Source organism: Dendrobates tinctorius, unplaced genomic scaffold, assembly GCF_039654945.1.
Source record: "Dendrobates tinctorius isolate UK_male_01 unplaced genomic scaffold, ASM3965494v1 ptg000456l, whole genome shotgun sequence".
Taxonomy (NCBI): Eukaryota; Metazoa; Chordata; class Amphibia; order Anura; family Dendrobatidae; genus Dendrobates; species Dendrobates tinctorius.
The window spans coordinates 1085388-1157476 of NW_027362118.1; the positions used below are offsets into that span (position 1 = coordinate 1085388).

A 72089-nucleotide genomic window follows, 5' to 3' on the forward strand; every position below is an offset into this window, starting at 1 on the left:
AAACAATGCACCCCTTAAGGTGCTTAAAACCACATTCAAGAAGTTTATTAACCCTTTAGGTGCGTCACAGGAATTTTTTGAATATTAAAAAAAAAATGAACATTTAACTTTTTTCACAAAAAAAATACTTCAGGTTCAATTTTCTTTATTTTACCAAGGGTAACAGGAGAAATTGGACTGCAAAAGTTATTGTGCAATTTGTCCTGAGTACGCTGATACCTGATATGTGGGGGGGAACCACTGTTTCGGCGCATGGCAGACCTCAGTAGGGAAGGAGCGCCGTTTGACTTTTTCAATGCAAAATTGGCTGGAATTCAGATCGGACGCCATGCCGGGTTTGGAGAGCCCCTGATGTACCTAAACAGTGGAAACCCCCCAAGTGACCCCATTTTGGAAACTAGACCCCCCCAAGGAACTTATCCAGATATGTGGTGAGAACTTTGAACCCACAAGGGCTTCACAGAAGTGTATAACGTACAGCGGTACAATTAAAAAATAATATTTTTTCCACAAAAATGATCTTTTCACCCCCAATTTTTATTTTTCCAAGGGTAACAGGACCCTAAAAGTTATTGTGCAATTTGTCCTGAGTACACTAATACCCCATATGTGGGTGTAAATGACTATTTGGGCGCATAGCAGAGCTCGGAAGGGAAGCAGCGCCATTTGACGTTTTTGGCTAGAATTGAGATCGGACACCATGTCGCGATTGGAAAATCCCTGATGTACCAAAACACTAGAAACCCCCCACAAATGACACCATTTTGGAAACTAGACCCCCCAAGGAACTTATCTAGATGTGTGGTGAGCACTTTGAACCCCCCAGTGCTTCACTGAAGTTTATAACGTACAGCAGTACAATTAAAAAATCATATTTTTTCCACAAAAATGATCTTTTCACCCTCAATTCTTATTTTTCCAAAAGTAACAGGACCCTAAAAGATATTGTGCAATTTATCCTGAGTACGCTGATACCCCACATGTGGGTGTAAACCACTATTTGGGCGCATGGCAGAGTTCGGAAGGGAAGCAGCGCCATTTGACGTTTTTGGCTGGAATTGAGATCGGACACCATGTCGCGTTAGGAAAGCCCCTGATGTACCAAAACAGTAGAAACCCCCCACAAATGACACCATTTTGGAAACTAGACCCCCCAAGGAACTTATCTAGATGTGTGGTGAGCACTTTGAACCCCCCAGTGCTTCACTGAAGTTTATAACGTCCGGGCATGAAAATAAAAAAATCGTATTTTTTCCACAAACATCATCTTTTAGTCCTCATTTTTTTATTTTCCCAAGGGTAACAGGAAAAATTGGACCCCAAAAGTTGTTGTCCAATTTGTCCTGAGTACGCTGACACCCCATATGTGGGAGAAAACTACTGTATGGACACACGTCAGGGCTCGGAAGGGAAGTAGTGACGTTTTGGAATGCAGACTTTGATGGAATGGTCTGTGGGTGTCATGTTGCCTTTGGAGAGCCCCTAATGTACCTAAACAGTAAAAACCCCCCACAAATGATCCCATTTTGGAAACTAGACCCCCTGAGGAACTTATCTAGATGTGTGGTGAGCACTTTGAACCCCCAAGGGCTTCACAGAAGTTTATAATGCCCAGGCATGAAAATAAAAAAATCGTATTTTTTCCACAAACATGATCAATTAGTCCCCAATTTTTTTATTTTCCCAAGGGTAACAGGAGAAATTGGACCCCAAAAGTTGTTGTCCAATTTGTCCTGAGTACGCTGATACCTCATATGTGGGAGAAAACTACTGTATGGGCACACATCAGGGCTCGGAAGGGAAGTAGTGACGTTTTGGAATGCAGACTTTGATGGCATGGTCTGCGGGTGTCATGTTGCTTTTGGAGAGCCCCTGATGTACCTAAACAGTGGAAACTCCCCACAAGTGACCCCATTTTGGAAACTAGACCCCCTGAGGAACTTATCTAGATGTGTGGTGAGCACTTTGAACCCCCCAGTGCTTCACAGAAGTTTATAACGACCGGGCGTGAAAATAAAAATATCGTATTTTTTCAACAAACATCATCTTTTAGTCCCCAATTTTTTTATTTTCCCAAGGGTAACAGGAGAAATTGGACCCCAAAAGTTGTTGTCCAATTTGGCCTGAGTACGCTGATACCTCATATGTGGGAGAAAACTACTGTATGGGCACACGTCAGGGCTCGGAAGGGAAGTAGTGATGTTTTGGAATGCAGACTTTGATGGATTGGTCTGCGGGTGTCATGTGCGTTTGGAGAGCCCCTGATGTACCTAAACTATTGAAACTCCCCACAAGTGACCCCATTTTGGAAACTAGACCCCCCACGGAGCTTATCTAGATGTGTGGAGAGCACTTTGAACCCCCAAGTGCTTCACAGAAGTTTATAACGCCTGGGCGTGAAAATAAAAAAAACATTTTTTTCCGCAAAATTATATTTTTGCCCCCAATTTTTTATTTTCCTAAGGGTAACAGGAGAAATTGGACCCCAAAAGTTGTTTTGTAATTTGTCCTGAGTAGGCTGATACCCTACATGTGGGGGTAAAACACTGTTTGGGTGCATGGCAGAGCTTGGAAGGGAAGGAGCACCATTTGACTTTTTCAACGCAGAATTGGCTGGAATTGAGATCAGACGCCATGTTGCCTTTGGAGAGCACCTGATGTGCCCAAACAGTGGAAACCCCCCAATTATAACTCCAACCCTAACCTCAACACACCCCTAACCCTAATCTGAGCCCTAGCCCTAACCCTAGCCCTAACCCTAACCCTAGCCCTAACCCTAACCCTACCCTAACCCTAACCCTAGCGGGAAAATGGAAATAAATACATTTTCTTTTAGTTTTATTATTTTTCCCTAACTAAGGGGGTGATAACGGGGGGTTTGATTTACTATTTATGGCGGTTTTTATGTTTGGCAGCTGTCGCACGCTAAAAGACGCTTTTTATTGTAAAAATAGTTTTTGCATCACCACATATTGAGAGCTATAATTTTTCCGTATTTTGACCCACCGAGTCATGTGAGGTCTTATTTTTTGCGGGAAGATTTGACGTTTTTATTGGTACCATTTTCGGGCACGTGACATTTTTTGATCGCTTTTTATTCCGATTTTTGGGACGCAGAATTAACAAAAACCAGCATTTCATGAATTTCTTTTGGGGGGGTGCGTTTACACCGTTCCGCATGCGGTAAAATTGATAAAGCGGTTTTATTCTTCGGGTCAGTACGCTTACAGCGATACCTCATTTAGGTCGTTTTTTTATGTTTTGTCGGTTTTTTGCAATGAAAACAATTTTATATAAAAAATAATTATTTTTGTATCGCTTTATTCTGCGAGCTATAACTTTTTTATTTTTTTGCAGATGACGCTGTATGGTGGCTCGTTTTTTGCGGGACAAGATGTCGTTTTCAGCGGTACCATGGATATTTATATGTGTCTTTTTGATCGCGCGTTATTGCACTTTTTGTTCGGTGGTATGATAATAAATCATTATTTTTTGCTTCATTTTTTATTTTTATTTTTTAAGGGGTTCGCTAAAGGGGTTAAATAATGGGACAGTTTTATAGGGCGGGTCGTTACGGACGCGGCGATACCAAATATGTGTACTTTTATTGTTTTTGGTTTTTTTTATTTTGAAAAAATGGATTTATTGGGGAATATTTTTTTTTTTTTTTACTAATTTATTTAGCGATTTTTTTTAAATTATTTTTAACACTTTTTTTTTTTTTTTTTTTACTTTATTACCTTGTCCCAGGTGGGACATCACTGTCCTGTGACAAATCGCTGATCTGTCACATCACAGATCACTGTGACAGATCAGCGATCTGTCACAGGCATTGCTGCAGACTTCCTCATGCCTGCGCTTTGCAGGCACTGAGGAAGCCAGCTTCCTCAGGCCCCCAAAGGCCCCCGTCGCCATCTTGGATTCGGGGGCCTGGAGGAAAGGAGCCCCCCGCAGCAGCGCTGCACATTGCGCTGCTGTGGGGGGCTCAGGGAAGCACGGAGGGAGCCCCCTCCCTGCCGATGCTTCCCTTTAACCCCCGGTACACCGCGATCGCGTTTGATCGCGGTGTGCAAGGGGTTAACGTGTCGGGGGTGGTCCGTGACCACCCCTGACACATTGTGCCGGGTGTCAGCTATGATAATTAGCTGACACCCGGCCGCGATCAGCGGCGCTCACCACGTGGGCGCCGCTGATCATGGTGACGTAATATTCCGTCCATGGTAATTAGGTCCATGGTCACATGGACGGAATATTACGTCAATTGTAGGTAAGGGGTTAAACGCCGTCTTCCATTCATCCCCGTGCTTGATGCGAATAAGATTATACGCCCCCTGAGGTCAAGCTTAGTAAACCAGCAGGCACTCTTAACTCTGGAGAATAAATCAGACATCAGAGGTAACGGGTACTGATATTTAACCGTCATCTTGTTAAGGGAACGATAATCAATACACGGTCTTAATGAACCATCTTTCTTGGCCACAAAAAAACCCAGCGCCTAAAGGTGACGAAGATGGTCTAATATGACCCTTCTCCAGTGACTCCTTAATATAGGATCGCATAGCATCATGTTCGGGTACAGATAAGTTGAAAAGCCGACCCTTGGGAAATTTTCACCCAGGCATCAACTCAATTGCACAGTCATAGCTCCTATGAGGGGGCAAAGACGCAGACTTACTCTCACTAAATACATCAGAGAAATCAGCCAGATAAATCAGGAATATCATGAGACTGAGGAGAGGTGGAGAACACAGGAGCGTCCCTAAGAACACACTGACAACACCAACTCACCACAGACACAGATCTCCAATCCAAAACTGGGTTATGAGTTTGCAACCAGGGGAAACCCAGAACAATAGTATCATGCAAATTATGCAGCACTAAAAATTTACAATTTTCTTGGTGGTCTGGGGCAACTCGCATTATCACCTGGGTCCAAAACTGAGGTTTATTCTCCGCCAAAGGAGTGCCATCAATACCCCTCAAAGGAATAGGCATCTGCAGAGGTGTCATGGACAAACCACAACGTTTAGCAAAGTCCAAATCCATCAGATTCAGAGCTGCTCCTAAATCCACAAAAGCCTTAGTGGAAAACGTGGACAAGGAGCAGATCAGAGTAATTGCCAAAAGGAACTTAGGTTGTACACTGCCCACAGCAAATGTGTGTGCAAAACGTTTCTCTCATTTAGGGCAGACAGAAATATTATGAGAAGCGTCTCCACAGAAAAAACACAGCTTATTACGCCTTCTAACCTCCTGACGTTGCGCTCTAGACCAAACCCCATCATATTGCATAGGTTCTGACATTTGTTCAAAAGGTGGCAGCGCCTCTCGTGTAGTTTTACGTTCACGTAAACGCCGATCAACTTGAATGGCTAATGACATAGAGCCATACAGACCAGAGGGAACAGGAAATCCCACCATAATATCTTTTACGGTCTCTGATAAACCTTTCCGAAAGAGGGCTGCCAATGCACTATCATTCCATGTAGTAAGGACCGCCCACTTTCAGAATTTTTGACAGTATAACTCTGCAGGATCCTGACCCTGGTTTAATGCCAACAAGGTTCTCTCAGCTTGATCAACGGAATTAGGTTCATCATACAACAACCCCAAGGCCTGAAAAAATGCATCCACATTAGTCAGAATAGGATTTTCAGGTGTCAGAGAAAATGCCCAATCCTGGGGATCGCCACGCAGCAAGGAGATGACAATTTTAACCTGCTGCACAGAGCTCCCCGATGAGTTAGGCTTCAAGGCAAGAAATATTTTACAATTATTCTTAAAATTCAGAAATTTAGACCGATCCCCAGAAAACACATCAGGAGTAGGGATCTTGGGCTCAGCAGCACGTGACTGAATGAGGTAGGTGGAAATTCCCTGTACTTCAGCAGCAAGTTGCTCCACACAATCAGACAGTTGCTTAATCTCCATTAGGAGAAAAAAAAATCCTCCTACGGCCCCAGAGAAAAAGAGGAAAAAAAAAATTCCGACACTCTTTTCTCTTTTTTTTCCCCTTTTTAAAACAATTTCTTCCTGCTTTTGAGTACCCTAGAATCTGCGGTATGGCTGGTGATTCTGTTATGAAAGGGTCGCCGAGGAAAAAAAACAACACAAGCTAAGTCTCAGAAAACCAGAGAGGTTGGTAACTATGCAGACTGCAGATCCCTGATTCTAACCACGCAACTAGCAGCAGTCGTGGAGCGTTCCTACGTTGGTTCTAGATGCCTCATCACAACCGAAGAGCTAAATAAGCCTAAAGCAGGAAAAGAGGAAAACTAACTGCCCCAGAGCAGACCCCAAAGGAAAGACAGCCCCCCACATGTATTGACGGTGAAACAAGATGAAAACACATACAAAGGCAGGAAAATAGGCTGAGCAAACGATGGGGCCAAACTAACTAGAAAGGACAGGAAAGGAAAGACACTGTCTGCAATCTGCCAAAAACCCTACCAAAAATAATGTCCAACACATCTGATAGCAAAATTAACCCTGAAGTCACTAGACTTCTCCCACTATATCAGCACTCTGAAATATTCTGTGACAGAGCAAAAAGAGGCCAATCTAATAAGGGACAAAAAAGAGAAAATTGGCAAATACAGATAAATAAGAGTGGAAATTCAGCACAGCCCAGCCGGGCTGGCTGACCACACAAAAAACTGAATTGACCAACAAGAGCAAGTGTGAACATTAGCAAAAACAAACTTAACTTGAGAAGACTGGAACAGAGCTGAGTCCAAAACCTGAGAAGCAGACTGAATCACCAGCACCAGGATAGGGCGTCGGCTGTCTTATATCCAGTCTGATACTCCAGAGATCCAATCGTTATCCTCCTCCTCAGGTGGCAGATCACTACCAATTAAACCAACCTCACTACCTCCTGTCACCACCAGAGGGAGAACGGAAGGAGAACTCTCAACTGGTGGAGCAGAAAATGAGCTTATAACAGGTCAGGTTCGCTGACACTGAACATAGATACGTCTCTGTTCAGACTAGTAAGTTCTGGTACCTCTACAGAATGGTTACTGACACTGATTAGGGCAAGGTTAAGACACTCTGGTCGATGATACTGGAACAGGGTTTGGCCGAACACAGAGCAGATGACAATGTTCAGGCACTGGCCACTCAAGGACAAGCTTCAAGGACTGGCCACTCCGGGAATTAGGTTAAGGCCCTGGCCTTTCTGAATCCAGGGGATTATGGATACAGGACTTGCCACACCAGGACCACGGGACAGACACTGGCTGCTCTGGGACCAGGGGATGACGGATAATGATTCTACACATTGCATGGCGAATCCCTAAGGGAGAGGGAGTCTTTTATATAGGATGACTCCCAGCAATTAGCTGGAAGCCATCTTCCAGGTGTAGTAATTATACTAAATATCTCTGAGCAACAAGCTAAGGGTATTTAGTATATACTTGCTCTGCCCCTTTAAGAATGGGGGAGTGCGCGCATGTGTGTACTAGGTGCACTGCTGGGAGCTGCGGCGCTCACACAACCAGGAAGCAGGAGAACGCTGGGGATTGTGCCGAGGGTCTGAGGCAGTAAGCTGGCATCCCACCATGCAGGGGTGCCGGTAATAGAGGTACAAGCACACTATGCCATCATGGATTACAATCTTTCCGGGCACGCAAGGTCCTGCTACTCACACCAGCATATGTCAAGGTCCATTAGAAGTTCGCCAATGGCCATCTGGATGATCCAGAAGAGGCAAGGGAGAATGTCACTTAATCAGATAAGACCAAAATAGAACTTTTTGCTATCATCACCACCTGCCATGTTTGGAGGAAGAAGAAGGATGAGTGCAAATCCAAGAACACCGTCCCAACCTTGAAGCACGGTGGGGGGAAACATCATACTTTATGGCTGTCTATCTGCAAAACAGACAAGATGACTTCACCGTATTTAAGGGAGGATGGATGGGTCAAGGATCGCGAGATTTTAGCCAAAAACCTCCTTCCCTCAGTTGGAACATTGAAAATGGGTCGTGGCTGGGTCTTCCAGCATGGCAATCACCCAAAACACACAAGAGGAACTAAGAAGCATTTCAAGGTCCTGGAGTGGCCTAGCCAGTCTCTAATCCTGAACCCAATAGAAAATTTTTGGAGGGAGCTTAAAATCAATGTTGCCCAGCGACAGCCCTGAAACCTGAAGGATTAGGAGAAGATCTGTATGGAAGTATGGGCCAAAATCCCTGCTGCAGTGTGTGCAAACTTGGTCAAGAACTACAGGAAACGTCTGACCTCTGTAATTACAAACAAAGGTTTCTGTACCAAATATTAAAACAGTTATCCACTACCCTAATTCGTTTAATTTTGCATTCATTATTCTTACTATTATGTGCCAGTAATGGATCCATACTCTTATTATAGTAATATATACCTTTATAAGGCAGATAGCATCACTTGGTGTCTGCCAGATGCAGCTCTGATGTTTATCAATCACTTCTTGTCCCCCGGCGTACTGCGCTCTAATACTACAAGCTCCATTATGCATTGCAGTGGCCTGTGAGCCAGCACTTAGCACGCCTGCTTCATTTTCCACACAAACTCCTCCCTGCCTCCTCACCATCACCATATATATACACACTCACTGTATATATGTATATTAGACATATGCATACACATTTCCTATTCTTTGGCATGTTTGTCACACATGTATCAGATCACCAAACAAATGTAAATATTAGCCAAAGATAACACAAAATTCAGTTTTTTAATGAAGATCTTTATTATATAGGGAAAAAGAAATCCAAACCTTCAGGGCCCTGTGTGAAAAAGTGATTGCCCCTAAACCTTATAACTGGTTGGGCCACTCTTAGCAGCAACAACTGCAATCAAGCACTTGCAATAACTGGCAGTGACTTTCTGGAGGAATTTTGGCCACTCATCTTCCGAGCATGGACCGCCTTGTTAAGGTAATGACACAACAGCGTCTCAATTGCATAGCTCCCAACCATCCCAGATTCAGCTGGACTGTCATGTCCCATCTCAGCTGTTCTGCCAACCTCTATATTCCTCTCTCCGACATTTTCATTGCTCCTGTAGCTCCTCCTGCTTGGAGGGATTGGCCGCTTCTCTCTGCTAAGTGCATAAATTAGATTATAGATTCACTTCCTCTCCCTTCAGTGATTGGTCTCCCCAGGAGTATGACTTTCCATCTCAGTCTCCACAGGCTGCTGCTTTACCAGTGAGCCACAGCTCACAACGCTGGAGATGGGAGAATTTGGTCATATTGACCTCTATATTGCCGGCAATGAACTCAGAAGCAGAGTATACATATCCATAGCAATACATTGTGTATAAGAATGCTTTTTATGGTGTCTGTATACCGAGGGGAAGAAAAATATATATTTTTATTCTTATAAAAGTATTTAAAATAATAAGCAATTACAAAAATGTATTTTTCTATGTTATACTCCCAGATCCTGAAACCACAGCCTCAACATTACTGACAGGCACTGTAAGCTGCTGAGCCACAAGCTCCAGTGAAGTGACTGCAGGATTGTGTGCACTTGATCCATATTCCAGGCTCTGACTACAGGAAGATTATTCGGATAGAAATACACTGCTGTGTACAATGGATGTTTCTGTATTCTAGAGGAGAATAAGAGATTTTTTCATCCTATAAAATTACTAATAAATAATAATGAAAAACACTTGATAATGAAAAAAAATGTCATTTTAATGCGTTTTTTAAATAATAAGCATCACAAATCAGTGAATAACCCGGACATAGTTGTGCCAATATAACTGTAATGACCCGCAGAACACAGCGATCAGATTATTTACAGGAATCGGTAAATTACGGGAGAAACAAAATGTGTAATGCGGAGGACGTGTTCACACGTAGCGTAAATGCTGCGTTCTTCCTTCTGTAAATGTCTGACCCAGATGACGCAGTGACAATCTTCCCTGATTATTGCGCGTTTGCTGCGCTTCTTCTTTTTTGCATTTTCCCCCATATTTGATGTTTTTTGGCAGATATGAAGCCGCATTTAACACTTGTTTAATCGTACAGAAAAGCTTTGATTCTGCGCTTATAAATGTGACGGCGGTTTTCTCTTCATACATTTTTTTCTTAATACGTTTTTTTCAGAAGAAGCCTATAAAGGGAAAATGCATCAAAGCCCCAGAGGTCCGCAGGGTCTTCAGACCACAGAGAGCGCAGATTTCATGAGAACTGCAGTGCTATCAGACTCCAACAATCAGTATCTTCCATGATGTAACAGTCAGGATTCCTCTAGATTCTCGCCTCTCCGCCTGGTTACAGCTGTTCTTCCTTTCTCCCCTTTTCTATCCTCGCCTTTCCCATTCCTTCTCTTCCCCTCCCGCCTCTTAAATGTTTTATATATAAGGTATTATATGTGTCCCGTAACCCCTTTCCCGACCTATCCTGTGCAGACCAATCTTTTTCATTTTCTTTCTATCCCTTCCATTTTTCCCTTTTCCCCATTTTCCTTAACCCCTCCATGACCGTCCTAGTACGGCGCAGGTAGCTTCTCTCCCTTTGATGTCGGCTCCGGTGGTGAGCCCGCATCTTTCCCAGTACACGTCAGCTCAAGTGAGGTATTCTGCTACATTCAGGTGATCTGATCATCGCCTGTACGTAGCAGAGCCGACCGAGTTATGGCAGCTTCTAGTCTCCCATGGAAACTATTGAAGCAGGCCAAAAGTGAAAAAAAAGTTTTTAAAAATATAAAAAAATATAAAAGTTTAAATCCCCCCCTTTCACCTCACTCAAAATAAAACAATAGAAAAATCAAACATACACAAATTAGGTATCGCCGCGTTCAGAATCGCCCGATCTATCAATAAAAAAAGGAACAACCGGATCACTAGACGGTGTAGTGAGAAAAAAAGTAAAAATGCCAGAATTAAGGTTTTTTGGTCGCTGCGACATTGAATTAAAATGTAATAACGGATGATCAAAAGATCGTATCTGCACCAACATGGGATCAATAAAAACATCAGCTCAGCGCACAAACAATAAGCCCTCACCCAACCCAAGATCATGAAAAATGGAGACGCTACGGACCTCAGAAAATGGCGCCTTTTTTTCCAACAAATTTTGGATTTTTTTTCACCACTTAAAAAAAGAAGAACTGAGACCTGTTTGGTGTCTATGAACCTGGAATGACCTGGAGAATCATAATGGCAGGGCAGTCTTAGCATTTGGGGAATATGGTAGAAAGTAAATCCCAAAAAATTTTTTGGCGTTACACTTTTTTTGCAATTTCACCGCACTTGGAATTTTTTCCCATTTTTGAGTACACGATATGGTAAAACCAATGATGTCGTTCCAAAGCACAACTTGTCCCGCAAAAAAAGCCCTAACATGGCCATACTGACAGAGACATAAAAAGTTATGGCTGTGGGAAGAAGGGGAGCGAAAAACAGAAACGCAAAAACGAAAGAGGGCAAGGTCTCTAAGGGGTTAAAACCCCTATTTTCCTTCCCCATTCTCCGCCTTAACCCTTTCTCCCCTTTATTCTGCCTCTCTCTTTCATGACTTTACATTTCTCTTTTTTGTTGTTTGGTTCTTGTCTGTATTACTGGGTATTTATAATACGTTGTAAAAAAATGTGTGGGCTCCCACGGTAATTTGTCAATGTGGGAGCCTACACATTTTTTTACAACAAATTAACCCCTTAAATTAAGACCTACCCCTCCCAAATTTTACACATCATCCCTCATCTAATTACTAATGAAAGACATATAAAAAAACATGAAATTAAATGGTTTACTGTATGTAACCATGTGTCATTTCATGTCGGGTTGGGGAATGATATGACAAAAGCCGGCAATTGAATTAGCGGCTATTCTGCTATGAAGAACTCTGTGAAATATAAATATATATATGTGTCTCAATGACATGTATGTATATATATGTATTCTATGTGTCTATATCTATTCTTTGGTTTCTGTTAGAAACCCTGTCACAGGGCTCCATTATATGTCCATTTTGCAAGCCGACGAGAAAATCTCACTATACGGATGGCATACGGATTACATACAGATGCTAACATGCGCAAAATACGCGACCACACTTTGCTTACGGATGACATACGGAGCACTATTTAGGGGTCATTCATCCGTATTACGTCTGTAAACTACGGACCGTATTTTGTGTCGGTTAATGTGACCCCGGCCTGAGGCCAAAAGTTGCTGCTATGCGCACCACATGCTCTGTGCCTCTATCTGTGCTTCAAAAGTTGTGAGGTGTGTACAGTTACTTGGTGTAACACTGGTGGATGTGGACCCACTGCAACATCAGCCAGGCTTACCTACACACACGTCTCCGCTCCGTACACCACGTACACACATGGCTCTGCTCTTTACACCTCGTACACACAGGGCTCTGCTCCGTACACCTCGTACACACAGGGCTCTGCTCCGTACACCTCGTACACACGCGGCTCTGCTCCGTACACCTCGTACACCCACGGCTCCGCTCCGTACACCTCGTACACACACGGCTCCGCTCCGTACACCACGTACACACATGGCTCTGCTCCGTACACCTCGTACACACACGGCTCCGCTCCGTACACCTCGTACACACACGGCTCCGCTCCGTACACCTCGTACACATGCGGCTCTGCTCCGTACACCTCGTACACCCACGGCTCCGCTCTTTACACCTCATACACACACGGCTCCGCTCCGTACACCACGTACACACATGGCTCTGCTCCGTACACCTCGTACACACACGGCTCCGCTCCGTACACCTCGTACACACGCGGCTCTGCTCCGTACACCTCGTACACCCACGGCTCCGCTCTTTACACCTCATACACACACGGCTCCGCTCCGTACACCACGTACACACATGGCTCTGCTCTTTACACCTCGTACACACGGCTCTGGTCCGTACACCTCGTACACACATGGCTCTGCTCTTTACACCTTGTACACACGGCTCTGGTCCGTACACCTCGTACACACAGGGCTCCGGTCCGTACACCTTGTACACACAGGGCTCTGCTCCGTACACCTCGTACACACACGGCTCCGCTCCGTACACCTCGTACACACACGGCTCCGCTCCGTACACCTCGTACACACGCAGCTCTGCTCTGTACACCTCGTACACCCACGGCTCCGCTCTTTACACCTCATACACACACGGCTCCGCTCCGTACACCACGTACACACATGGCTCTGCTCTTTACACATCGTACACACACGGCTCCGCTCCGTACACCACGTACACACATGGCTCTGCTCTTTACACCTCGTACACACGGCTCTGGTCCGTACACCTCGTACACACATGGCTCTGCTCTTTACACCTCGTACACACGGCTCTGGTCCGTACACCTCGTACACACAGGGCTCCGGTCCGTACACCTTGTACACACAGGGCTCTGCTCCGTACACCTCGTACACACACGGCTCCGCTCCGTACACCTCGTACACACACGGCTCCGCTCCGTACACCTCGTACACACGCAGCTCTGCTCTGTACACCTCGTACACCCACGGCTCCGCTCTTTACACCTCATACACACACGGCTCCGCTCCGTACACCACGTACACACATGGCTCTGCTCTTTACACATCGTACACACACGGCTCCGCTCCGTACACCACGTACACACATGGCTCTGCTCTTTACACCTCGTACACACGGCTCCGGTCCGTACACCTCGTACACACAGGGCTCCGGTCCGTACACCTTGTACACACAGGGCTCTGCTCCGTACACCTCGTACACACACGGCTCCGCTCCGTACACCTCGTACACACACGGCTCCGCTCCGTACACCTCGTACACACGCGGCTCTGCTCTGTACACCTCGTACACCCACGGCTCCGCTCTTTACACCTCATACACACACGGCTCCGCTCCGTACACCACGTACACACATGGCTCTGCTCTTTACACATCGTACACACACGGCTCCGCTCCGTACACCACGTACACACACGGCTCTGCTCTTTACACCTCGTACACACGGCTCCGGTCCGTACACCTCGTACACACAGGGCTCCGGTCCGTACACCTTGTACACACAGGGCTCTGCTCCGTACACCTCGTACACACACGGCTCCGCTCCGTACACCTCGTACACACACGGCTCCGCTCCGTACACCTCGTACACACGCAGCTCTGCTCTGTACACCTCGTACACCCACGGCTCCGCTCTTTACACCTCATACACACACGGCTCCGCTCCGTACACCACGTACACACATGGCTCTGCTCTTTACACATCGTACACACACGGCTCCGCTCCGTACACCACGTACACACATGGCTCTGCTCTTTACACCTCGTACACATGGCTCCGGTCCGTACACCTCGTACACACAGGGCTCCGGTCCGTACACCTTGTACACACAGGGCTCTGCTCCGTACACCTCGTACACACACGGCTCCGCTCCGTACACCTCGTACACACACGGCTCCGCTCCGTACACCTCGTACACACGCGGCTCTGCTCTGTACACCTCGTACACCCACGGCTCCGCTCTTTACACCTCATACACACACGGCTCCGCTCCGTACACCACGTACACACATGGCTCTGCTCTTTACACATCGTACACACACGGCTCCGCTCCGTACACCACGTACACACACGGCTCTGCTCTTTACACCTCGTACACACGGCTCCGGTCCGTACACCTCGTACACACAGGGCTCCGGTCCGTACACCTTGTACACACAGGGCTCTGCTCCGTACACCTCGTACACACACGGCTCCGCTCCGTACACCTCGTACACACACGGCTCCGCTCCTTACACCTCGTACACTCGGCTCCGGTCCGTGCACCTCGTACACACAGGGCTCTGCTCTTTACACCTCATACACACGGCTCCGGTCCGTACACCTTGTACACACAGGGCTCTGCTCCGTACACCTCGTACACACACGGCTCCGCTCCGTACACCCCGTACACACACGGCTCCGCTCCGTACACCTCGTACACACACGGCTCTGCTCCGTACACCTCGTACACACACGGCTCCGCTCCGTACACCCCGTACACACACGGCTCCGCTCCGTACACCTCGTACACACACGGCTCTGCTCCGTACACCTCGTACACACACGGCTCCGGTCCGTACACCTTGTACACACAGGGCTCTGCTCCGTACACCTCGTACACACACGGCTCCGCTCCGTACACCTCGTACACACACAGCTCTGCTCCGTACACCTCGTACACACAGAGCTCTGCTCCGTACACCTCGTACACACACGACTCCGGTCCGTACACCTTGTACACACAGGGCTCTGCTCCGTACACCTCGTACACACACGGCTCCGCTCCGTACACCTCGTACACACACAGCTCCGCTCCGTACACCTCGTACACACAGGGCTCTGCTCCGTACACCTCGTACACATGCGGCTCCGCTCCGTACACCTCGTACACACACGGCTCCGCTCCGTACACCTCGTACACACGCGGCTCAGCTCCGTACACCTCGTACACACAGGGCTCCGCTCCGTACACCTCGTACACACACGGCTCCGCTCCGTACACCTCGTACACACACGGCTCCGCTCCGTACACCTCGTACACACACGGCTCCGCTCCGTACACCTCGTACACACGCGGCTCTGCTCCGTACACCTCGTACACCCACGGCTCCGCTCTTTACACCTCATACACACACGGCTCCGCTCCGTACACCACGTACACACATGGCTCTGCTCCGTACACCTCGTACACACACGGCTCCGCTCCGTACACCTCGTACACACGCGGCTCTGCTCCGTACACCTCGTACACCCACGGCTCCGCTCTTTACACCTCATACACACACGGCTCCGCTCCGTACACCACGTACACACATGGCTCTGCTCTTTACACCTCGTACACACGGCTCTGGTCCGTACACCTCGTACACACATGGCTCTGCTCTTTACACCTTGTACACACGGCTCTGGTCCGTACACCTCGTACACACAGGGCTCCGGTCCGTACACCTTGTACACACAGGGCTCTGCTCCGTACACCTCGTACACACACGGCTCCGCTCCGTACACCTCGTACACACACGGCTCCGCTCCGTACACCTCGTACACACGCAGCTCTGCTCTGTACACCTCGTACACCCACGGCTCCGCTCTTTACACCTCATACACACACGGCTCCGCTCCGTACACCACGTACACACATGGCTCTGCTCTTTACACATCGTACACACACGGCTCCGCTCCGTACACCACGTACACACATGGCTCTGCTCTTTACACCTCGTACACACGGCTCTGGTCCGTACACCTCGTACACACATGGCTCTGCTCTTTACACCTCGTACACACGGCTCTGGTCCGTACACCTCGTACACACAGGGCTCCGGTCCGTACACCTTGTACACACAGGGCTCTGCTCCGTACACCTCGTACACACACGGCTCCGCTCCGTACACCTCGTACACACACGGCTCCGCTCCGTACACCTCGTACACACGCAGCTCTGCTCTGTACACCTCGTACACCCACGGCTCCGCCCTTTACACCTCATACACACACGGCTCCGCTCCGTACACCACGTACACACATGGCTCTGCTCTTTACACATCGTACACACACGGCTCCGCTCCGTACACCACGTACACACATGGCTCTGCTCTTTACACCTCGTACACACGGCTCCGGTCCGTACACCTCGTACACACGGGGCTCCGGTCCGTACACCTTGTACACACAGGGCTCTGCTCCGTACACCTCGTACACACACGGCTCCGCTCCGTACACCTCGTACACACACGGCTCCGCTCCGTACACCTCGTACACACGCGGCTCTGCTCTGTACACCTCGTACACCCACGGCTCCGCTCTTTACACCTCATACACACACGGCTCCGCTCCGTACACCACGTACACACATGGCTCTGCTCTTTACACATCGTACACACACGGCTCCGCTCCGTACACCACGTACACACACGGCTCTGCTCTTTACACCTCGTACACACGGCTCCGGTCCGTACACCTCGTACACACAGGGCTCCGGTCCGTACACCTTGTACACACAGGGCTCTGCTCCGTACACCTCGTACACACACGGCTCCGCTCCGTACACCTCGTACACACACGGCTCCGCTCCGTACACCTCGTACACACGCAGCTCTGCTCTGTACACCTCGTACACCCACGGCTCCGCTCTTTACACCTCATACACACACGGCTCCGCTCCGTACACCACATACACACATGGCTCTGCTCTTTACACATCGTACACACACGGCTCCGCTCCGTACACCACGTACACACATGGCTCTGCTCTTTACACCTCGTACACACGGCTCCGGTCCGTACACCTCGTACACACAGGGCTCCGGTCCGTACACCTTGTACACACAGGGCTCTGCTCCGTACACCTCGTACACACACGGCTCCGCTCCGTACACCTCGTACACACACGGCTCCGCTCCGTACACCTCGTACACACGCGGCTCTGCTCTGTACACCTCGTACACCCACGGCTCCGCTCTTTACACCTCATACACACACGGCTCCGCTCCGTACACCACGTACACACACGGCTCTGCTCTTTACACCTCGTACACACGGCTCCGGTCCGTACACCTCGTACACACAGGGCTCCGGTCCGTACACCTTGTACACACAGGGCTCTGCTCCGTACACCTCGTACACACACGGCTCCGCTCCGTACACCTCGTACACACACGGCTCCGCTCCTTACACCTCGTACACTCGGCTCCGGTCCGTGCACCTCGTACACACAGGGCTCTGCTCTTTACACCTCATACACACGGCTCCGGTCCGTACACCTTGTACACACAGGGCTCTGCTCCGTACACCTCGTACACACACGGCTCCGCTCCGTACACCCCGTACACACACGGCTCCGCTCCGTACACCTCGTACACACACGGCTCTGCTCCGTACACCTCGTACACACACGGCTCCGCTCCGTACACCCCGTACACACACGGCTCCGCTCCGTACACCTCGTACACACACGGCTCTGCTCCGTACACCTCGTACACACACGGCTCCGGTCCGTACACCTTGTACACACAGGGCTCTGCTCCGTACACCTCGTACACACACGGCTCCGGTCCGTACACCTCGTACACACACGGCTCCGGTCCGTACACCTTGTACACACACGGCTCTGCTCCGTACACCTCGTACACACACGGCTCCGCTCCGTACACCTCGTACACACACAGCTCTGCTCCGTACACCTCGTACACACAGAGCTCTGCTCCGTACACCTCGTACACACACGACTCCGGTCCGTACACCTTGTACACACAGGGCTCTGCTCCGTACACCTCGTACACACACGGCTCCGCTCCGTACACCTCGTACACACACGGCTCCGCTCCGTACACCTCGTACACACACAGCTCCGCTCCGTACACCTCGTACACACAGGGCTCTGCTCCGTACACCTCGTACACATGCGGCTCCGCTCCGTACACCTCGTACACACGCGGCTCAGCTCCGTACACCTCGTACACACGCGGCTCCGCTCCGTACACCTCGTACACACAGGGCTCTGCTCCGTACACCTCGTACACACACGGCTCCGCTCCGTACACCTCGTACACACGCGGCTCAGCTCCGTACACCTCGTACACACACGGCTCTGCTCCGTACACCTCGTACACACAGGGCTCCGCTCCGTACACCTCGTACACACACGGCTCCGCTCCGTACACCTCGTACACACACGGCTCCGCTCCGTACACCTCGTACACACACAGCTCCGCTCCGTACACCTCGTACACACGGCTCTGCTCCGTACACCTCGTACACACACGGCCCTGCTCCGTACACCTCGTACACACACAGCTCTGCTCCGTACACCTCGTACACTCACGGCTCCGCTCCGTACACCTCGTACACACACGGCTCCGCTCCGTACACCTCGTACACACGCGGCTCCGCACACCTCGTACACACACGGCTCTGCTCCGTACACCTCGTACACACGCGGCTCCGCTCCGTACACCTCGTACACACGGCTCCGCTCCGTACACTCCGTACACACACGGCTCCGCTCCGTACACCTCGTACACACGCGGCTGCGCTCCGTACACCTCGTACACACACGGCTCTGCTACATCCACCCTGTAAACCCCTCCTGACCCCACACAGAAACTTCCCTTCATCCAGCACCATGACAACCAGCACAGCAGAGTCCTGCACACACTGAGGCCCCTGATCATGTGACCCCTGACTCCTCCCCTCCTGTGACCTCATCACAGGTCCTGTGCGCACAGAGCAGCCATATATGTGGAGTGCGGCTCTGCAGGTTAGTGATGGGCAGTCCGGCTTTTCTTGCGCCTTTCCCCACTTTTCTCAGTCCTGTCCCCTCACTATAAAGCCTGGGCCTCATTATACAGCTGTACAGGGGTCTAGTGAAGGCTTTTTAGCCCTTTCCTCAGACTGTAGCTCCTGGGATCAGGCCCTCACTCCTGTCCCTTCACTATAAAGCCTGGGCCTCATTATACAGCTGTACAGGGGTCTAGTGAAGGCTTTTTAGCCCTTTCCTCAGACTGTAGCTCCTGGGAACAGGCCCTCACTCCTGTCCCCTCACTATAAAGCCTGGGCCTCATTATACAGCTGTACAGGGGACTAGTGAAGGCTTTTTAGCCCTTTCCTCAGACTGTAGCTCCTGGGCACAGGCCCTCACTCCTGTCCCTTCACTGTAAAGCCTGGGCCTCATTATACAGCTGTACAGGGGACTAGTGAAGACTTTTTAGCCCTTTCCTCAGACTGTAGCTCCTGGGAACAGTCCCTCTCTCCTGTCCCTTCACTGTAAAGCCTGGGCCTCATTATACAGCTGTACAGGGGTCTAGTGAAGGCTTTTTAGCCCTTTCCTCAGACTGTAGCTCCTGGGCACAGGCCCTCACTCCTGTCCCTTCAATATAAAGCCTGGGCCTCATTATACAGCTGTACAGGGGTCTAGTGAAGGCTTTTTAGCCCTTTCCTCAGACTGTAGCTCCTGGGATCAGGCCCTCACTCCTGTCCCTTCACTATAAAGCCTGGGCCTCATTATACAGCCGTACAGGGGTCTAGTGAAGGCTTTTTAGCCCTTTCCTCAGACTGTAGCTCCTGGGCACAGGCCCTCACTCCTGTCCCTTCACTATAAAGCATGGGCCTCATTATACAGCTGTACAGGGGTCTAGTGAAGGCTTTTTAGCCCTTTCCTCAGTCTGTAGCCCCTGGGCACAGACCCTCACTCCAGTCCCTTCACTATAAAGCTTGGGCCTCATTATACAGCTGTACAGGGGTCTAGTGAAGGCTTTTTAGCCCTTTCCTCAGACTGTAGCTCCTGGGCACAGGCCCTCACTCCTGTCACTTCACTATAAAGCCTGGGTCTCATTATACAGCTGTACAGGGGTGTAGTGAAGGCTTTTTAGCCCTTTCCTCAGACTGTAGCTCCTGGGATCAGGCCTTCACTCCTGTCCCTTCACTATAAAGCCTGGGCCTCATTATACAGCTGTACAGGGGTCTAGTGAAGGCTTTTTAGCCCTTTCCTCAGACTGTAGCTTCTGGAAACAGGCCCTCCCTCCTGTCCCTTCACTATAAAGCTTGGGTCTCATTATACAGCTGTACAGGGGTCTAGTGAAGGCTTTTTAGCCCTTTCCTCAGACTGTAGCTCCTGGGCACAGGCCCTCACTCCTGTCACTTCACTATAAAGCCTGGGTCTCATTATACAGCTGTACAGGGGTGTAGTGAAGGCTTTTTAGCCCTTTCCTCAGACTGTAGCTCCTGGGATCAGGCCTTCACTCCTGTCCCTTCACTATAAAGCCTGGGCCTCATTATACAGCTGTACAGGGGTCTAGTGAAGGCTTTTTAGCCCTTTCCTCAGACTGTAGCTTCTGGAAACAGGCCCTCCCTCCTGTCCCTTCACTATAAAGCTTGGGTCTCATTATACAGCTGTACAGGGGTCTAGTGAAGGCTTTTTAGCCCTTTCCTCAGACTGTAGCTCCTGGGCACAGGCCCTCACTCCTGTCCCTTCACTATAAAGCCTGGGCCTCATTATACAGCTGTACAGGGGTCTAGTGAAGGCTTTTTAGCCCTTTCCTCAGACTGTAGCTCCTGGGAACAGGCCCTCTCTCCTGTCCCTTCACTATAAAGTGTGGGGTGCAGCACGCAAGCATCCCATAAGCAAAGCATCACAGAAGCTAAGCATCCAGCAAAACGGCAGTTATACATGGAAGTTAGTCAGGGCAGGAGTCAGGTAACCCACACTTTGCTCTCCCCTTTAACCATGTGCTTTATTTTTATCCTCCTGTGTTCCCTTGCCATCCACATTCACCACCCTATCCCCCCTCCATCATGACTCGTACACATCAGCCCCTCTATACTTCCCTTTCCCATGTACAGCTCACATGTACTCCTCACCTTCCTGAGAAACCCTAGCCCATCTTGCCCAAACACATCGCAGAAAAAAACTACTTACAATTCCAACAACTATTTGCTCTTTATCTTCCTACTCCTACTGATTTCAGGGGACATCTCCCCCAACCCTGGGCCACCATCCCCCAACCTCAACCCCTACCCTACCTCATATCGAAACCAAAATAATCTTATTACCATTACTTGCACTCCCTCATCTCCATCTTTTAATTGTGCCCTCTGGAATCCACGGTCTGCTTGTAACAAGCTTCCTTTCCTACACAACTACTTTTTGAACAACTCTCTTAATAATAATAATAATAATAATCTTTATTTTTATATAGCGCTAACATATTCCGCAGCGCTTTACAGTTTTTGCACACATTTTCATCACTGTCCCCGATGGGGCTCACAATCTAAATTCCCTATCAGTATGTCTTTAGAATGTGGGAGGAAACCGGAGTGCCCGGAGGAAACCCACGCAAACACGGGGAGAACATACAAACTCCTTGCAGATGTTGTCCTTGGTGGGATTCGAACCCAGGACTCCAGCGCTGCAAGGCTGCAGCGCTAACCACTGAGCCACCGTGCTGCCCTCTCTTAATCTGTTGGCCCTCACTGAAACCTGGATTCAGGATTCTGACACTGTCTCTCCTACTGCCATTTCCTACGGTGGCTTACAATTCTCTCACTCCCCGAGACCCACAAACAGACATGGTGGTGGAGTCGGCATACTCCTGTCCCCACAATGCACTTTCCAGGTCATCCCCCCCAGTTCCATCACTCTTATTCCCTTTTGAGGTCCACACCATCAGGCTCTTCCGTCCCCTCTCCCTCAGGGTTGCGGTCATATACCGGCCCCCAGGCTCAACCACCCACTTCCTTGACCACTTTTCAGCCTGGCTGCCGCACTTCATGTCCTCAGAACTTCCAACCCTCATCCTGGGAGACTTCAACATCCCCATTAACAGCCCTACTTTCACATCTGCATCCCAGCTTCTATCACTAACCACCTCTCTAGGCCTCTCGCAGCTTTCAACCTCTGAGACACCCAAGGACGGCAACACCCTTGATCTGGTATTTGTCCGGCTCTGCTCAATCTCCCACCTAAATAACTCACCGCTTCCACTCTCTGACCACAACATTCTCTCCTTCACACTCACAAATCCTCGCCCACCACAGCTCACTCGTACCTCCCACACAGTCAGAAATCTACAAGCCATTAACCCTCAGACACTTTCAGATTCCCTACACTCATCACTGTCCCCTATCTCCTCTTTTTCCTGTCCTAATCTGGCTGTTCATCACTACAATGACACGCTTAGAAGCACCCTTGACCAAGTAGCTCCCCTCACCCTCAGAACCTCCAAACACAGAGTAAAACAGCCCTGGCTCACATCACAAACTCACCTTCTCCAGCGATGCTCTAGGAGTGCTGAACGCCTATGGAGAAAAACCCTCACACCAGAAGACTTCATCCACTTCAAATTTATGTTAAGAACCTATAACGCTGCCCTTCACCTCGCCAAACAGAACTACTTCACCACCCTGATCTCCTCACTAGCCAACAACCCCAAGAAACTTTTTGACACTTTTCACTCCCTCCTCGGCCAAAAGCACAAGCCCCTATCACAGACATTTGTGCTGATGACCTGGCCTCCCACTTTACAGAAAAAATAGATAATATCCGTCAGGAAATCTGCTCCCAACCACCAAGTGCTGTGACTCCCATCCCTTCCTGCATCTTCCCTGGCTCACTTTCCACATTTGATCCCATCACAGAAGAAGAAGTCTCCAGACTCCTCTCTTCTTCTCGTCCGACTACATGCACTACCGACCCCATGCCCTCACATCTCCTCCAGTCTCTCTCTCCAGTCGTCACAACCCACCTAACTACAATCTTTAATCTCTCCCGCTCCTCGGGCATTTTCCCATCCTCCTTCAAACACGCCATTGTTACTCCATTACTAAAGAAACCTGCTCTCGACCCATCCTGCACAAACAACTACAGACCAGTCTCCAATCTCCCCTTCATCTCTAAACTTTTGGAGCACCTAGTTTACTCCCGCCTTACCCGTTACCTCTCCACTGCCTTCTAGACCCTTCACAGTCCGGCTTCCGCCCCCTACATTCGACTGAAACTGCACTTATCAAAGTGACCAATGACCTTCTGACAGCAAAACGTAACGGTGACCACTCTCTGCTCATTCTTCTCGATCTATCTGCAGCTTTCGACACTGTTGACCACCATCTCCTACTCTCTAGGCTCCAGTCACTAGGCATTAAGGACACTGCACTCTCCTGGTTCTCTTCTTATCTCTCTGACCTCTCCTTCAGTGTTTTGTTCTCTGGCTCCACGTCATCTCCTCTTCCTCTTGCTGTCGGGGTACCTCAGGGCTCAGTCCTTGGCCCCCTTCTTTTCTCTCTCTATACGGCCCCAATTGGACAGACCATCAGCAGATTTGGCTTTCAGTACCATCTTTATGCTGATGACACACAACTATGTACATCTTCCCCCGACCTTACCTCCTCTGTACTACAGAACGCCAGTGACTGTCTGTCTACAGTCTCCAACGTCATGTTCACTATCTGAAACTCAACCTCTCTAAAACTGAACTTCTTCTGCTCCCGCCATCTACTAACCTCCCTTAAATCTGACATTTCCCTCTCCGTGGATGGTACCACAATAACAACCCTGCAGCAGGCGCGCTGTCTGGGTGTTATGTTTGACACCAATCTCTACTTCACATCCCATGTACAATCTCTTGCCCGCTCTTGCTGCTTACACCTAAAGAACATCTCTTGAATTCGCCCTTTTCTCACCATGGAAACAACAAAAACCCTCACTGTAGCATTGATCCACTCCCGCCTGGATTACTGCAATGCTCTATTAATTGTCCTCCCCGTCACTCGACTATCCCCTCTCCAGTCCATACTTAATGCAGCAGCCAGTGTCATCCATCTGGCTAATCGATACTCGGACGTGTCCGCTCTTCGTCAGTCATTACACTGGCTGCCCATTCATTATAGGATCCGATTCAAAGTACTTGTTCTCATCCACAAAGCTCTCCATGGTGCGGCACCCCCCTACATCTCCTCCCTCATTTCTTTCTATCGGCCTAGCCGATCGCTGCGCTCTGCAAACGACTTTCGACTAACCTCTGCACTAATCCGTACCTCCCACTCCCGACTCCAAGACTTCTCCCGTGCTGCTCCTATACTCTGGAATGCTCTACCCCAAGATATTAGGACTAACCACAGTTTGCATAGTTTTAGGCGCTCCTTCAAAACACATTTGTTCAGAGCGGCTTATCACATTCACTAATCAAAGTCATTCTATGTGTAAGTGTGCGTGTGTAGCCCATTCACTATCTCCATCCATCCTTCACTCCCTCAAGATGGCTGGACCTTCATTGTAAATACACCATTGTAAATACACACCTGTACTCTGTATCTCCCCCACCTCATTGTAGATTGTAAGCTCTCTGAGCAGGGTCATCTTATTTCGTCTTATTTTGCTTTAATTATTGTATTGTTAACGTTGTTACTTATGACTTGTGTTTTGAAACTGTTAAACTGTAAAGCGCTGCGGAATATGTTGGCGCTATATAAATAAAGATTATTATTATTATTGAAGATTCCAGTGCGGGGAAGATGGGAAACCTTCATATAGACGGCCGGTGGGGATGGAGGCAGTGACCGACTCTGGCCAAATCTGTCTCTAGAGCCGCAGTAGAAGATGAAGATGTCGTCCTCATCATGAAGGAGTTATTTCTCATGTCGCGTGTAATGAATATCTCCTGCAGTATTGCTAATGCCGATTCCAGTGTCGGTAATGAGACGAGAATTAGCGTTATGGAAGATGAGTCTATGAGGAACGTGTTCAGCTGCCGACTCCGAGGAGGAAACTGCTTGTTGTCTGTGGCCTAAATATATAGGTTTTATTAGTAGATGTCAGGGAAGAAAACTAAACCCTGTAAGATAATAAATCTCCTCATATGTTTCCCTTATTATCTCCAGTAATTGTATTATTACACAGGATTCTTATGGTGTTACATCGGATCATCTTCTTCTCATTCAGGTCTCTACAATATCGGATCCTCTCAGTGAAGATCTTCTACAGAAGAGAATTTTCCTGATTTACCCATCAGGGATGGATATGGACAGAGACAAGATGGCGGAGAGGATATTACACCTCACCCTAGAGATCCTCTTCCGTCTCACTGGAGAGGTGAGAGATTCTGATGACGTCACATTACATCATTCTTATCTATGGGAATAAAAGATGGACAGAACTGGAGAGGTGAGGACTCTGGAAATGTCTGTAGTGAGATTTATTACTGTGTCTCTCCATAACCAGGATTACACAGTGGTGAAGAAGACCTCTAGTGATCGCTGTCAGGACCCTGTGTCTGAGGGATGGGGAAGACCCCTGAGCCCAATCACGGGGCCTCCACCTCACCCCCTGATCCATGAGGACATCAATGACCAGAAGATCCTAGAACTCATCTACAAGATGATTGAGCTGCTGACTGGAGAGGTGACACTGCTGGGAATGCTGGGACATTATACAGTAACACTATGAAGGGATCGGGGGATGACGGTATCATTGTATGTGTCAGGTTCCTATAAGGTGTCAGGATGTCGCTGTCTATTTCTCCATGGAGGAGTGGGAGTATTTAGAAGGACACAGAGATCTGTACAAGGACGTCATAATGGAGGTTCCCCAGCCCCTCACATCTCCAGGTAATAGACAGGACTAAATACACACGGCCTATAATTATCTGTATGTAGAGAATGAATTCAGTCCCTGTATGTGTTTCCTCCAGATCTATCCAGTAAGAGGACAACACCAGAGAGATGTCCCCGTCCTCTTCTTCCACAGGACTGTAACCAAGAAGATCCCAGTGCTCCTCAGGATCATCAGGTAGATGGAGAGAAGGTGTCAGGAGATCTCCCCTATGATGTGTAGACGGCTGTGAAGGTCTTGTGCTCAGTCTTGTTTTATCCACCAGTATTATATGTTTTATACTTGTGTAATGAGAACGGTGGAAATGGCAGGATTAGAGCTGATCATAGATGGGACTTCTCCATCTGTCTGTGACTTTTACAATATTTGTTTCAGGGTGAAGATCTGACCCATATTAATACTACAGAGACATATGTGAGGGGTGATGAGTGGTGTAAAGAGGAGATTCCCACATATGACTACCCAGGTGAGTAGTAACCACTGAATGCAGAGAAGTCACAGATTCCTCTCAGTCACCGGCTGTGGCTGCTTTATCGGTGGTGTAGTCCGGCCGTATTACCATGATCACCATTTTGCCTCTAGACCACAACATTCTCCTCCACCCTAAACTGTTCAAATGACTTTGGGCAGTGAAAGCCCTTTTCTATAGAACTTACAACCAATTACATTGTTTTTGATCCTAAGGAATTTAGATTACTGCACAATCTCTCCTGAAATGGGGAGCAATATTATTTTCTTTGTGCAGTGGATGATTTTGCAAACTCCCCTCTCCCGCTCTCTGACCACAATCTTCTTTCATTCTCTATCAAGAACTGCCAGGCCGCTCAGGTCTCCCCCACTGTCCATACTTATAGAAACATACAGGCCATTAACACCCAGAAACTTATAAAGAACTTGCAGTCTTCATTGGCCCCTATCTCCTCCCTCTCATGTCCTGATTCTGCACTGAAGCATTACAATGAAACACTTCAAACTGCCCTGGATGAATTTGCACCCCCTATAAATAGAACACCACAACACAGACGGCGACAACCCTGGCACACCCTGCAAACACGTTTCCTACAGCGATGCTCCAGGTGCGCCGAACGTCTGTGGAGAAAATCCAATCTACACAAAGATTTCATCCATTATAAGTTTATGCTTAGAACATACAACACTGCCCTTCACCTCTCCAAACAAACCTATTTCAACACCCTCATCACCTCACTGTCCAATAACCCGAAACGTCTCTTTGACACTTATCATTCTCTACTCAACCCAAGAGTACAGGCCCCAACCACAGAGCTCTGAGCTGACGATCTGGCCAATTACTTCAAAGAAAAAATTGACCAGATTCGACAGGAAATTATCTCCCAATCACCACATACCATGAACTGTCCTCCCTCCTCCACTGCATCTAGCTCACTCTCTGATTTTGAACCAGTAACAGAAGAAGAAGTAAGCAGGCTCCTTGAATCTTCTCGCCCAACCTTTTGCATCAGTGACCCATTTCCGTCACATCTCCTCCAGTCCCTTTCCCCTGCTGTCACCCCTCACCTAACTAAAATATTTAACCTCTCTCTCTCTCTTCTGGTATCTTTCCCTCCTCATTTAAGCATGCCATCACACATCCACTACTTAAAAAACCACCCCTCGACCAAAACTGTGCCGCTAACTATAGACCTGTCTCTAATCTTCCCTTCATCTCTAAACTCCTGGAACGCCTGGTCCACTCCCATCTTATCCGCTATCTCTCTGATAACTCTCTTCTCGACCCTCTCCAATCCGGTTTACGCTCCTTACACTCTACTGAAACTACCCTCACTAAAGTCTCTAATGATCTACTAACAGCTAAACCAAATGGTCATTACTCCATGCTAATTCTCTTGGATCTCTCTGCAGCATTCGACACTGTGGATCTGTAAAATAATGCGTATTCTTTGTAAAATACTTAGGACTAGTTACCAGATAAAAATATAGTGGTTTATTTGGATTCTTCCATCAAAGAAAAGATTATTACAGAAAAACATAAAAATAGGTGAAAGAGAGATTGTCCATTAGTTCATAGCAAAAGCTTGTCACCTTCTTTCTCTGGGATTCCACATGGCAAATGGCCTCTGTCTCTCTTAGGCTTCTTCGTAGTAAAGTTACATACCAGCTGTTCAGTTATGTCCGTGCAGAGATGACATCTTGCGTCTGTGTCTCATGATGGTGAGGGAAGGAGCGAGCGACCTCTAGAGTGAGCCATGAATTATATACGTCTCTTAAAGCACGTGATCTCTGTATATATGGAGTTTGACATTTACCTCAAGCTAAACTTAAATATGTAGTGGAGCTGACATTTACCACTTGCTAAAATAGCACATGCAGTGTCAGTGGAAGGCAATGTCCAGTACAGAACTGAGTGTGATAAGAATACAACTCCATAACTAATATATATATAAATCCATAACTAATATAAATCCACAACTAATAATATTTAACAATTCCCCCTTTTCAGGGAGACAGACATTAATTGGAACCCTCAAAATATAACAAGATCTTCTTTCTTCTTTTCTTCTTCTTTGACAAAATAATTTAATATCAATAATAATAATATCAGATTACTGTTATACGTACTCAATGACATAATTGATGTGAATTCATGTTATGGTAAGCCGTGAACAATATTCATATAAAATATGTGTAATTATACTTCCCTAAGTCTAAATTGAAGCATCTCAGGTCCAGTCATCATCATCTGATGTCATCTGGTCTTCATTTTGATATCTTCTGTCTTCTTCTTGGTTCTTTTAAAAACACAGTTTTTCTCTAGCATATAGATGTTGTAGGAATCGTGTTGTGTATAAAATCAAAGTTCATAAATTCAAATTTTGATAAGAAACAAAGTCTATAGATGAAATGCAGCTTTAATATCTGTGCAGTGTCACCTTTAAAAACCTGGGCTTACATTGGCTCGCCTTGGATATTCTGGAATCCTCCATCGGCACTGGTCTTTGAACAGGTGTGACGTCTTTGGTCAGCAAAGCAAGGGTTAAAATGACTCTTCCTTGCTAAACATAGCACCATAACCAGTCCTTGTCCTAATGCACAGGACACAGGTCAGGGTTGTAGCTTCCTGACAATTACCTTATTGTTCACCAGCCTTCATCGAAGCTTTTCAGGTGATTGAAAACCTCTGGAACTTGGTAAGAGCGTGATAACACAGTTCATCTCAGCATCATAGGATCATCGTCCTCTGGTTGTCAGGTTAGACACTTTAATTGTGACTGTCAGTGGTGGATACTGCACTTGTGGCTGTCAGTGGTGGATACTGCACTTGTGGCTGTCAGTGGTGGATACTGCACTTGTGGCTGTCAGTGGTGGATACTGCACTTGTGACTGTCACTGGTGGATACTGCACTTGTGACTGTCAGTGGTGGATACTGCACTTGTGACTGTCAGTGGTGGATACTGCACTTGTGACTGTCAGTGGTGGATACTGCACTTGTGACTGTCAGTGGTGGGTGGATACTGCACTTGTGACTGTCAGTGGTGGATACTGCACTTGTGACTGTCAGTGGTGGATACTGCACTTGTGACTGTCAGTGGTGGATTCTGCACTTGAGACTGTCAGTGGTGGATACTGCACTTGTGACTGTCAGTGGTGGATACTGCACTTGTGACTGTCAGTGGTGGATTCTGCACTTGTGGCTGTCAGTGGTGGATGCTGCACTTGTGACTGTCAGTGGTGGATGCTGCACTTGTGACTGTCAGTGGTGGTTACTGCACTTGTGACTGTCAGTGGTGGATTGTGCACTTGTAACTGTCAGTGGTGGATTGTGCACTTGTGACTGTCAGTGGTGGATACTGCACTTGTGACTGTCAGTGGTGGATACTGCACTTGTGACTGTCAGTGGTGGATACTGCACTTGTGACTGTCAGTGGTGGATACTGCACTTGTGGCTGTCAGTGGTGGATACTGCACTTGTGGCTGTCAGTGGATACTGCACTTGTGACTGTCAGTGGTGGATACTGCACTTGTGACTGTCAGTGGTGGATACTGCACTTGTGACTGTCAGTGGTGGATACTGCACTTGTGACTGTCAGTGGTGGATACTGCACTTGTGGCTGTCAGTGGTGGATACTGCACTTGTGACTGTCAGTGGTGGATACTGCACTTGTGACTGTCAGTGGTGGATTCTGCACTTGTGGCTGTCAGTGGTGGATACTGCACTTGTGACTGTCAGTGGTGGATACTGCACTTGTGACTGTCAGTGGTGGATACTGCACTTGTGACTGTCAGTGGTGGATACTGCACTTGTGACTGTCAGTGGTGGATACTGCACGTGTGACTGTCAGTGGTGGATACTGCACGTGTGACTGTCAGTGGTGGATACTGCACTTGTGACTGTCAGTGGTGGATACTGCACTTGCGACTGTCAGTGGTGGATACTGCACTTGCGGCTGTCAGTGGTGGATACTGCACTTGCGACTGTCAGTGGTGGATACTGCACTTGTGACTGTCAGTGTTGGATACTGCACTTGTGACTGTCAGTGTTGGATACTGCACTTGTGACTGTCAGTGTTGGATACTGCACTTGTGACTGTCAGTGGTGGATACTGCACTTGTGACTGTCAGTGGTGGATACTGCACTTGTGACTGTCAGTGGTGGATACTGCACTTGTGACTGTCAGTGGTGGATACTGCACTTGTGACTGACAGTGGTGGATACTGCACTTGTGACTGACAGTGGTGGATACTGCACTTGTGACTGTCAGTGGTGGATACTGCAATCATGGCTGTCAGTGGTGGATACTACACTTGTGACTGTCAGTGGTGGATACTGCACTTGTGACTGTCAGTGGTGGATACTGCACTTGTGACTGTCAGTGGTGGATACTGCACTTGTGACTGTCAGTGGTGGATACTGCACTTGTGGCTGTCAGTGGTGGATACTGCACTTGTGGCTGTCAGTGGTGGATACTGCACTTGTGGCTGTCAGTGGTGGATACTGCACTTGTGACTGTCAGTGGTGGATACTGCACTTGTGACTGTCAGTGGTGGATACGGCACTTGTGACTGTCAGTGGTGGATACTGCACTTGTGACTGTCAGTGGTGGATACTGCACTTGTGACTGTCAGTGGTGGATACTGCACTTGTGACTGTCAGTGGTGGATACTGCACTTGTGACTGTCAGTGGTGGATACTGGACTTGTGGCTGTCAGTGGTGGATACTGCACTTGTGACTGTCAGTGGTGGATACTGCACTTGTGTTAGCACCGCTCCTCGCTCCCCGGCTGTACTCACCGCTCCCGCTCCTGGTCCGGCTTCCTCCTCAGTCTCTGCGTTGACGCGCGCCCCCGCTCTGCGCGCTTTCCGGCAGCTGGTCTCCCGACGTCCTCCTCCACTTCCCTCGGCCGCGCGCATGGTACCCCTGCGCACGCGCCGGAGGGTTAGATCGTGCGCCTATGGCAGTCTGTCGGCGTGACCTGCTCAGATCCCGCCCGACCTATCAGCGCCCTCCACTAGGTATTTCAGGCCGCCCTCCCCTAGGGGAGGCGCCTAACTATTGAGTTATTGTCTCTTGTGTCTGGGCCGTGCTCGCTGCTGTAGCAGCTGCTATCCTGTTTACCCTCTGTGCTGCCTGCCTTTGTGCTCCCTGTCCCTGTGCTCCCTGTCTCTGTGCTTCCTGCTGTGCCATCGTGTTATCGCTGTGTCTCCTGCTCCTGCCCGCTGTTTAACCCTCTGTGTCCTCTCTCCTTTTAGTGTTGCTCCCTTTCCTGCCTCCTGCTGGTCCCGCCGTCCCACCTTCCACTCCTTCCGCCTACGGATCCCGGTGTACCCGTCTCCTCCTCGGATCTTCCACTACTCCTCTTCATCGCTCACCCTCTTGAGCCGACCCCTGGTCCTGGCTGCCGTGGCGCTTGAACTCCCCGAGTCTGTTCCCTAACGATCCCTGTATAGGGGTCGGTCCACTTGGTGCGCTCACTCGGGGAGGGTTCGGTGTCACGGCCCAGTGGGTCCACTCTCGCTTCCGGCACCCGAAGTGTAACAACTTGTGACTGTCAGTGGTGGATACTGCACTTGTGACTGTCAGTGGTGAATTCTGCACTTGTGGCTGTCAGTGGTGGATACTGCACTTGTGACTGTCAGTGGTGGATTCTGCACTTGTGGCTGTCAGTGGTGGATACTGCACTTGTGACTGTCAGTGGTGGATACTGCACTTGTGACTGTCAGTGGTGGATACTGCACTTGTGACTGTCAGTGGTGGATACTGCACTTGTGACTGTCAGTGGTGGATACTGCACTTGTGACTGTCAGTGGTGGATACTGCACTTGTGACTGTCAGTGGTGGATACTGCACTTGTGACTGTCAGTGGTGGATTCTGCACTTGTGTCTGTCAGTGGTGGATTCTGCACTTGTGTCTGTCAGTGGTGGATTCTGCACTTGTGGCTGTCAGTGGTGGATTCTGCACTTGTGGCTGTCAGTGGTGGATTCTGCACTTGTGGCTGTCAGTGGTGGATACTGCACTTGTGGCTGTCAGTGGTGGATACTGCACTTGTGGCTGTCAGTGGTGGATTCTGCACTTGTGGCTGTCAGTGGTGGATACTGCACTTGTGGCTGTCAGTGGTGGATACTGCACTTGTGACTGTCAGTGGTGGATACTGCACTTGTGACTGTCAGTGGTGGATACTGCACTTGTGACTGTCAGTGGTGGATACTGCACTTGTGGCTGTCAGTGGTGGATACTGCACTTGTGACTGTCAGTGGTGGATACTGCACTTGTAAGTAACACAGTCTATTACTCAGTAATCATAGCTTTGTTACCTTCTGGGACTTCTGGATAGCGGCATTCTTCTTCTTGCAACTGATAAGAATCAATTTTAATATGAAAAGTCTTTATTAACGTAATTTCAGTATCTTGCTTGAAGTCTTCATTCCCTATTCTATACCAAATCTGGTAATTTTCCTATCCTATAATATCACAGCGTACCATAGCAATCAGTAATATCCATATAATTATTATCAGAATTTGTACCGTATATGGATTTCAATGTTTGAAATAATAAACCAATAATAAGTGATAATACATTATTATCCATATTCTTCATGTGATAGAACATTTTTTTATGTCATAGGTGTAATTACCTTTTTCAACCCATAGGTGTCACTGTGTTTTATGTAACCAATGTTTTCATCTTTATTAATAAGGAATATATTTATTATACTAATAATATGTAGGAATGTATAGCCATGAACCAAAATAAGAATATATGAGTGAGCGAATGAATGAATAAAAGAATTGTTGCATATAACTCAGAAGTGAAACATTTTCCTTTGTAATAACCATATCATCGCTATATTTAATGAAGCAATATTCTCAGTAGATATTACTTTATTAAACATTGATGAAAGGAAAAATAAAAATTTAAGAATTAAAATAAAAATAGATTAGAAAATTAACTAGATGTGTATTTCCTGAAGGAAGTACAGATAGTGGTTTGAAATGGTGCCCGGGCTGCCCCTTTAAGAGAGACTTGCCTGCTGCCCCTGCAAGACTTTCAACTCTGCATCCATTTTAACTGTGGGGGCCACTCGGGGGCCGATTTGGTGGGCGGGGCCAGAGAGAGAGAGAGAGAACAGAGACAGAAAGATTTTATAAAGATACTATAGCACCCCAGCTCCCATTGTAGTTCCTACCTGAGCCTCTTGGTGCAGGACATATCATGATCCGCTCACATGGCCGACATCCCCGATTCCAAGGCGATCTCGCTGTCCGCTGTCAGAGGAGGACACGGTGATGGATCTGAAGCATTCCCTGAAGTGCCTCCATGGTTCCGTCACAATCTCCTACTGAAATTACCTAATTTCTGGTCAGCTTCCAGCACGTCAATTCCGGCAGAACGTTACGTGCAAGTTTTAAATTGCTCCTTGGGGCTCTGCTGTGTACTCCTGTGTCCCGTGGGGAAAGTAAGCTCCCGGCTGGGGCAGTCTCTCTCTCAAAATCGGGACTGTCTCGCTGGATCCGGGACGGTTGGGACTCGGGAGGTATAAATGCTCCCCACCATACACCTCGTACACACACAGCTCCGCTTCATGCACCTTGTACACACGCAGCTTCACTCCGTACACCCCCGGCTCTGCTCCGCTCCATAAACACACAGCTCTGCTCCATAAACACACGGCTCCGCTCTGTACACCTCGTACATACACGGCTCTGCTCCGTACACCTTGTAAACCCCTCCTGACCCCACACAAGAACACACGGCTCTGCTACATCCACCTTGTAAAACCCCTCCTGACCCCACCCAAGTACACACATGGCTCTGCTACATCCACCTTGTAAACCCCTCCTGACCCCACCCAAGAACACACACGGCTCTGCTACATCCACCTTGTAAAACACCTCCAGACCCCACGCAAGTACACACACGGCTCTGCTACATCCACCTTGTTAAACCCCTCCTGACCCAACACAAGTACACACACACGGCACTGCTACATCCACCTTGTAAAACACCTCCTGAACCACACAAGTACACACACGGCTCTGCTACATCCACCTTGTAAAACCCCTCCTGACCCCACACAAGTACACACACGGCTCTGCTTCATCCACCTTGTAAACCCCTCCTGACCCCACACAAGTACACACACGGCTCTGCTACATCCACCTTGTAAACCCCTCCTGACCCCACACAAGTACACACACGGCTCTGCTACATCCACCTTGTAAACCCCTCCTGACCCCACACAAGTACACACACGGCTCTGCTACTACCACCTTGTAAAACCCCTCCTGACCCCACACAAGTACACACACGGCACTGCTACATCCACCTTGTAAAACCCTCCCGACCCCACACAAGTACACACACGGCTCTGCTACATCCACCTTGTAAACCCCTCCTGACCCCACACAAGTACACACACGGCTCTGCTACATCCACCTTGTAAACCCCTCCTGACCCCACACAAGTACACACACGGCTCTGCTACTACCACCTTGTAAAACCCCTCCTGACCCCACACAAGTACACACACGGCACTGCTACATCCACCTTGTAAAACCCTCCCGACCCCACACAAGTACACACGCGGCTCTGCTACATCCACCTTGTAAAACCCCTCCTGACCCCACACAAGTACACACACGGCTCTGCTTCATCCACCTTGTAAACCCCTCCTGACCCCACACAAGTACACGGCTCTGCTACATCCACCTTGTAAACCCCTCCTGACCCCACACAAGTACACACACGGCTCTGCTACATCCACCTTGTAAACCCCTCCTGACCCCACACAAGTACACACACGGCTCTGCTACTACCACCTTGTAAAACCCCTCCCTGACCCCACACAAGTACACACACGGCTCTGCTACATCCACCTTGTAAACCCCTCCTGACCCCACACAAGTACACACACAGCTCTGCTACATCCACCTTGTAAACACCTCCCTGACCCCACTGTCCCACACATAAACGTTACCTCATCCATCCAGACCAGCACCATAATGACAAGAGACCAGCACAGCAGAGTCCTGCAGCCGCCCTGATCATGTGACCCCTGACTCCTCCCCTCCTGTGACCTCATCACAGGTCCTGTGCCGGCACCGCACACCAGATTACAGCCGAAGGAAGCGATGATCATTGCTGGCCCTAAGGCTGTGTGCACACGATGCAGATTTGCAGCGGATCCGCAGCGGATTTTACCGCGCAGAAGCGTTGCATATCCGCATTGTGATGTACAGTAGCCTTAAAATCAGTGGAAAAAAAAACCGCTGTGCAGACGCTGCGGATTTTTCGGCGCGGTTTTCCTGCGGTACAAAATCCGCAGCATGTTACTTCTTTTGTGCGGTTTTCCATCTCCCCTGTCTCCAAATCTGCAGGGGGAAAACCGCACTAAAACCGCAATAAAACCGCAGGAAAAATGGAAGAAATCCGCAGGGCTAAAAAGTCATATGCACTCAGCCTAAGGGGCTGAATCACTGCGTGGGTCCCTCGCAGAGGGCGCAGGATGGGGTCAGTACATGGGGGGGCGTGGCGGCGGCCGGCGGGTATCCCAGACAGCGTGAGTGGACCCTCCCATCTCGCCAGGGCCCCGCAATTGCCCCATGTTTTCCCTATGGCAACATTTTCCCGTTAAAATGCATTGAGACTGTGCATTCCAATGACAGGAAAATGTTTTTCAAATGCAAATTGCGCAAAAACTACAAATCCGATCAACACGAAAAATACTTAGCACACCTCTCGTGGACGCTGGCTTCGAAACGACACCTCAACGGAGTCTGTGTGTGTAGCGGTTCGGGCCGCATTAATTGCGGAAATCAACTGAATTGTAATAATAATACTAGATGTGTATTTCCTGAAGGAAGTACAGATAGTGGTTTGAAATCGTACCCGGCTGCCCCTTTAAGAGAGACTTGCCTGCTGCCCCTGCAAGACTTTCAACTCAGGATCCGTTTTAACTGTGAGTGCCTCTCAGGGGCCACTTTGGCCTCAGGGTCTGATTTGGTGGGTGGGGCTCCTCAGGATCTGATTCCTTGGCCTGGGCTCCTCAGGGCTTGAATTGTTGGCCGGGATCCCTCAGGCTCCTATTTTGTGGGTGTGGCCCCTCAGGGTCAGATTTTGTGGGTGTGGCCCCTCAGGGTCAGATTTTGTGGGTGTGGCCTCTCAGGGTCCGTTTTTGTGGGTTGGGCCCCTCAGGGTCCGATTTTGTGGGTTGGGCCCCTGAGGGTCCGATTTTGTGGCCGGGGCCCCACAGGGTCCAATTTTGTGTCCGGAGCCCCTCAGGGTCCGATTTTGTGGTTGGGACCTCTCAGGGTCTGATTTTGTGGTTGGGGCCCCTCAGGGTCCGATTTTGTGGCCGGGGCCCCTCAGGGTCCGATTTTGTGGGTGGGGCCACTCAGGGTCCGATTTGGTGGGCGGGGCTACTCAGGGTCCGATTTGGTGGGCGGGGCCCCTCAGGGTCCGATTTGGTGGGCGGGGCCCCTCAGGGTCCGATTTTGTGGCCGGGGCCCCACAGGGTCCAATTTTGTGTCCGGAGCCCCTCAGGGTCCGATTTTGTGGTTGGGACCTCTCAGGGTCTGATTTTGTGGTTGGGGCCCCTCAGGGTCCGATTTTGTGGCCGGGGCCCCTCAGGGTCCGATTTTGTGGGTGGGGCCACTCAGGGTCCGATTTGGTGGGCGGGGCTACTCAGGGTCCGATTTGGTGGGCGGGGCCCCTCAGGGTCCGATTTGGTGGGTGGGGCCCCTCAGGGTCCGATTTGGCGGGCAGGTCCCCTCAGTGTCCGATTTGGCGGGCGGGTCCCCTCAGTGTCTGATTTGGTGGGCGGGGCCCCTCAGGGTCCAATTTGGTGGGCGGGGCCCCTCAGGGTCCAATTTGGTGGGCGGGGCCCCTCAGGGTCCAATTTGGTGGGCGGGGCCCCTCAGGGTCCAATTTGGTGGGCGGGGCCCCTCAGGGTCCGATGTTCTGGCCGGGGCCCCTCAGGGTCCGATTTTGTGGGTTGGGCCCCTCAGGGTCCGATTTTCTTGCCGGGGCCCCTCAGGGTCTGATTTTGTGTCCGGGGCCCCCAGGGTCCGATTTTGTGTTTGGGACCCCTCAGGGTCTGATTTTGTGGTTGGGGCCCCTCAGGGTCCGACTTTGTGGTTGGGGCCCCTCAGGGTCCGATTTTGTGGCCGGGGCCCCTCAGGGTCCGATTTTGTGGCTGGGGCCCATCGGGGTCCGATTTTGTGGCCGAGGCCCCTCAGGGTCCGATTTTGTGGCAGGGGTCAATCAGCCTCCGATCTGGAGGCCGGGGTGGCTCAGCCTCCGATTTGGAGGCCGGGATCGATCAGCCTTCGATTTGGAGGCCGGGGTCGATCAGCCTTCGATTTGGAGGCCGGGGTCGATCAGCCTTCGATTTGGAGGCCGGGGTGGCTCAGCCTCCGATTTGGAGCCTGGGGTCACTCAGCTTTCGATTTGACGTGTCGGCCCTTTAAGACTCATTTCGGTGCGCCGGCCCTTTAACAATCACTTTGGCGCGTCGGCCCTTTAAGAGCTAGTTTGGCTCACTGGGCTTCTTCTAAATCCACTTTGGCGGACATTATCTCTCAGGGGCATGTGTCATGTGATGAAGCTAGATTTGCATTTGTGCTGTGGGTTTCGCTTTAAGAGCTGATATTATGTGGCAGAAGCTCTGTCCTTGGGGCGTCATGTGACGTTCGTAGTCGTTGGCATAGTAACTGGGTGTGCCTGCGCATATCAATGAGCTCAACTGCTATTTCAATCGCCTCAGGGCACGTTTTGCCATTTCCCATTGAAAAGCATTGGAGACAGTGCATTCCAATGACGGGAAAAAAAATTTTCAAACGCAAATTGCGCAAAAACTACAAATCCGATCGACACGAAAAATACTTAGCACACCTCTCGTGGACGCTGGCTTCGAAACGACACCTCAACGGAGTCTGTGCGTGTAGCGGTTCGGGCTGTATTAATTGCGGAAATCAACTTAATAATAATAATAAGAAGAACTAGATGTGTATTTCCTGAAGGAAGTACAGATAGTGGTTTGAAATCGTACCCGGCTGCCCCTTTAAGAGAGACTTGCCTGCTGCCCCTGCAAGACTTTCAACTCAGGATCCATTTTAACTGTGAGTGCCTCTCAGGGGCCACTTTGGCCTCAGGGTCTGATTTGGTGGGTGAGGCTCCTCAGGATCTGATTCCTTGGCCTGGGCTCCTCAGGGCTTGAATTGTTGGCCGGGATCCCTCAGGCTCCTATTTTGTGGGTGTGGCCCCTCAGGGTCCGATTTTGTGGGTGTGGCCCCTCAGGGTCAGATTTTGTGGGTGTGGCCCCTCGGTTCGATTTTGTGGGTGGGGCCCCTCAGGGTCCGATTTTGTGGTTGGGGCCCCTCAGGGTCCGTTTTTGTGGGTTGGGCCCCTCAGGGTCCGATTTTGTGGGTTGGGCCCCTGAGGGTCCGATTTTGTGGCCGGGGCCCCACAGGGTCCGATTTTGTGTCCGGGGCCCCTCGGGGTCCGATTTTGTGGTTGGGACCTCTCAGGGTCTGATTTTGTGGTTGGGGCCCCTCAGGGTCTGATTTTGTGGCCGGGGCCCCTCAGGGTCCGATTTTGTGGGTGGGGTCACTCAGGGTCCGATTTGGTGGGTGGAGCCACTCTGGGTCCGTTTTTTGGGCGGGGCTACTCAGGGTCCGATTTGGCGGGCGGGGCACCTCAGGGTCCGATTTGGCGGGTGGGTCCCCTCGGTCCGATTTGGTGGGCGGGGCCCCTCAGGGTCCAATTTGGTGGGCGGGGCCCCTCAGGGTCCAATTTGGTGGGCGGGGCCCCTCAGGGTCAGATTTTCTGGCCGGGGCCCCTCAGGGTCCGATTTTGTGGGTTGGGCCCCTCAGGGTCCGATTTTCTGGCCGGGGCCCCTCAGGGTCTGATTTTGTGTCCGGGGCCCCCAGGGTCTGATTTTGTGGTTGGGACCCCTCAGGGTCTGATTTTGTGGTTGGGGACCCTCAGGGTCCGATTTTGTGGTTGGGGCCCCTCAGGGTCCGATTTTGTGGCCGGGGCCCCTCAGGGTCCGATTTTGTGGCTGGGGCCCATCAGGGTCTGATTTTGTGGCAGGGGTGGCTCAGCCTCCGATTTGGAGGCCGGGGTGGCTCAGCCTCCGATTTGGAGGCCGAGGTGGCTCAGCCTTCGATTTGGAGGCCGGGGTCGATCAGCCTTCGATTTGGAGGCCGGGGTCGATCAGCCTTCGATTTGGAGGCCGGGGTCGATCAGCCTTCGATTTGGAGGCCGGGGTCGATCAGCCTTCGATTTGGAGGCCGGGGTCGATCAGCCTCCGATTTGGAGGCCGGGGTGGCTCAGCCTCCGATTTGGAGCCTGGGGTCACTCAGCTTTCGATTTGGTGTGTCGGCCCTTTAAGACTCATTTCAGTGCGTCGGCCCTTTAACAATCACTTTGGCGCGTCGGCTGGGCTTCTTCTAAATCAACTTTGGCGTACATTCTCTCTCAGGGGCATGTGTCGTGTGATGAAGCTAGATTTGCATTTGTGCTGTGGGTTTCGCTTTAAGAGCTGATATGTGGCAGAAGCTCTGTCCTTGGGGCGTCATGTGACATTCGTAGGCGTTGGCATAGTAACTGGGTGTGCCTGCGCATATCAATGAGCTCAACTGCCATTTCAGTCGCCTCAGGGCACGTTTTAAGCTTCCCATTGAAAAGCATTGGAGACAGTGCATTCCAATGATGGGAAAAAAAATTTTCAAACGCAAATTGCGCAAAAACTACAAATCCGATCGACACGAAAAATACTTGGCACACCTCTCGTGGACGCTGGCTTCGAAACGACACCTCAACGGAGTTTGTGCGTGTAGCGGTTCGGGCCGAATTAATTGCGGAAATCAACTGAATAATAATAATAAGAAGAAGAATAAGTTAGCAGCGTTCGGATTACAATATAGTGGTTTTTTCAAACCACTATAAAAATAAGAATAAGAATAAAAATATAAATAAGGCCTTTATGTTGATACCAAATGCAGAGTAGTTACCGTATATACTCGAATATAAGTCGAGATTTTCAGATAGCGGTTTGAAATGGTGCCTGGGCTGCCCCTTTAAGAGACACTTGGCTGCTGCCCCTGCAAGACTTTCAACTCAGGATCCGTTTTAAATGTGGGTGCCTCTCAGGGGCCACTTTGGCCTCAGGGTCTGATTTGGTGTGTGGGGCCCCTCAGGATCCGATTCGGTGGCCTGGGCTCCTCAGGATTTGAATTAGTGGCTGGGATTCCTCAGGGTCCAATTTTGTGGGTGTGGCCCCTCAGGGTCTGATTTTGTGGGTGGGTCCCCTCAGGGTCCGATTTTATGGGTGGGGCTCCTCAGGGTCCGATTTTGTGAGTGGGGCCCCTCATGGTCTGATTTTGTGGGTGGGGCCCCTCAGGGTACGATTTTGTGGCCGGGGCCCCTCAGGGTCCGATTTTATGGCTGGGGCCCCTCAGGGTTTGATTTTATGGCCGGGGCCCCTCAGGGTCTGATTTTGTGGGTGGGGCCCCTCAGGGTCTGATTTTGTCGCCAGGACCCCTCAGGGTCCGATTTTGTGGCCGGGGCCCCTCAGGGTCCGATTTTGTGGCCGGGGCCCCTCAGGGTCCGATTTTGTGGCCAGGGCCCCTCAGGGCCCGATTTTGTGGCTGGGGCCCCTCAGGGTCCGATTTTGTCGGTTGGGCCCCTCAGAGTCTGATTTGGTTGGCGGGGCCCCTCAGGGTCCGATTTTGAGGGCGGGGCCCCTCAGGGTCCGATTTTGAGGGCGGGGCCCCTCAGGGTCCGATTTTGTGGGCGGGGACCCTCAGGGTCCGATTTGGTGGGCGGGGACTCTCAGGGTCCAATTTTGTGGGTGCGGCCCCTCTAGGTTCGATTTTGTGGCCGGGGCCTCTCAGGGTCTGATTTTGTGGCCGGGGCCCCTCAGGGTCCGATTTTGTGGTTGGGGCCCCTCAGAGTCCGGTTTTGTGGTTGGGGGCCCTCAGGGTCCGATTTTGTGGCCGGGGCCCCTCAGGGTCTGATTTTGTGGTTGGGGGCCCTCAGGGTCCGATTTTGTGGCCGGGGCCCCTCAGGGTCTGATTTTGTGGTTGGGGCCCCTCAGGGTCCGATTTCGTGGCTGGGGCCCCTCAGGGTCCGATTTTGTGGCCGGTGCCCCTCAGGGTCCGATTTTGTGGTTGGGCCGCTCAGGGTCCGATTTTGTGGCCAGCGCCCCTCAGTGTCCGATTTTGTGGCCGGGGCCCCTCAGGGTCCGATTTTGTGGCCGGGGCCCCTCAGGGCCCGATTTTGTGGCTGGGGCCCCTCAGGGTCCGATTTTGTGGCTGGGGCCCCTCAGGGTCCGATTTTGGGGTTGGGGCCCCCAGGGTCCGATTTTGTGGTTGGGGCCCCCAGGGTCCGATTTTGTGGCCATCGCCCCTCAGTGTCTGATTTTGTGGCCGGAGCCCCTCAGGGTCCGATTTTGTGGCCGGGTCCCCTCAGGGCCCGATTTTGTGGCCGGGGCCCCTCAGGGTCCGATTTTGGGGTTGGGGCCCCTCAGGGTCCGATTTTGTGGTTGGGGGCGCTCAGGGTCCGATTTTGTGGGTGGGGCCCCTCAGGGTCCGATTTTGTGGGTGGGGCCCCTCAGGGTCCGATTTTGTGGCTGGGGCCCCTCAGGGTCCAATTTTGTTGGTTGGGCCCCTCAGGATCCGATTTTGAGGGTGGGGCCCCTTCAGGGTCCGATTTTGTGGCCGGGGCCCCTCAGGGTCCGATTTTGTGGTTGGGGCCCCTGGGGTCTGATTTTGTGGCCGGGTCTACTCAGGGTCCGATTTTGAGGGCGGGGCCCCTCAGGGTCCGATTTGGTGGGCGGGGCCCCCAGGGTCCAATTTTGTGGTGGGGCCCCTCTGGGTTCGATTTTGTGGTCGGGGTCTCTCAGGGTCCGATTTTGTGGTTGGGGCCCCTCAGGGTCCGATTTTGTGGTTGGGGCCCCTCAGGGTTCAATTTTGTAGGTGGGGTCCCTCAGGGTCCGATTTTGTGGTTGGGGCCCCTCAGGGTCTGATTTTGTGGGTGGGGCCCCTCAGGGTCCGATTTTGTGGGTGGGGCCCCTCGGTCCGATTTTGTGGGTGGGGCTCCTCAGGGTCCAATTTGGTGGGCGGGGCCACTCTGGGTCTGATTTGGTGGGCGAGTCCACTCTGGGTCCGATTTGGTGGGCGGGGCCACTCTGGGTCCGATTTGGATGCCAGGGTTGCTCAGCCTCCTTTTTGTAGGCCAGGGTCTATGAGCCTCCGATTTGGAGCCTTGGTCACTCAGCTTTCGATTTGGCACGCCGGCCCTTTAAGACTCATTTTGGTGCGCCGGCTCTTTAAGAATCACTTTGGCGCGTCGGCCCTTTAAGAGCCAGGGTGGCTCACTGGGCTTCTAAATCCACTTTGGCGCACACATTCTCTCAGGGGCATGTGTCATGTGATGAAGCTAGATTTGCATTTGTGCTGTGGGTTTCGCTTTAAGAGCTGATATTATGTGGCAGAAGCTCTGTCCTTGGGGCGTCATGTGACGTTCGTAGGCGTTGGCATAGTAACTGGGTCTGCCTGCGCATTTCAATGAGCTCAACTGCCATTTCAATCGCCTCAGGGCACGTTTTGCCATTTCCTATTGAAAAGCATTGGAGACAGTGCATTCCAATGACGGGAAAAAAATTTTCAAACGCAAATTGCGCAAAAACTACAAATCCGATCGACACGAAAAATACTTAGCACACCTCTCATGGATGCTGGCTTCGAAACGACACCTCAACGGAGTCTGTGCGTGTAGCGGTTCGGGCCGCATTAATTGCGGAAATCAACTGAATAATAATAATAAGAAGAAGAATAAGTTAGCAGCGTTCGGATTACAATATAGTGGTTTTTTCAAACCACTATAAAAATAAGAATAAGAATAAAAATATAAATAAGGCCTTTATGTTGATACCAAATGCAGAGTAGTTACCGTATATACTCGAATATAAGTCGAGATTTTCAGCCCAAAAAATTGGGCTGAAAGTCCCCCTCTCGTCTTATATTTGAGTCATATACACCGGGGGGTCGGAGGGGGGGGGGCGGGGGTGTCAGGTCATACTTACCCGTCCTGACGCTGTGTCTTGAGCCCCCAGCTTCTCCCCGTGCTCTCTCTTCCTGCCTTCAGCGGTCACGTGGTGCCGCTCATTAAAACTCATGAATATGCGCATATTAATGAGCGGCACCACGTGACCGCTGAAGGCAGGAAGAGAGAGCGCGGAGAAGCTGGGGGCTCAAGATACAGCGTCAGGACGGGTAAGTATAGCGATACTCACCTGTCCTGCATCCATGGCTGCTTGCTGCTGTCTGTGTCTGTCATCGGTCAGTGACTTCAGACAGCAGAGGGCACGGTGACGTGGATAGTGCGCGCCGCGCCCCCTGCAGTCTGAACGTCACTGACCGATGACGTGGCAGATAGCGGGGAGCAGCCATGGACGCAGGACAGGTGAGAATCTGACACCCAGTGACGGAGAGGTGAGTATGTCATTTTTTTATTTTTACATGCAGCAGCAGCATGGGGGCAGCATATGGGGGCAGCATATGGAGGGCATAATCTAAGGAGCTTCTTATGGGGGCAGCATATGGAGGGCATAATCTAAGGAGCTTCTTATGGGGGCAGCACATGGAGGGCATAATCTAAGGAGCTTCTTATGGGGGCAGCATATGGGGGGCATAATCTAAGGAGCTTCTTATGGGGGCAGCATATGGGGGAATAATCTATGGAGCATTTCCCACCCTAGGCTTATACTCGAGTCAACAAGTTCTCCCAGTTTTTTGTGGCAAAATTAGGGGGGTCAACTTATACTCTGATCGACTTATACTCAAGTATATACGGTATGTCTTCAGTAACATATACCCTTAATATTTCCATGATCTGGATTATTTCATAATTGTCATAAACTCGTGTTACCAAAATATTCAAATTATGCAACTTTGTATGTAATACTCTTCTTAGTGTAAAGAAATGACTCTTTATAATACTCAATGTTATTATACCCAATACTTATACCATTGTACCTTATTAATATTTCTTCTTTATTAAAATGTGTGATGAAGAGGTATTAATCAAATGTGATGATGTAGTCAGGATCAAAAACATATTTTCCCCCTTAATACCAAAAAATATTGTTTCATGAAATAATTCATTTATCAAAACCAAAATTAAAATAATTTATAAATTGTGTAAATATTATACTTGCTTATACCATTATTTGTCTGAGGATGTGTAACCATTAAAATTAATTTGAATATCATAAAATTATCCTTTGGAAAAATTAAATTAAATGTAGATTTTCTTCATAAACCATTTTGATGTGCGATTGCACTTATCCACAATTAACTAAGTCAAGAAATAATAATTACTATAGAAATACAGAAATATATGTTGTGTAGATAATATTTCATTATATATCCTAATATTCTAATAATTTAACTGATCTGCATATTTCTCCTAAAGACAGTTTTGGTTTTTTTCTTGCATTCAGAATCCTGAGGCCTCACACACAACAAACGTATCACATCACTCGCTCAGCAGCTGCTCCTACACTCAGTCACTGTCACTCAGACTGTGTCACATATTATCCCACATACAGAGGTGTGATGAATACACGTATTTTAACCCAAATTATCCTAATTATCAATGCATTGTAAACTATTTAAATTTAGTCTTAATATTCCTTTGAATATTCCCCAAATACACATGACATAAATATATGTTGTATAGCTATACTTGACATTTAGGCCTGGAAAAAAATTCCATTGGTTTGCAAAAGTTGAGACCCCCTTAAACATCCTTTCCCTAAGGCTGTAGGCATTACAGCACTAAAACCAGGGACATGGTATACTGGTATACCTATTATTAGAATAAGGTTCAAATTTCACATGCTGTGGTTGTCATTCATGCCATGCAGTAAAGGCACACATAGAACACATTTTAAAATGCAGTTAGTTATTTCCTTTTAAGTGTTAAATATGAAATCATGCAATTATTGCAACTTCCTGTGTAAATAAAGGCATAAGTCCTTGTAAGAGAATTTATCCCGATTAAGTCCTGCTTTGAAATGAAAATTCTAAGGAAAAATAAAAGAGAAGATTAATATCATATTCATAATTCTAAATATTATTACTGGAGTAGATTTTAATTTTCATTAAAAAATACAGTTCTACAATCTTTACTTCTACATCTATATATACTGTATATACTGTATGAACATGTATATCTACAAACTATAGAACTACAGAATTATACTCTATAAAATAATTACATATAACTCACTAATACATTGTATAACACTGTTACACAACATATAATTACTTTTTTAGCCAATTCCTAAACCCATACTTATTTCTCTGCAAAAAATATCCTGAAAAGTTCTTGCCATTTTGAAGCTGATAGATTCTTGGAGCAGAGTATTCAGTTTACAGGCCATGATGTCACTCACCACCTGCTTCTGTCTGTCACATTCGGCCATCTTTGTTACAGAAAGAAAATCAGAACTTTGAATTTTCCTTAACTCAATCTGTGTTTTTTCGGTGATCCTTTGCATCATTCCATATGGCTTATAACAAACATGTAATTTTCTTCATAGATTTGATTTTGGGGAAAACTCATTTTAGAAGGCTTTGCTAATACCGGCTTCTGATCAGATTTTACTCTGCCTGTCTTCACAGAATTAGCACAATTTATTTTCCTTTCACGATTCTCGTGTTTTCTGGCAAAATCAAGGGATTGCGCACATTCCAATAAAGAATCTTTTTGTGACGCAATAACACGAGATGCAGGATTTAAAAACCAAAATTTGCTTACAAAACTCCTTATGAGGGACTGTGTTTTGACATTCTCACTCAGCATTTTGTACAGACGGTCATATATGGACATAAATGTATAAGTACATTCCTTCCGACCAATCCTTAATTTTTGAAGAATATCAATATCTGGATGATTTTCATTTGATGAACAAAAAATGAGAATGTTTAATCTGTCTTTATCATTTAAATTCTCATGTGTTTCACCAGATAACTTTAAAGATAATCTCCTAGCAAAGTTTACAGGGATCCACATTTTGAACAACTGATTCTTCTCCTCGTTAGATAACTCAAATTTATCAACACAGCTTTCAAAAACCTCAGAGTTTCTACAAACATGGATTTTGTTATCATGTGCAGGAATGATTTTGCATATTTTTAGCAAACTTTTCCTTACTTTACTTCGGAGTTGGGCCTGTGAGTCGTCTATTTTTAGTGGTCCGTCTTTCCCTTGTACGTCCTCTACGTCAGTTCTGAAGTCTCCTCCTACTTCTCCATCTTGTTCCACGTCTGCAAGGTCACCTTGAATGGCTGCTGCTACTTGTAACTGTTTCTCCACGTTACAGTGAATCTCGGGAATATCACTATCCTCTACACAATCATTTTTGGATTTCTCTGACACAGATCTATGAAATATATGTACCATCTGTAGAATATTTTTCAACTTATCTCTTTCTCTGTTGAAAAGCTTAGAATCTAATTTCTGATTTTCCATTTCACACTCTGCATATAAGCTAAGCCATAATACTTCTGGATTAGACTTGTCTACAGACTTAAATTTCAATTTACTCTGCTTAACATAAGAATTAATGACATCCATTTCTCTTACCTTGAAATGTCTCAGCTTGTTCCTTTGATGGACAACGCTGGGCTCTTGTCTTCACACGTCTGGCTTCAGCACTTCTGGCACTTCTTAGTCCTCACTTCTAGGTTCTGTCTGATTCTTGTGAGGAGTGGAGTTCCTGATAACTTGCACATATGACTGACGTTAGCAAAGTTCAATCCCCCTTTTTGGCAAGTTGAGGGAAATCCGCAAAAAAGTACAAAAATTCAGATCTGGCTGGCTCTCCAATGTAAAATTAATGCGTATTCTTGTAAAATACTCAGGACTAGTTACCAGATAAAATATAGTGGTTTATTTGGATTCTTCCATCAAAGAAAAGATTATTACAGAAAAACATAAAAATAGGTGAAAGAGAGATTGTCCATTAGTTCATAGCAAAAGCTTGTCACCTTCTTTCTCTGGGATGGCAAATGGTAAAATGGCGTCTGGCTCTGTTCGGCTTCTCAAATAGCAAAGTTACATACCAGCTGTTCAGCTATGTCCGTGCAGAGATGACATCCTTGCATCTGTGTTTCATGATGGTGAGGGAAGGAGACAGCGACCTCTACAGTGAGCCAGGAATTATATACGTCTCTTAAAGCACGTAATCTCGGTATATATGGAGTTGTCCTGTACCATGAGCCAAGCTTACAAAAATAGCCTATGTCGTGTCAGCTAAAGCAATGTACAGAACTGAGTCTTATAAGAAATTAACGGATTATTAATATTTAACAACAGTTTAAGTAGAAATGTTCAAAAATATAAAATTCGGATATTTTATTAAAAATATTTGTTTTTTATCTTAGCAGATGACCGTACCAGGAGATCAGATGGACAGCTGGCATCTTCAATTTTTAAATCAGATGATCTTGGGATCCTACAAGATACAACTCAAGTGATTGCTGTTACTCTAGATATGCCATCATCCATTCACAGCAAAGATCTGTCATCTGATCCTATGAAACAGGTCCCATCTTCTGATTCATTACCGACTACTAAGGAAAATCAAAGTCACAAAAGAGGCATTAAAAAACAAACTGCTCCTAAAGCAAATAAGTCATTTTCATGTTCAGAATGTGGGAAATGTTTTATCCAGAAATGTAATCTTGTTATACACCAAAGAACTCACACAGGGGAGAAACCTTTTTCCTGTTCAGAATGTGGGAAATGTTTTAAATGGAAATCGTTTCTTGTTAGGCACCAGAGAACTCACACAGGGGAGAAGCCTTTTTCCTGTTCAGAATGTGGGAAATGTTTTGCACGTAAATCAAATTTTGTTACTCACCAGAGAACTCACACAGGGGAGAAGCCTTTTTCATGTTCAAAATGTGGGAAATGTTTTAATCAGAAATCAGAGCTTGTTACTCACCAGAGAACTCACACAGGGGAGAAGCCTTTTTCCTGTTCAGAATGTGGGAAATGTTTTGCACGTAAATCAAATTTTGTTACTCACCGGAGAACTCACACAGGGGAGAAGCCTTTTTCATGTTCAGAATGTGGGAAATGTTTTAATCAGAAATCAGAGCTTGTTACTCACCAGAGAACTCACACAGGGGAGAAGCCTTTTTCCTGTTCAGAATGTGGGAAATGTTTTGCACGTAAATCAAATTTTGTTACTCACCGTAGAACTCATACAGGGGAGAAGCCTTTTTCCTGTTCAGAATGTGGGAAATGTTTTGTATATAAATCACAATTTGATACTCACCATACAACTCACACAGGGGAGAAGCCTTTTTCCTGTTCAGAATGTGGGAAATGTTTTGCACGTAAATCAAATTCTGTTACTCACCAGAGAACTCACACAGGGGAGAAGCCTTTTTCATGTTCAGAATGTGGGAAATGTTTTAATCAGAAAACAGAGCTTGTTACTCACCAGAGAACTCACACAGGGGAGAAGCCTTTTTCCTGTTTAGAATGTGGGAAATGTTTTGCACGTAAATCAAATTTTGTTACTCACCGGAGAACTCATACAGGGGAGAAGCCTTTTTCCTGTTCAGAATGTGGGAAATGTTTTGCACATAAATCACATTGTGTTACGCACCAGAGAATTCACACAGGAGTGAAACTTTTTTCCTGCTCAGAATGTGGGAAACGTTTTAACCAGAAATCACATTTTGTTACTCATCAGAGAACTCACACAGGAGAGAAGCCTTTTTCATGTTCAGAATGTGGGAAGTGTTTTAGCAATAAATCAGATTGTGTAAAGCACCAGAGAACTCACACAGGGTAGCAGCCTTTTTCCTGTTCAGAATGTGGAAAATGTTTTAACCAGAAAGAGAGGTTTGTTACACACCAAATAACTCACACGGGAGAAACTTCTTTCATAGTAAATGGAAAATAAATCTTGATAGCCATCAGAGAACTCACACAGGGGAGAAGCCTTTTTCCTGTTCATAATGTGGGAAATGTTTTAACCAGAAATGGAATCTTAATAATAATAATCTTTCTTTTTATATAGCGCTAACATATTCCGCAGCCGTTTACAGTTTGCACACATCATCATCGCTGTTCCCAATGGGCTCACAATGTAAATTCCCTATCAGTATGTCTTTGGAATGTGGGAGGAAACCCACGCAAACACGAGTAGAACATACAAACTCCTTACAGATGTCCTTGGTGGGAATTAAACTCAGAACTACAGTGCTGCAAGGCTGCAGTGCTAACCACTGAGCCACCTCACCAGAGAACTCACACAGGAGAGAAGCCTTTTTCCTGTTCAGAATGTGGGAAATATTTTAACCAGAAAGTGCTTCTTGTTAGACATCAGAGCAGTCACACAGAGGAGAAGCCTTTTTCATGTTTTTTATGTGGGAAATATTTTACTTGGAAATCAACTGATGTTACACATCAGAGACATCACATAGGGGAGAAGCCTTTTTTATATTCATAATGTTGGCATAGTTTTAACCAAAATTGAATCTTCTTAAATGGGTTGTCTCTTGTCATTCCTCATGTTTGCTGACAAAAGGATAAAACTAATCTTTATCAATTCCAAATATAAAACTATACCCATAATTCACCCCCTGAAAGTTAGTCAGAAGGTGACTAATAGAAAAAAACATATACCCTACATCTCAGTATATAGGGTGAGGTGACATTTACACACTCACTCTCCAAGCCTCTCATTTCTACGGGTTTCATCGTCCTCACCAAAGGCGACTCATCAGGAGACATTTAATATTGATCTATATTCAAGCGAGACTAGACAAAAAAACTTAAATCGTATCATGTTATCCAAAACAGAAAACTAGCCACATATTGGCAGATCCCAGACTTCAAACTATATACTTCGTATAGTTTTTACATCACGAGAGACTCAGATCTATCATTCTACAGGAAACAACCTAGGGGTTTTCAGCCTTGGTTGGAAGAATACAGATCTGCTCCATTCACCATCGCTGAACCATAGATATGTTTGGAGAAGCCAGGTTGTGATCCTTGGATCAACTGGCCTTTTACCTTGTATGGACTGAATGGATTGTCATCTTCCTACACTTGTCGTTACAGCCTCTCTGTGCGTGCCACAGGTAGGGTAGCGACAATGGGAGTGAATCAGTGGAAGGGTGAGACTGTTGGGTATTTTGCTGGGACTGTTCTATGTGTTATCTGCCTGATTTGTGGTAAAGCCTTCAATAAAGCATTACCACACTGTTTTACCCTCACTGTGTGTTGTCTGAGTAGCATTATGCCCATGTTAAAGGGAGAGCCGGCGTTTGGTGGGACGATCCCTGATCCATGTGGTTTTGGCCAGTGGACGGGGGCACCCGCTGACCACCCCATGTCTCCACAGGCATGCTTCAATAGTCTCAATGGGAGGCTAGAAGCTGCTATAACCCGATCGGCTCTGCTACATACAGGCAATGATCAGATCACCTGCATGTAGCAGAGTTGCTCACTTGCTATTAGCGCTGACCACTGGGCAGCACTCATAGGATCCGGCAGTGACAACCATAGAGGTCTGCTGGAGACCTCTGGTTGTCATGCCAACCCACCGGTGACCCGCGATCACGTGACAGGGTCACCGATGTGTGGGATTTCTGGCCCATCATGTGCGAGAAAAGATGTGGGCTCAGCGCCGGGGCCCACATCAAAAGGAAAGAGTCCGACATCCTCATACATTTACACCCGATGTCAGAAAGGGGTTAAAGGGGATTGTTTTTACAGAGACAGAAGTGGTAATCAATCATGTATACATACAAATAATTACAAAAATACACAGCTTCTAATGGTAAATAGTATAGAGTTAAGACAAGAAAATATAATTTGTGTAAATCATGTGTAGATATAAAAATTCAGGCAAATGTCAAATGTTCAAAAACAAAGCAAAAAGGCAGAGATGCCGACCTGCCCAGGCCTCCAAACAAATGCACTATCAGGGTGAGTGGGCCAATATAGTTAAGATGAGGGCAACACAGGTGCAAGAATACCGATGAGACAACCACTCACAACCTACCAGTGTATGGAGGGGCGGTTGCTTGGTATATTAATGCACAATGAAGACTTGTATGCAGCGCTGTTCACACAATGGTAATGCACATCATCCAGGCTAACAGCCTATTAGTTACGCCCATACTATTAGATCAGACACCACAGTTTACAAGACCGAATAGGCCCAACTGCACCCTGAAAAATACAGTGCAAAAAACATATAAAAAATATGAGAGGTATTAGTTAATATTTTGGGTAAAATACGTAAGCAAGTAACCCACGTCATGCATTTGCCTAAAAAAGTGTCAAAGGACTCACAGAAATTGCTTCTTCTACCTCCACCACTGCTGCTGCTGCTAATGTTTTGGCGTTGAAGAATTGACGGTCCGGAGGTTGGAAGTCTACAGCTGCGATGTGAACGGTGTGCTTCACTGCTGTCTTAGGGAAAAGCTCTCTTAAGGTTGTGTAAAAGCGTGTTTCAATACTCCAGCATTCGCTATTCCCTTTCTAGGGCGGGAATCATCTGGCAAAATTTGGTTTTATAACATGGATCTAATAAAGTGGCAACCCAGTAGCCAGCAATATTCCTAATCATGACTATACGGGGATCATGTTGCAGATAGTACAGCAAGAAGGCACTCATATGTAGGGCATGAGGTCCAAGCCCATGCTGTGTTGGTGGCTGGGTAACAATGAGGCTCGTTTCCTCCATCCCATCCCGCCAATCACAAACAACAGAGAGGGGAGGATTATCCTCTTCATCTGACAGTTACTCGCCCATCACCTCTTTCTCCTCCATTTGTTCCTCGGATCTTGCATCTTCGGTAACAGCTTGTCTGTTATCACCAACCCCCTTCGATCACAGTAATCCACCCTCCCTTGGCACCCACCTGTGTGGCGACAGTCTTGAACTTAGAGACAATATCCCTTCTGCATCCTCCTCTGCTTCCTCTTCTGGGACCACCATCTCTTCCCGCTGGCTATTCAGAGTCTGCTGCAGCATATACTGTAGATGACCAGAATAGTGATGCTGATGATGGCGGCATCAGTGACAACCATCTCAGTAGCCATTTCAAAACTGCAGAAGGGTGCAGAGGTCCTTAATCTGTGCGCACTTTGTAAATGTGACGTGTTGGCCCAGGCTATATGACATGACATACTGCATCAGGGCTTGTTGCTGCTGCCACAGTCGTTGCAACATGTGCAGAGTGGAATTCCACTGTGTATAAATGCAAGTCGATGAGGAGAGGTGTTGTGAACACTGTTGTGAGTTCATTTTTCCCTTCACCAGTGAGGTCTGATGAACTCCCTCTTCTGGTGAAGGAAGGTAGTGAGGCTGATTACCAAACAGCTGAGCAGGTAGATGATGACTGGGTCACAGGAACTGATGACTGGATATAAGGCAGCCGACGCCCTGCTGCCTTGCCGGTGATTTTCCTGCTGGATTCTTGGAGACCAGTCTGATTTCTGCTTCTCAAAGCTAAGTTTTGCTCTGCCTTTTGTACACTTTAGTTCTAGTTTTGTTTGCCTTGTTTTTTGGAGTTCAGCCATCCCCGGCCGGGGGTGAGCTGAATTCCATTTTTGTCACTGATCTGTTGATCTTTGGCTCTGTCTTCAGAATATACCTGAGTGCTGATATAGTCTTTTTGAAGCCTAGCGACTTCAGGGCCTGTTTTTCCTATCAGTCTGTTGGTTCATTTTTGGATAGGGTTTTTGCGGATTGCAGACAGCTTTTCTATCCTGTCCTATTTAGTTAGCTTGGGCCCCATCATTTGCTCAACCTATCTTTCTATCTGTGCTAGTGTTTTTTCATCTTGCTTCATAGTCATATGTTGGGAGCTGCCTATTGCTTTGGGGTCTGCTCTGGGACAGTTTAGATTTCCCCTTTCTGTCTTTAGGCTAATTTAGTTCTCCGGCTGTGATCGAGGGGTCTAGGGCATCGTAGGAACCCCCCACGGCTACTGCTAGTTGTTGTGGATAGTGTTGTGAGTTCATTATCCCCTTCACCATTGAGGTCTGAAGAACTCCCTCTTCTGGTGAAGGAAGGTAGTGAGGCTGATTACCAAGCACCTGGGCATGATGATGATGACTGGGTGACAAGAATTGCTGACTGGATATAAGGCAGCCGACGCCCTTCTGCCTTGCTGGTGATCTCTCTGAGGGATTCTAGGAGACCAGTCTGATTCCTGCTCCTCAAAAGTTAAGTTTTCTGCACTGCTTTTTGCATTTGTGTTTTGTTTTGTTTTGCCTTGTTTTTCTGAATTTCTGTCATTCCCTGCTGGGGTGAGTTGAATTCACCGTCATTATATGTTGGGGGCTGCCTATTGCTTTGGGGTCTGCTCTGGGGCAGTTTAGATTTCCCTTTCTGTCTTTAGGCTATGTAGTTCTCCGGCTGTGATCGAGGGGTCTAGGGCACTGTAGGAACCCCCCACGGCTACTGCTAGTTGTTGTTGATAGGTTCAGGGGTCTGCAATCCGATAGCTGCCACCTTCTCTGGTTTTCTGGACTTAGCTAGTATTTCTGTTTTTGCCTCCTACAGTGACTCATTCATAACAGGATACGTTCAGGGGTCTGCAATCCGATAGCTTCCAACTTCTCTGGTTTTCTGGACTTAGCTATTATTTTTGTTTTTTCCTCCTTCGGTGACTCATCCATAACAGAATCACCGGCCATACCGCAGATCCTAGGGTACTCAATAGCAGGAAGGAATTGTAAAAAAAAAAAAAAAGTGTCAGAATTTCTTTGTGTATATTTTTTCCTCTATATCTCTGAGGCCTTAGGGGGAATTTTTTTTTTCTCTCAATGGAGATGAAGCAATTGTCTTATCGTGTAGAGCAGCTTGCTGCAGAAGTGCGGGGAATTTCCGCATATCTTACTCATTTACATGCTGCTGAACCAAAGATCCCCACTCCTGATGTGTTTTTTGGGGATCGGTCTAAATTTTTGAATTTCAAGAATAATTGTAAATTATTTTTTGCCTTGAAGCCTAACTCGTCGGGGAGCTCCGCGCAGTGGGTTAAAATTGTCATCTCTTTGCTGCGCGGCGATCCCCAGGATTGGGCGTTTTCTTTGAAACCTGATGATCCTATTCTAAATAATGTGGATGCATTTTTTTCAAACCTTGGGGTTGTTGTATGATGAACCTAATGCCATTGATCAGGCTGAAAAGGCCCTGCTGGCATTGAGCCAGGGTCGGGATTCTGCAGAGTTGTACTGTCAAAAATTCCAAAAGTGGGCAGTCCTTACTACCTGGAATGATGGTGCCTTGGCTGCTCTCTTTCGGAAGGGTTTGTCAGAAACCGTAAAAGATACTATGGTGGGATTTCCTGTTCCCTCTGGTCTTGATGATTCTATGTCATTAGCCATTCAGGTTGATCGGCGTTTGCGTGAACGCAAGACCGCACGAGAGGTGTTGCCACCTGTTGAACAAATGTTTGAACCTATGCAATGTGATAGAGTTTTGTCCAGGGCGCAACGTCAGGAGTTCAGAAGGCATAATAAGCTGTGTTTTTTTGTGGAGATGCCTCGCATATTATTTCTGTCTGCCCTAAACGAGAGAAACGTTGTGCTCACACGTTTTCTGTGGGTGGTGTTCAACCTAAGTTTCTTCTGGCAATTACTCTGATCTGCTCCCTGTCCACATTTTCCGCCAAGGCTTTTGTGGATTCGGGAGCAGCTCTGAACCTGATGGACTTGGATTTTGCTAAACGTTGTGGATTTCCTATGACGCCTTTGCAGACTCCTATCCCTTTGAGGCGTATTGATGCGACTCCTTTGGTGAAAAATAAACCTCAGTTTTGGACCCAGGTGGTAATGCGGGTCACCCCAGAACATCAAGAAAATTGCAGATTTTTGGTGTTGCATAATTTGCATGATACCATTGTTCTGGGGTTTCCCTGGTTGCAAATCCATAATCCAGTTTTGGATTGGAAATCTGTGTCTGTGGTGAGTTGGGGTTGTCGGTGTGCCCTTAGTGATGCTCCTGTTTTCTCCACCTCTCCCCAGTCGCATGATGTTCCTGACTATTTGGCTGACTTTTATGATGTATTTAGTGAGAATGAGTCTGCGTCTTTGCCTCCTCATAGGAGTTATGACTGTGCAATTGAGCTGAGCCCGGGGTGTAAATTACCCAAGGGTCGGCTTTTCAATTTATCTGTACCCGAGCATGAGGCTATGCGATCCTATATTAAGGAGTCGTTGGAGAAGGGTCATATTAGACCATCCTCTTCACCCTTAGGTGCTGTTTTTTTTTTCGTAGCTAAAAAAGATGGTTCATTAAGGCCTTGTATTGACTATCGTGCCCTCAACAAAATTACTGTTAAATATCAGTATCCGTTACCCCTGATTTCTGATCTATTCTCCAGAGTTAAAGGTGCTTGCTGGTTTACCAAGCTTGACCTCAGGGGGGTGTATAATCTTATTCGCATTAAGCATGGGGATGAATGGAAGACGGCGTTTAATACTCCGGAGGGACATTTTGAGTACCTGGTGATGCCTTTTGGGCTCACTAAAGCCCCTTCTGTCTTCCAATCCTTCATGAACGATATTTTCCGAGACTTTGTGGATAAATTTTTGATTATCTATCTGGATGATATATTGATCTTTTCCAAGGATTGGGACACTCATGTGGAACATGTTCGGACTGTGTTCCGGATTTTGAGGGATAATTCCCTGTATGTCAAGGGATCGAAATGCCTTTTTGGGGTACAGAGGATTTCATTTTTGGGATTCATTTTGTCTCCGTCAACTATTGAAATGGACCTGGCCAAGGTACAGGCCATTTATGATTGGGTTCAGCCTACTTCTTTGAAGGCCCTCCAGAAGTATTTGGGTTTTGCTAATTTTTATCGGAAATTTATAGCTAATTTTTCTAGTATTGCCAAGCCATTGACTGATTTGACTAAGAAGGGTGCTGATGTGCTGAATTGGTGTCCGGAGGCTGTTGCTTCCTTTCAGGAGCTGAAGCGAAGATTCACTTCTGCTCCGGTTCTGTGGCAACCTGATGTCTCACTCCCGTTTCAGGTAGAGGTGGGCGCCTCTGAGATTGGTGCAGGAGCTGTTTTGTCCCAAAAAGATCCTGTGACATCTAAAATGAATCCCTGTGCTTTCTTTTCCCGAAAGTTCTCCCCATCCGAACGTAACTATGATGTGGGGATCGGGAACTGTTAGCCATGAAATGGGCATTTGAGGAGTGGAGACATTGGTTGGAGGGAGCTAAACACCAGGTCGTGGTCCTTACTGACCACAAGAATTTGATTTACCTGGAGTCGGCCAAACGCTTGAATCCTAGACAGGCTAGGTGGGCCTTGTTTTTCACACGTTTTGATTTTGTGGTCTCTTTTCTTCCTGGCACTAAGAATGTCAAGGCAGACGCCCTCTCTAGGAGTTTCTTTGCTGATTCTCCTGTTGTGACCAAGCCTGCTACCATCTTCGGCGAGGGGGTAGTTCTTTCAGCCATCTCGCCCGATTTGTGACGTGCTCTGGAATAGTTTCAGGAGGACAAACCTGAGCATTGTCTCAGTGGAAAGTTGTATGTTCCTGACCAGTGGAGGAAGAGAGTGATGTCTGAAGTTCATTGCTCTGCATTGGCTGGTCATCCAGGTATTTTTGGTACTAGAGATCTGGTGAGTCGGTCTTTTTGGTGGCCCGCCTTGTCTCGTGATGTCAGGAATTTTGTGCAGTCCTGTGGGACTTGCTCCCGGTCTAAACCTTGTTCTCGCTCTAGTGGGTTGTTGATGCCTTTGCCGGTCCCCAGGAGGCCATGGACCCATATTTCAATGGATTTCATCTCTGATATGCCTGTCTCTCAGAGAATGACTGTTATTTGGGTGATTTGTGATAGGTTCTCTAAGATGGTTCATCTTGTACCACTCCCTAAGTTGCCATCTTCTTCTGAGTTGGTACCCCTGTTTTTGCAACAGGTGGTTCGCTTGCACGGGATTCCTGAGAACATTGTATATGACAGAGGAGTTCAGTTTGTGTCTAGATTTTGGAGGATGTTCTGTTCCAAGCTGGGAATTCAGTTGTCCTTCTCCTCTGCGTTTCACCCTCAGACCAATGGGCAGACGGAGAGAACAAACCAGACCTTGGAGTCGTATTTGAGATGTTTTATTTCCGCTGATCAGGATGATTGGGTTTCATTTTTGCCCTTGGCCGAATTTGCTTTAAATAATAGAGCTAGTTCTGCCACTTTGATGTCACCTTTTTTTGTAACTTTGGGTTTCATCCTCGATTTTCTTCAGGGCAGGTGGAGCCTTCTGCCTGCCCAGGTGTTGACACTGGTGGAGAGAATGCACCAGATCTGGGACCAAGTGGTGGATAAGTTATCTCTCTCCCAGGAAAAGGCCCAGCGGTTTTCCAACCGACATAGGACCGTTGGTCCCCAGTTTAAGGTGGGTGATATGGTTTGGTTATCATCAAAAAATATCGCTATGAAGGTAGCTTCTCCTAAGTTTAAGCCTAGATTTATTGGGCCTTACAAGATTTTGGAGATCATTAACCCCTTCCTGACATGAGACGTACTATCCCGTCCATGGGACCCGGGCCCCTATGCCCATGGACGGGATAGTACGTCTAGCGCGATCAGCGGCGCCCACGTGGTGAGCGCCGCTGATCGCGGCCGGGTGTCAGCTGATTATCACAGCTGACACCCGGCACAATGTGTCAGGGGCGGTCACGGACCGCCCCCGACACGTTAACCCCTTGCACACCGCGATCAAACATGATCGCGGTGTACCGGGGGTTAAAGGGAAGCATCGGCAGGGAGGGGGCTCCCTCCGTGCTTCCCTGAGCCCCCCACGGCAGCGCAATGTGCAGCGCTGCTGCGGGGGACTCCTTTCCTCCAGGCCCCCGGATCCAAGATGGCGACGGGGGCCTTCGGGGGCCTGAGGAAGCTGGCTTCCTCAGTGCCTGCAAAGCGCAGGCATGAGGAAGCCTTCTGCAGTGCCTGTGTCAGATCGCTGATCTGTCACAGTGATCTGTGATGTGACAGATCAGCGATCTGTCACAGGACAGTGATGTCCCACCTGGGACTATTTAATAAAGTAAAAAAAAAATAAAAAAAAGTGTTAAAATAATTAAAAAAAAATCGCCAAATAAATTAGAAAAAAAAAAAATATTCCCCCAATAAATCCATTTTTTGGAAATAATAAAAAAAAAAACAATAAAAGTACACATATTAGGTATTGCCGCGTCCGTAATGACCCGCCCTATAAAACTGTCCCATTAGTTAACCCCTTTAGCTAACCCCTTAAAAAATAAAAATAAAAAACAAAGCAAAAAATAATGATTTATTATCATACCGCCAAACAAAAAGTGTAATAACGCGCGATCAAAAAGACGCATATAAATATCCATGGTACCGCTGAAAACGTCATCTTGTCCCGCAAAAACGAGCCGCCACACAGCATCATCAGCGAAAAAATAAAAAAGTTATAGCTCACAGAATAAAGCGATGCAAAAATAATTATTTTTTATATAAAATAGTTTTCATTGCATAAAACCGACAAAAACATAAAAAAATGACATAAATGAGGTATCGCTGTAACCGTACTGACCCGAAGAATAAAACCGCTTTATCAATTTTACCGCACGCGGAACGGTGTAAACGCACCCCCCCAAAAGAAATTCATGAAACGCTGGTTTTTGTTCATTCTGTGTCCCAAAAATAGGAATAAAAAGCTATCAAAAAATGTCACGTGCCCGAAAATGGTACCATTTAAAACATCAACTTGTCCCGCAAAAAATAAGACCTCACATGACTCGGTGGGTCAAAATAAGGAAAAATTATAGCTCTCAATATGTGGTGATGCAAAAACTATTTTTACAATAAAAAGCGTCTTTTAGCGTGCGACAGCTGCCAAATATAAAAACCACCATAAATAGTAAATCAAACCCCCCGTTATCACCCCCTTAGTTAGGGAAAAATAATAAAATTAAAAAAAAAAGTATTTATCTCCATTTTCCCGTTAGGGTTAGGGTTAGGGCTAGGGTTAGGGTTAGGGTTAGGGCTAGGGTTAGGGTTAGGGCTCAGATTAGGGTTAGGTGTGTGTTGGGGTTAGGGTTGGAGTTATAATTGGGGGGTTTCCACTGTTTGGGCACATCAGGGGCTCTCCAAATGCATCATGGCATCTGATCTCAATTCCAGCCAATTCTGAGTTGAAAAAGTCAAATGTTGCTCCTTCCCTTCCAAGCTCTGCCATGCGCCCAAACAGTGTTTTACCCCACATGTAGGGTATCAACCTACTCAGGACAAATTGCAAAACAATTTTTGGGGTCCAATTTCTCCTGTTACCCTTAGGAAAATAAAAAATTGGGGGCAAAAATATCATTTTTGTGGAAAAAAATGATTTTTTTATTTTCACGTCCGAGTGTTATAAACTTCTGTGAAGCACTTGGGGGTTCAAAGTGCTCACCACACATCTAGATAAGTTCCGTGGGGGGTCTAGTGTCCAAAATGGGGTCACTTGTGGGGAGTTTCAATAGTTTAGGTACATCAGGGGATCTCCAAACGCACATGACACCCGCAGACCATTCCATCAAAGTCTGCATTCCAAAACGTCACTGCTTCCCTTCCGAGCCCCGACGTGTGTCCATACAGTAGTTTTCTCCCACATATGGGGTGTCAGCGTACTCATGACAAATTGGACAACAACTTTTGGGGGTCCAATTTCTCCTGTTACCCTTGGGAAAATGAAAAAATTGGGGACTAATTGATCATGTTTCTGGAAAAAATAAGATTTTTTTATTTTCATGCCCTGGCATTATAAACTTCTGTGAAGCTCTTGGGGGTTTAAAGTGCTCACCTCACATCTAGATAAGTTCCTTAGTGGGTCTAGTTTTCAAAATGGGGTCATTTGTGGGGGGTTTCCACTGTTTAGGTACATTAGGGGCTCTCCAAAGGCAACATGACACCCGCAGACCATTCCATCAAAGTCTGCATTCCAAAACGTCACTACTTCCCTTCCGAGCCCCGACGTGTGCCCATACAGTAGTTTTCTCCCACATGTGGGGTATCAGCATACTCAGGACAAATTGGACAACAACTTTTGTTGTCCAATTTCTCCTGGTACCCTTGGGAAAATAAAAAAATGGTGACTAAAAGATCATGTTTGTGGAAAAAATACGAATTTTTTATTTTCATGCCCGGGCATTATAAACTTCTGTGAAGCACTGGGGGGTTCAAAGTGCTCACCACACATCTAGATAAGTTCCTTGGGGGGTCTAGTTTACAAAATGGTGTCATTTGTGGGGGGTTTCTACTGTTTAGGTACATTAGGGGCTCTCCAAAGGCAACATGACACCCGCAGACCATTCCATCAAAGTCTGCATTCCAAAACGTCACTACTTCCCTTCCGAGCCCCGACGTGTGCCCATACAGTAGTTTTCTCCCACATATGGGGTATCAGCCTACTCAGGACAAATTGGACAACAACTTTTGGGGTCCAATTTCTCCTGGTACCCTTGGGAAAATAAAAAAATGGTGACTAAAAGATCATGTTTGTGGAAAAAATACGAATTTTTTATTTTCACACCCGGGCATTATAAACTTCTGTGAAGCACTGGGGGGGTCAAAGTGCTCACCACACATCTAGATAAGTTCCGTAGGGGGTCTAGTTTCCAAAATGGTGTCATTTGTGGGGGGTTTCCACTGTTTTGGTACATCAGGAGTTTTCCAAACGCGACATGGTGTCCGATCTCAATTCCAGCCAAAAACGTCAAATGGCGCTGCTTCCCTTCCGAGCTCTGCCATGCGCCCAAATAGTGGTTTACCCCCACATGTGGGGTATCAGCGTACTCAGGACAAATTGCACAATAACTTTTACGGTCCTGTTACCCTTGGAAAAATAAGAATTGAGGGTGAAAAGATCATTTTTGAGGAAAAAATATGATTTTTTAATTGTATGGCTTTATGTTATAAACTTCTGTGAAGCCCATGGGGGTTCAAAGTTCTCACCACACATCTAGATAAGTTCCTTAGGGGGTCTAGTATCCAAAATGGTGTCATTTGTGGGGGGTTTCCACTGTTTTGGTACATCAGGGGTTTTCCAAACGCGACATGGTGTCCGATCTCAATTCCAGCCAAAAACGTCAAATGGCGCTGCTTCCCTTCCGAGCTCTGCCATGCGCCCAAATAGTGGTTTACCCCCACATGTGGGGTATCAGCATACTCAGGACAAATTGCACAATAACTTTTAGGGTCCTGTTACCCTTGGAAAAATAAGAATTGAGGGTGAAAAGATCATTTTTGTGGAAAAAATATGATTTTTTAATTGTATGGCTTTATGTTATAAACTTCAGTGAAGCCCATGGGGGTTCAAAGTTCTCACCACACATCTAGATAAGTTCCTTAGGGGGTCTAGTTTCCAAAATGGTGTCATTTGTGGGGGGTTTCCACTGTTTTGGTACATCAGGGGTTTTCCAAACGCGACATGGTGTCCGATCTCAATTCCAGCCAAAAACGTCAAATGGCGCTGCTTCCCTTCCGAGCTCTGCCATGCGCCCAAATAGTGGTTTACCCCCACATGTGGGGTATCAGCGTACTCAGGACAAATTGCACAATAACTTTTAGGGTCCTGTTACCCTTGGGAAAATAAAAATTGGGGTGAAAAGATCATTTTTATGGAAAAAATATGATTTTTTAATTGTACCGCTGTACGTTATAAACTTCTGTAAAGCCCTTGTGGGTTCAAAGTTCTCACCACATATCTAGATAAGTTCCTTGGGGGGTCTAGTTTCCAAAATGGGGTCACTTGTAGGGGGTTTCCACTGTTTAGGTACATCAGGGACTCTCCAAACGTGACATGGCGTCCAATCTGAATTCCAGCCAATTTTGCATTGAAAAAGTCAAACGGCGCTCCTTCCATTCTGAGCTCTGCCATGCACCGAAACAGTGGTTCCCCCCACATATCAGGTATCTGCGTACTCAGGACAAATTGCACAATAACTTTTGCAGTCCAATTTCTCCTGTTACCCTTGGTAAAATAAAAAAAATTGAACCTGAAGTATTTTTTTTATGAAAAAAAGTTAGATGTTCATTTTTTTTAAATATTCAAACAAATTCCTGTGATGCACCTAAAGGGTTAATAAACTTCTTGAATATGGTTTTGAGCACTTTAAGGGGTGCAGTTTTTAGAATGGTGTCACTTTTGGGTATTTTCTATCATATAGACCCCTCAAAGTGGCTTCAAATGTGATGTGGTCCTAAAAATAAAATGGTGTTGTAAAAATGAGAAATCGCTGGTCAACTTTTAACCCTTATAACTTCCTAACAAAAAAAAATTTTGGTTCCAAAATTGTGCTGATGTAAAGTAAACATGTGGGAAATGTTAGTTATCAAGTTTTTTGTGTGCCGTATCTCTGTGATTTAAGGGCATAAAAATTCAAAGTTGGAAAATTGCGAAATTTTCAAAATTTTCGCCAAATTTCCATTTTTCTCACAAATAATCGCAAGTTATTTGAATGAAATTTTACCACTAACATGAAGTACAATATGTCACGAGAAAACAATGTCAGAATCACCGGGATCCATGGAAGCGTTCCAGAGTTATGACCTCATAAAGGTACAGTGGTCAGAATTGTAAAAATTGGCCCGGTCATGAACGTGCAAACCACCCTTGGGGGTGAAGGGGTTAATCCGGTCTCTTTTCGGTTGGCTCTTCCTGTCACATTTAAAATCCATAATGCGTTTCATAAGTCCTTGTTGAAGAGGTTTGTTGAACCAGTAGTTCCTGGGGTGGCACCTCCGGACCCTGTATTGATTGAAGGTAACATGGAATATGAGGTAGAGAAGATACTGTATTCCCGTCTGGCTAGACGGAGACTCCAGTATTTGGTTAAGTGGAAGGGTTATGGTCAGGAGGATAATTCCTGGGTCTCTACCTCTGATATTCATGCCAAAAGATTGGTGCGTGCCTTTCATCGGGCTCACCCTGATCACCCTGGTGGCGTGGATGAGAGTTCGGTGACCCCTCCTCAAGGGGGAGGTACTGTTATGAGTTCATTTTCCCCTTCACCATTGAGGTCTGATGAACTCCCTCTTCTGGTGAAGGAAGGTAGTGAGGCTGATTACCAAGCACCTGAGCTGGGAGAGGATGACTGGGTGACGGGGATCTCTGACTGGATATAAGGCAGCCGACGCCCTTCTGCCTCGCTGGTGATTTCTCTGTGGAATTCTAGGAGACCAGTCTGATTCCTGCTCCTCAAAAGCTAAGTTTTCTGCTTTGCCTTTTTGCATTTGTGTTTTGGTTTTAGTTTGCCTTGCTTTTCTGGATTCTGCCATTCCCTGCTGGGGTGAGCTGAATTCCTTTTTTGTCGGTTTGCTCTGTCTTCAGAAAATACCTGAGTACTGACATAGTCTTTTTGAAGCTTAGCGTCTTCAGGGCCTTTTTCCCTGTCAGTCTGTTGGGTCTTATTTTGATAGGGTTTTTCGTGGATTGCAGACAGCAGCTTTCCTATCCTGTCCTATCTAGTTAGCTTGGGGCCCATCATTTGCTCAGTCTATCTTTCTATCTGTGTGAGTGTTTTTTCTTCTTGCTTCACCGTCATTATATGTTGGGGGCTGCCTATTGCTTTGGGGTCTGCTCTGGGGCAGTTTAGATTTCCCTTTCTGTCTTTAGGCTAGGCAGTTCTCCGGCTGTGATCGAGGGGTCTAGGGCATCGTAGGAACCCCCCACGGCTACTGCTAGTTGTTGTTGATAGGGTCAGGGGTCTGCAATCCGATAGCTGCCAACTTCTCTGGTTTTCTGGACTTAGCTAGCATTTCTGTTTTTGCCTCCTACGGTGACTCATTCATAGCAATCTCCATTTTACAGGAGAAATCTGAGGATCGGTGCGATGACGGTAGATAAACTAATCACGGGCCGCACGGAGGAAGTGCTTTATGTCATATACTGCTCAGGACAATTATTATATTGCCCAGACTATTAGACCGCGGCACATCAGGCTCAGAGAACATTGCCATTCAGTTACACAGGAAAAGGATCTGTGACATTAATGATATAAGAGAGGTCCATAATGCGGACCCCAATGTGCTGAGATGTGCAGGGATTGAGCCCGCTGATTATCCTGTACAAGGCGGTGACCAGAATAGATTACTACTAAAAAGAGAAGCAGCATAGATTGTGGACTGCGATGCACAAGTTCCTCTTGGCCTCAGTGATACATTGAATATGTCTGTGTGGCTGTGATCTATGATATATTTTTTTAATTTTTTGTATTAATCATTTCACTGTACTCACTGTAAATGTTTTGCACTTCTCAGTTAACCATTCCCTAACCCTTGTTGAAAGGAAGTGGTGTAACCCCCTGACAAGCATGGACCGGTAGAAGTGCTAAGCAAGTGCGAAACAGCCATAGTCCGTCAGGCTCTCTCCTCTGTATAGCTCCCTGCTACCTGCAGGCCGCACTCTAATATGGTTTGATGTCATGTTTCACCATGGAATAAAATTGTAAGAAGGATCTGGGTGACAATTCTTTCAATTCCTTATGATTACTCTTATAGGTATACACAATGGTGATGAATGGAAGGCCGCATTCAATACACCGGAGGGTCATACTGAAAATTTGGTGATGCCATTCAGATTAAACAATGCTCCGGCAGTCTTTGAAAGTGCCTTTTTTTTTCTCCCCGATGGGTAGATTTGCGGTAGTTTACCTGGATGATATATTGAGTTACTCACGTCCTCTGCAGGAGCATCATGAGCATGTCAGACAGCTGGAGTGGGAAAAACATTACCCAGCAATCCCTTTTTGACATTTTGAAGACTTCCATCATTGAAAAATGTCCTAGCACCAAGAAACATAAAAGAGAAGAAGGAAGATTTGCTAAAAGTCGCCTGTCTCCCGAATAAAATCATTACATGCAATCTGAAAACTTGCCTCTGTTGTGACTGGATCTGCCATGGTCTCTCTGATCTCACCCTTATTTCTACTGGTGAAATTTTCCCGATCAAAACTCCCATGTCATGTTCCCCCAGTTATGTTTCACACGTGATTATATGCTCATACCAGAAATTATATGTGGGAAGGACGACCCAACCCCTCCTCAAAAGGCTGAACTCACACCACTCCAATACTCCATAGGGTTTTCTCCAACATGGGCTTTCACGTCACTGCACCATCAAACACAAGAAAGATTCCACACAACTGAGAATATTCCCCACAGAGGAGATTCCCCCACAGGATCAGAATCGCATTGGACAACTACATCGGGAAGAAATCTTCTGGATTTATAAACTAAACCCCCTTACTCCAAATGGCCTCAGTGAGATTACAGATGTTACAGAGGCTCCTGCTGCACCAGCCTGGGATCAGTCAGATCATCGCCGGATCACCGAACACCTCCTGTGACCCGGCTCCACCAGCGCTGCCGATCCCCCCCGGGTTTACTGAATTCAGACTGTGGGACAGACCCCCATTTGACACATTAACTTTTTCCCTATTTTCCTTCTGAAACTTTGGGGTGCGTCTTATGGTCCGGTGCGGCTTATAGTCCGAAAGATACAGTATATCTTTATTCATTCTTTTAGGTGACCGCACTTCATTCATAGGCACTTTATAATATAATTATTGTATGTAAGTGTGTTCTGTTTTCTCATGAACTATAATTTATCTTTGTGTGACGGACTTTCTCATGAACTTTGACATTTTGTGCTTTGTAGGCTTTTTTTTTCATTCCAAAGACATAAATGAGATTTGGGCATTTTAGCTCCTGGTGTGGAGTCGATAGCACAATCATATGCCGCCATATAGTAGACGGCCGGTAACTGGTGATAATTCCCTCATGTGTGGGGTCTATTTCCCTCCAGAGAAATCACACGTTACATTCCACACATAACACTGTGTAGAGAAGGCGGCGCGGGGTAATTGTGCCAGTAGTGAGGGGCAAATAATGGCGGGAATGTCACTGACTGAGGAGAAGGCTGCATGGAGCGTCTTCACTCCGGAGATCATGTGACCCCTGACTCCTCCCCTCCTGTGACCTCATCACAGGTCCTGTGCACAGAGCAGCCATATATGTGGAGTGCGGCTCTGCAGGTTAGTGATGGGCAGTCCGGCTCTTCTTGCTACTTTCCCGACTTTTCTCCCTCCTGTCCCTTCACTATAAAGCCTGGGCCTCATTATACAGCTGTACAGGGGTCTAGTGAAGGCTTTTTAGCTCTTTCCTCAGACTGTAGCTCCTGGGCACAGGCCCTCACTCCTGTCCCTTCACTATGAAGCCTGGGCCTCATTATACAGCTGTACAGGGGTCTAGTGAAGGCTTTTTAGCCCTTTCCTCAGACTGTAGCTCCTGGGCACAGGCCCTCACTCCTGTCCCTTCACTATAAAGCCTGGGCCTCATTATACAGCCGTACAGGTGTCAAGTGAAGGCTTTTTAGCCCATTCCTCAGACTGTAGCTCCTGGGAACAAGCCCTCACTCCTGTCCCTTCACTATAAAGCCTGGGCCTCATTATACAGCTGTACAGGGGTCTAGTGAAGGCTTTTTAGCCCTTTCCGCACACTGTAACACCTGGAATCGGGCCCTCACTCCTGTCCCTTCACTATAAAGCCTGGGCCTCATTATACAGCTGTACAGGGGTCTAGTGAAGGCTTTTTAGCCCTTTCCTCAGACTGTAGCTCCTGGGCACAGGCCCTCACTCCTGTCCCTTCACTATGAAGCCTGGGCCTCATTATACAGCTGTACAGGGGTCTAGTGAAGGCTTTTTAGCCCTTTCCTCACACTGTAGCTCCTGAGAACAGGCCCTCACTCCTGTCCCTTCACTATAAAGCCTGGGCCTCATTATACAGCTGTACAGGGGTCTAGTGAAGGCTTTTTAGCCCTTTCCGCACACTGTAACACCTGGAATCGGGCCCTCACTCCTGTCCCTTCACTATAAAGCCTGGGCCTCATTATACAGCTGTACAGGGGTCTAGTGAAGGCTTTTTAGCCCTTTCCTCAGACTGTAGCTCCTGGGAACAGGCCCTCACTAATGTCCCTTCACTATAAAGCCTGGGCCTCATTATACAGCTGTACAGGTGTCAAGTGAAGGCTTTTTAGCCCTTTCCTCAGACTGTAGCTCCTGGGAACAAGCCCTCACTCCTGTCCCTTCACTATAAAGCCTGGGCCTCATTATACAGCTGTACAGGGGTCTAGTGAAGGCTTTTTAGCCCTTTCCTCAGACTGTAGCTCCTGGGAACAGGTCCTCATTCATGTCCCTTCACTATAAAGCCTGGGCCTCATTATACAGCTGTACAGGGGTCTAGTGAAGGCTTTTTAGCCCTTTCCTCAGTCTGTAGCTCCTGGGAACAGGCCCTCACTCCTGTCCCTTCACTATAAAGCCTGGGCCTCATTATACAGCTGTACAGGGGTCTAGTGAAGGCTTTTTAGCCCTTTCCTCAGACAGTAGCTCCTGGGAACAGGCCCTCTCCTGTCCCTTCACTATAAAGCCTGGGCCTGATTATACAACTGTACAGGGATCTAGTGAAGGCTTTTTAGCCCTTTCCTCAGACTGTAGCTCCTGAGAACAGGCCCTCACTCCTGTCCCTTCACTATAAAGCCTGGGCCTCATTATACTGCTATACATGGGTCTAGTGAAGGCTTTTTAGCCCTTTCCTCACACTGTAGCTCCTGGGAACAAACCCTCACTCCTGTCCCTTCACTATAAAGCCTGGACCTCATTATACAGCTGTACAGGGGTCTAGTGAAGGCTTTTTAGCCCTTTCCTCACACTGTAGCTCCTGGAATCGGGCACTCACTCCTGTCCCTTCACTATAAAGCCTGGGCCTCATTATACAGCTGTACAGGATTCTAGTGAAGGCTTTTTAGCCCTTTCCTCAGACTGTAGCTCCTGGGAACAGGCCCTCACTCCTGTCCCTTCACTATAAAGCCTGGGCCTCATTATACAGCTGTACAGGGGTCTAGTGAAGGCTTTTTAGCCCTTTCCTCATACTGTAGCTCCTGGGATCAGGCCCTCACTCCTGTCCCTTCACTATAAAGCCTGGGCCTCATTATACAGCTGTACAGGGGTCTAGTGAAGGCTTTTTAGCCCTTTCCGCACACTGTAACACCTGGAATCGGGCCCTCACTCCTGTCCTTTCACTATAAAGCCTGGGCCTCATTATACAGCTGTACAGGGGTCTAGTGAAGGCTTTTTAGCCCTTTCCTCAGACTGTAGCTCCTAGGCACAGGCCCTCACTCCTGTCCCTTCACTATGAAGCCTGGGCCTCATTATACAGCTGTACAGGGGTCTAGTGAAGGCTTTTTAGCCCTTTCCTCACACTGTAGCTCCTGAGAACAGGCCCTCACTCCTGTCCCTTCACTATAAAGCCTGGGCCTCATTATACAGCTGTACAGGGGTCTAGTGAAGGCTTTTTAGCCCTTTCCGCACACTGTAACACCTGGAATCGGGCCCTCACTCCTGTCCCTTCACTATAAAGCCTGGGCCTCATTATACAGCTGTACAGGGGTCTAGTGAAGGCTTTTTAGCCCTTTCCTCAGACTGTAGCTCCTGGGAACAGGCCCTCACTCCTGTCCCTTCACTATAAAGCCTGGGCCTCATTATACAGCTGTACAGGTGTCAAGTGAAGGCTTTTTAGCCCTTTCCTCAGACTGTAGCTCCTGGGAACAAGCCCTCACTCCTGTCCCTTCACTATAAAGCCTGGGCCTCATTATACAGCTGTACAGGGGTCTAGTGAAGGCTTTTTAGCCCTTTCCTCAGACTGTAGCTCCTGGGAACAGGTCCTCATTCATGTCCCTTCACTATAAAGCCTGGGCCTCATTATACAGCTGTACAGGGGTCTAGTGAAGGCTTTTTAGCCCTTTCCTCAGTCTGTAGCTCCTGGGAACAGGCCCTCACTCCTGTCCCTTCACTATAAAGCCTGGGCCTCATTATACAGCTGTACAGGGGTCTAGTGAAGGCTTTTTAGCCCTTTCCTCAGACAGTAGCTCCTGGGAACAGGCCCTCTCCTGTCCCTTCACTATAAAGCCTGGGCCTGATTATACAACTGTACAGGGATCTAGTGAAGGCTTTTTAGCCCTTTCCTCAGACTGTAGCTCCTGAGAACAGGCCCTCACTCCTGTCCCTTCACTATAAAGCCTGGGCCTCATTATACTGCTATACATGGGTCTAGTGAAGGCTTTTTAGCCCTTTCCTCACACTGTAGCTCCTGGGAACAAACCCTCACTCCTGTCCCTTCACTATAAAGCCTGGACCTCATTATACAGCTGTACAGGGGTCTAGTGAAGGCTTTTTAGCCCTTTCCTCACACTGTAGCTCCTGGAATCGGGCACTCACTCCTGTCCCTTCACTATAAAGCCTGGGCCTCATTATACAGCTGTACAGGATTCTAGTGAAGGCTTTTTAGCCCTTTCCTCAGACTGTAGCTCCTGGGAACAGGCCCTCACTCCTGTCCCTTCACTATAAAGCCTGGGCCTCATTATACAGCTGTACAGGGGTCTAGTGAAGGCTTTTTAGCCCTTTCCTCATACTGTAGCTCCTGGGATCAGGCCCTCACTCCTGTCCCTTCACTATAAAGCCTGGGCCTCATTATACAGCTGTACAGGGGTCTAGTGAAGGCTTTTTAGCCCTTTCCTCATACTGTAGCTCCTGGGATCAGGCCCTCACTCCTGTCCCTTCACTATAAAGCCTGGGCCTCATTATACAGCTGTACAGGGGTCTAGTGAAGGCTTTTTAGCCCTTTCCTCAGACTGTAGCTCCTGGGAACAGGCCCTCACTCCTGTCCCTTCACTGTAAAGCTTGGGCCTCATTATACAGCTGTACAGGGGTCTGTTGAAGGCTTTTTAGTCCTTTCCTCAACTGTAGCTCCTGGGAACAGGTCCTCACTCCTGTCCCTTTACTATAAAACCTGGGCCTCATTATACAGCTGTACAGGGGTCTAGTGAAGGCTTTTTAGCCCTTTCCTCAGACTGCAGCTCCTGGGATCAGGCCCTCACTCCTGTCCCTTCACTATAAAGCCTGGGCCTCATTATACAGCTGTACAGGTGTCAAGTGAAGGCTTTTTAGCCCTTTCCTCAGACTGTAGCTCCTGGGAACAGGCCCTCACTCCTGTCCCTTCACTATAAAGCCTGGGCCTCATTATACAGCTGTACAGGGGTCTAGTGAAGGCTTTTTAGCCCTTTCCTCAGACAGTAGCTCCTGGGAACAGGCCCTCTCCTGTCCCTTCACTATAAAGCCTGGGCCTCATTATACAGCTGTACAGGGGTCTAGTGAAGGCTTTTTAGCCCTTTCCTCAGACTGTAGCTCCTGGGAACAGGTCCTCACTCCTGTCCCTTCACTATAAAGCCTGGGCCTCATTATACAGCTGTACAGGGGTCTAGTGAAGGCTTTTTAGCCTTTTCTTCACACTGTAGCTCCTGGGAACAAGCCCTCACTCCTGTCCCTTCACTATAAAGCCTGGACCTCATTATACAGCTGTACAGGGGTCTAGTGAAGGCTTTTTAGCCCTTTCCTCACACTGTAGCTCCTGGAATCGGGCCCTCACTCCTGTCCCTTCACTATAAAGCCTGGGCCTCATTATACAGCTGTACAGGATTCTAGTGAAGGCTTTTTAGCCCTTTCCTCAGACTGTAGCTCCTGGGAACAAGACCTCACTCTTGTCCCTTCACTATAAAGCCTGGGCCTCATTATACAGCTGTACAGGGGTCTGTTGAAGGCTTTTTAGTCCTTTCTTCAACTGTAGCTCCTGGGAACAGGTCCTCACTCCTGTCCCTTTACTATAAAACCTGGGCCTCATTATACAGCTGTACAGGGGTCTAGTGAAGGCTTTTTAGCCCTTTCCTCAGACTGTAGCTCCTGGGATCAGGCCCTCACTCCTGTCCCTTCACTATAAAGCCTGGGCCTCATTATACAGCTGTACAGGTGTCAAGTAAAGGCTTTTTAGCCCTTTCCTCAGACTGTAGCTCCTGGGAACAGGCCCTCACTCCTGTCCCTTCACTATAAAGCCTGGGCCTCATTATACAGCTGTACAGGGGTCTAGTGAAGGCTTTTTAGCCCTTTCCTCAGACAGTAGCTCCTGGGAACAGGTCCTCACTCCTGTCCCTTCACTATAAAGCCTGGGCCTCATTATACAGCTGTACAGGGGTCTAGTGAAGGCTTTTTAGCCCTTTCCTCAGACAGTAGCTCCTGGGAACAGGCCCTCTCCTGTCCCTTCACTATAAAGCCTGGACCTCATTATACAGCTGTACAGGGGTCTAGTGAAGGCTTTTTAGCCCTTTCCTCACACTGTAGCTCCTGGAATCGGGCCCTCACTCCTGTCCCTTCACTATAAAGCCTGGGCCTCATTATACAGCTGTACAGGATTCTAGTGAAGGCTTTTTAGCCCTTTCCTCAGACTGTAGCTCCTGGGAACAAGACCTCACTCTTGTCCCTTCACTATAAAGCCTGGGCCTCATACAGCTGTACAGGGGTCTAGTGAAGGCTTTTTAGCCCT

General features: G+C 47.7%; 1 protein-coding gene across 1 annotated transcript; it reads left to right on the forward strand.

The window, feature by feature from the left end:
* Positions 1-19284: 19284 nt before the first annotated feature.
* LOC141077552 (uncharacterized) lies at positions 19285-50067 on the forward strand. The gene is made up of 5 exons (XM_073564554.1): positions 19285-21194; positions 25434-25583; positions 25713-25892; positions 26478-26568; positions 48040-50067. The coding sequence occupies exons 1-5, from the start codon at positions 21168-21170 to the stop codon at positions 49461-49463; spliced, it is 1872 nt and encodes a 623-aa protein (XP_073420655.1). The 5' UTR covers positions 19285-21167; the 3' UTR covers positions 49464-50067.
* Positions 50068-72089: the final 22022 nt, after the last annotated feature.

Coding starts and splice junctions, on each gene's coding strand:
- LOC141077552 (XM_073564554.1), top strand. CDS start 21,168: ATGGAAGTTAGTCAGGGCAGGAGTCAG. Junction 21,195..25,433: donor TTAGTCAGGGCAGGAGTCAG/GTAACCCACACT, acceptor CTTCTCATTCAG/GTCTCTACAATATCGGATCC. Junction 26,569..48,039: donor TCCCACATATGACTACCCAG/GTGAGTAGTAAC, acceptor TTTTTATCTTAG/CAGATGACCGTACCAGGAGA.